This window comes from Dromiciops gliroides, chromosome 2 (assembly GCF_019393635.1).
Source record: "Dromiciops gliroides isolate mDroGli1 chromosome 2, mDroGli1.pri, whole genome shotgun sequence".
In the NCBI taxonomy this organism is placed as follows: domain Eukaryota; kingdom Metazoa; phylum Chordata; class Mammalia; order Microbiotheria; family Microbiotheriidae; genus Dromiciops; species Dromiciops gliroides.
In genome coordinates, this window is record NC_057862.1 from 548,172,914 (window position 1) to 548,245,002 (window position 72,089).

At 40.2% G+C, this 72,089-nt stretch overlaps 2 protein-coding genes across 2 annotated transcripts; one reads left to right on the top strand and one right to left on the bottom strand.

Annotated features, from left to right (window-relative positions):
- Positions 1-2,665: 2,665 nt before the first annotated feature.
- Positions 2,666-38,285, top strand: MRPS5 (mitochondrial ribosomal protein S5). The gene is made up of 12 exons (XM_043986645.1): positions 2,666-2,789; positions 7,459-7,539; positions 10,023-10,157; positions 16,473-16,598; positions 18,509-18,742; positions 21,475-21,509; positions 23,257-23,347; positions 24,481-24,527; positions 24,756-24,813; positions 32,181-32,243; positions 34,869-35,005; positions 37,748-38,285. Exons 1-12 carry the CDS (start codon positions 2,726-2,728, stop codon positions 37,970-37,972), a joined length of 1,296 nt encoding a protein of 431 aa, XP_043842580.1. The 5' UTR covers positions 2,666-2,725; the 3' UTR covers positions 37,973-38,285.
- On the bottom strand, positions 26,986-28,216 carry LOC122742405 (tetratricopeptide repeat protein 1-like). The gene has a single exon (XM_043986646.1). It carries the CDS (start codon positions 28,185-28,187, stop codon positions 27,303-27,305), a length of 885 nt encoding a protein of 294 aa, XP_043842581.1. The 5' UTR covers positions 28,188-28,216; the 3' UTR covers positions 26,986-27,302.
- Positions 38,286-72,089: the final 33,804 nt, after the last annotated feature.

Here is a 72,089-nt window from a genome sequence, read left to right on the forward strand (position 1 = left end):
CATTCAAAGCTCAGTTCCTGTACCACATCCAATCTGGGGGTGTTTTTTTCCTGATTTGCTTCAGGTGCAAATGCCTCCCCATGCAAGTTATTTGTATGTGTATATATATATATATATATATATATATATATATATATATATTATATATATAACTTGCCAAGAGAACATAAGCTCCTCAAAGACATAGATGATTTTATTTTTGTATCCTCAGTGCCTGCCACAGTGTCTTGCACATGGCAGCCTTTAATACATTTTTATTGATTTGAATCAACCCTAAGCAGTGCTTTGAGCTTCAGACTCTTCATCAGTAAAATGGTCCCTCATAGGATTGTTGGGAGGATCAAATGAGATAATATATGTAAGTCAATATGTGGCGTTGGGGAGCTAAGCATGCTTAGCTGTCGTTTTTTTCATCCACTGCACCTACAGACCTGTCTGAGCATGCCCAGACAACTAGGCTACCCACATATTGGTGAAGCTGTGATCTTATTTTAAACTGGCCTCAGCATAGAACTTGGTAACTGCCAGTAAAAGGGGAAAATAACTCTTCCCTTTTGTTTTAGTTTCACTGAATGTTACTGTTCTTACCAGCTGGGATTTTGGTCTCTAGGTAGTGTCGAGATTCCAAATTTTATTGATAGGTTTAAATTTCTCTTCCCTTTTGCGCAAAGCTTCTAAATTGGCTTCTAGCCCCCCAGGTTCAGCCTGAACCAAATATTATATCTCTTGAACACAAGGAATAATGATCTTATCTTTATTTTTAAGTATCATAGGGGTTGTAAGGGTTGTACAGAGAGGACTAGCAAGTACGGCGTGAGGGCTTGTCAAGCCGTTTCAAGGCTGCTCATCCACCTTTGGTGTCCACCTTCACCCAGCTCTCACCTGGGGCTCAAGAAGCTATAGCATATGCAACAGCCACACTCAGTAAAACCTTTTCAACAAACAGGCTAAACCAGGTTGAGGGTATCCAACAGGTCTCAAACTTTTCAATGAGTTAGGAAGGAGTGTCTATCCCAAGTATGTGAAGACATCCCCCTGTGGAGTTCCAATGGTCAGAAGGCAGCTGAAGCAAGCATGGTGAGTGCTTAGAGTCTGGTCAGGTATTGAAGATGCTAAGATCATCCACTGCATCCTGGGCCGTTGACAGTTTTTGTTTTGTTGTAACCACTGGACTTGGAAGACTATGGAAGAGAGAGGAGGCGGATGACTGTGCAACTCTGCTTCACTAAATCCAATTTATGCACAAGTTAAGACATCACAGGTGATGTCACAGGTCCTCTTCGAAATGAATGATGAACAATAAAAACACAAAGTTTAGCATTTCTATTGACCAATAGGATACAAAGTGAGTGTAAGAGATACAAAGAACAAACGTGCACTCCAACCTAACCCAAAAAAGGGACCAGGTTTTGATAGGAGCTAGGGTGGGGGGTCCACTGATTTATTTCTCTACTTTTGGCAAGTTATTATGGTTTTATCTGTTAATAGCTACTTCTGAGGTCTCTCCTTTTGTTACTGTGTTTGACTTCTTCCTCTCTTCTTGAATCTTGCAATAACCTCTGCTTGCTTGGTGTCTAAGTCTCTCAGTCCACCCTAACAGATTAGTGTCACTGGGTACTCTACCCTCAGCACAGAATCCCTTCCTGCTGGTAACACTTTTCTATGTAGACAGCTACTGTTTCCATCCTGGTTCTCAGTCCTCCTCTTAGAGGAGCTCCAAAATGTAGTTTGCATCTGTAAAATGCAGACTTTAAAGCTCTACATAAAGGTTTTGTTGTTGTTGTTGTTGTTGGGTTTTTTCAGGGCATGAGGGTTAAGTGACTTGCCCAAGGTCACACAGCTAGTAAGCATTAAGTGTCTGAGGCCGGATTTGAACTCCTGAATCCAGGGCCAGCGCTTTATCCACTGTGCCACCTAGCTGCCCCTATATAAAGTATTCTTAAATTGGGGTTCACTGATCCCTCCAAGGGAGGAGTGGAATGGGGGGGATGGGGTGTACTGTGGATAGGATTGGGAGGAGTCTGTGAACTTGGCTGGGAAAAAAATTAACAGCTTTATTTTCGCTAGCCTTTGGTTTCCTTTGTAATACTAAGTATTTTATACTATGAATTTCTAGTCTGAGATGGGGTCACTAGACTGTCAAAGTAGTCCTTGACACAAAGAAGGTCCTGCTTTATATAGATATGAACTATTATCATTATCACCATCGTAATTTATTATTATAATTATAATTATTATCGCTGATAAGCGGAGGAGCCCGCACACAGAAGAATAAAGTTGAATAGATAAGAATGGCCTGGAAGAAGGCCTGGATCCCTAGACACGTGGCTATGCAGTCTTCGCAACACTCGATTTCAAAGGGACCGCGCTATCCTGATACAGCTACCGGCGCCACTTCCGGCATGGTCCTCCTAGTCAATTACTTGGGTCCTCCTACTCCGGGCCTCCCTGGGGCGGGGTCCTTAATCTGAGCATTTTTATGTAGTTGGCTAAAGATGAGCCAGACTGCGACGCTCCCAGTGACCATCCTAGAGTCGCGGTGAAAGTTCTCCGGCGGGGAGGAGCACTGCTTGATGGCCAGGGCCCTCGGGGAATGAGTGAACGTCCTTCCCTACCGGGGGTACTCCCACCCCCTGCGGTCTTTGCAAGGGAGCCCTTTCCTTTCAGGCAGTACGTAGCCTACTAGGGGGCGGAGCCTGAGAGACGCCAGCCCGGCCGTACAGAGATGGCGGCGGCCGTGGTTGTGCGGGCTGGCAGCCGGTTTCCAGTGTCTTGGGCTGCGGGGACAGGTGAGGCCCGTCGGGGCTAGGCGCTGGGCCGAGAGACCAGGCCGTGGCAGGTGGGCCGCACGTGCCCTGGGTCCCGCAAGGAAGGAGGGAGACGCCGGCTTGAGGGGCACCCGGGGTGGGGGCGGTAAGGTCGGCGGCCTGGCTCCTTGCGTCCGATGGGAGAGCCCGGGTTGCCCCGAGGACACCGGCTGGCCTGAGCTGCTTCAGCCCGTCCCGGGCCTGCCGCACCCAGCCCTCAGTCAGGGTCCCCTAACCGGGGACCGAGGGACGCAGGCTCTGCCCGCGGTGGGCGGGAGTGACCTGGGCTCGGCAGTGGGGGCAGGAGCGGTGTTGTCAACCTTGGAGGAATCACAACATCACAATACTGATAGTAATAATAATACTCGTATCCACATGGCCTAAACGCTTTACGTATTTTATCCTGTTTGATGTTCACTGCAACTTAGTAAGCAGGTGTTGTTAGTCCTTTTTGGCAGATGAGAAGACCCAGGCCTCAGGGACATAAAGTGCTTGTGCGAGGTGGATTCAAACCAGGTCTTTCTCATTCCAAGCCCTGCTCCTCCATTCGCCACACTTTATCATTCTGATTAAGAATCATTGCCCTTTATTTTGGATAATAATAATAGACAGCTGACATTTATATAGGGCTTACTGTGTGCTAAGAGCTTTCCAGTTAGCCTACTTTGATTATTTCATATATATAATTGATTATTTCATGTACATATAAATATAATGACATCACATTTACAATGATCTCATTTGAGCATTACATATGTTAAATATAAAATGATATCTCATTTGCCTTTATCTTGTTTGGTCCCTCACAACAACCCTGGGAGGGTAGGTGCTGTTATTATCCCCGTTTTACAGATGAAGGAACTGAGCAGACCGAGGCTAAGGACTGATCAGAGTTACACAGCTTGGAAGTATCGAGGCTAAATTGGAATTTACGTCTCCTGACTCCAGGCTTATACTTCTAACCATTGCTTCACCAAATGAAAAGTAACTTTTTCTCATTTTGAAAGGCCATCTATAAAAACAAGATCTCATTGTTGTTTTGCCCATTCATACTTAAAGCCTAACTTCCTAGTTATTGCTTCAAGTTCTTGGACTTTAACATGGATCTGAAATGATTATCTTTTTAGCTGCCCTTATCAAAAGTAGCAAACCTGAACCTCAGAAGGATAATTAAAACTATTGCTTGTAACATCAATGAAAAAATTTTAGTTTTGTTTTAGTTTTTGGTTTTTTTTAGCAAATTTGTCAGTTGAATGTTAAGTAGAGATCACCCCCCTTTGAAAAGTAATTTTGAAGGGCTTCAGCCCCTATTCTGATCTTTATGTAGCAGTGCAGGGTGGGGAGGGAAGCAGTCCTTTACTGTTTGATAAGAGTAGGAGGAGGATGGCAATAGGGAGGGACTTTGTGCCTTACTGCCGTGCCTCCCTTGTCCAATATACATGCTCTGCTATAAGTTATCAAACTCTGATCAAGAGAATTGTGTTTCTACAGTTTTCAGGTGGATGTAGATGGAGGAGGAATAAAGAAAAAGGTTCCATTTCTTCCTAACAGTGCTTTCAGGAACATTGTGATAGGTTTTTGTAATAGTTGGTTTGGGATATCAGATTGCTTGCTGTCTTGGGGAAGGGGGGGAGTAAGGAAAAAAGGGAGAAAAATTTGAAACTCGAAATCTTGCGTAAATGAATGTTGAAAACTTCTTTATGTGTAATTGAGAAAAATAAAATGCTGTTAAGTGAACAATTGGTTTGGGAAAGCATTGTTTCTGCTGATTTTCTTGATTAAGTTGAATCTGTAAAATTGGTGCCTAAGTAGTTTTCATAGTGTTTATACTTAATAGAATCATAGATTTAGAGTTGGAGGGACCTTAGAGGTTATCTAAACCAACTCCCTCATTTTTACAAATCAGAAAACTGAGGGCTAGAGGAGGTAAATGGCTTAATTATGTTTTGTATAGATGGGATTTGAACTGAGGTCCTCTGACTTCCCAGTTTGAACCTCCAGCCTAATTGGTTTTTTGCTGTTCCTCCCACACAATATTCCATTTCCCATCTTTGTATCCTTGTATAGGCTGTCCACTCATGCCTGGAATGGTCTCACTCCTCACCTTCCTCTTTAAAATTTCCTTAAAGCCCAACTCAGGTGGCATCTTTGACAGGGAACCTTTGTGGTTTCCCTAATGCCCTCCATTCCCCTGCCATCTCCAACATTGCCTGTATTTATTTTGTACTTACTTAGGTATGTACTATACATGTCTCACCTGGCATTCTGGAGGCAGGACTATTTCCTTTCCGTGTTTGTATACTTATCGAGTACACAGTGTTTAAACATAGGAACTTCATACATGTCTGTTGTGTGAGTAATGATTATTTCCTCCTCTAAAAGGTAGAAGAACCAGGGAGGTAAAACTTCTATTTCAATCTGACTGACCAATATGGAGAAACTGATTTCAGGATGGAAATAATGGGAACCCTGAGGGAAATGACCTTTCATCTTAGAATTTGTAATAAAGGGGGAAGAAGGCAGCTGGGCAAGTTGGACAGTATACCTAGATTTTAGGAGAACAATTTCTGTGGGGTTCAGAGAAATAACAGGTAGGATGCCATAGACTAAAGTTCTAGAGGGAAAAGCAACCTGTAAGAGATGGAAGAAAACAGTTTTGATGAGGACTAGAAGGAAAAATTGCCTAAAGAGATTTGATATTAATGCACAAGATACTCATTGGCCAACTGAAAAAGATAACCCATGAAATATGGGAGCAAGAACTGATAACAGGATGAATATGGACATGTGGTATAAACCTGGATGTGCTGCTGTTCTTTTTGTTTGTTGGTTTTGTTTTTGTTTGGTTTTGGTGAGGCAATTGGGTTTAAGTGACTTCCCCAAGGTCACAGCAGCTAGTAAGTGTCAAATGTCTGAGGCCATATTTGAACTCGGGTACTCCTGACTCCAGGCCAGTGCTTCTATCCACTGTACCACCTCGATGCCCCTTGTGCTGCTGTTCTGAATGAGCTGAAGTTGGCAAAGAAAGCAAAAGAATGGAAGAAAAGTTCCTTAAAAAAAACAAAACCTAAAAACGACAAAAACAACCACCAAACTATACTGAGGAAAAAGCAGATAAAGAGTTAGGACTGCCACTTGAGGTGGGTGGGACTTTGACAAAAAAAAAAATATTCAAGTGTTAGTTTGTTTCTCTTTTCTTTGACAATCCTTTGACTGAAATGTATGGAAAACATGTTACAAGTTGCTACCCAAGATAAATTAGGAATATAGTAAGAGAGCACTTATCTGTCAGACATTTAGTAATATTTATTAAATTCCTACTGTGTGCCAGGCAGCAGAGAGACAAAGACAAACGTGAAAATCCCATCCCCTAAAGTAACTTAATTTCTATTGGGAAAGATTGGTATATAGGTGAATATAGTCACTATTTTTCAAAATAGCATATGGTAGTGGATAAAGAACTCTCCATGGAATCAGGAGGACCCAGTTTCACGTCCTCCTGACACATTCTGACAGTGTGATTTGGGTAAGATATTAACTCTTAGTGACACAGGTGACTTTCCTGAAGACTGTAAGTTTCAGAAAAGATGCCGATATGCACTGGTGGGATGAGCTCCTCACCTGGGAATTCCCTAGTCTGGATAAAAAAAATTATCCAAAATCCATACAGAGTATTTTTGGGGAGAGGGCACTGTCAGCTGGTGGGGATCAAGTCAAACCCCTCAAAAGGGTGGCAACTAAGTTGAACCTTGGAAGAAAACTAGGGATACCAGCAGTCACTAAAAAGGCCTGGAAATGGAGATGTAGTTAGCAGCAAGAAGGCTTGTTCACGGGCCCAAAGAGTGTGCAGAGGATAGTAACATAAGTCTATAAACGTAACGTTGGTGCCAGCTTGTGAAGGGCTCCGAATGCTAAACAGAGGAGTTTGTATTTGAGCCTACGGGTGATAGAGAAGCATTGGGGTTTATGGAGTGGGGGAGTAACATGATCAGCCTTGTGTCTTGTCACATTGACAGCTCTGTAGAGGATGGGTCGAGAGGGCAGAGACTTGAGGCAGGGAGGCAATGCAGTGGCCGTTGGAATAGTCCAAGCAGGATGTGATGAGATTCTGAAGTAGGCTGCTGGCCATGTGAGGCAGAGGGAAAGGGATAGACGTAGGCTATAGTAGAGTAGAATTGACAAGGTTTGGCAACTGACTGATACCTGTGTGGGTTGAAGGAAAGTGAGAAGGCGAGGAAGACCTGGGTGAAAAGATGGTGATGCTCTCAATAGAAATGGGTAAGTTCAAAAGGGGAGAGGTTTTGGGGGGAAAGATAATGATTTTTGTTGTAGACAAGTTGAATTGCAGTGTCTACAGGATATCCAGTTGTAATTGTCCAATATACTGCTGGGGTCGAGGGTAACTGGAGTATAATACGGAGACCAGAACTACAGCTATATCTCCGAGTGTCATCTGCAGAAATATGTTCACTGAACCCATGGGAGCTGCTCTGTTCACCAAGAGAGAAAGTTTAGAATGGAGAAGAGGGCTCTTGACCAGAGCCTTGGGGACACCCACATGTATGGGGCCCTAGGATATGGAGATGATCTAGAAAAGGTGACTGACGACTTTATTTTTAACTAAAAAGGTCTTTTTTTCTATTGCTTTTAGGCTCTTTGTGGACAAGGCAGCTTTATCCAACTGCCTTACCTGCAATTTCCAGTTTTACATCGAGGGTCCCCCCTTGCAATGGTGAGAGGTTCCTGTATTTTTATTCTAAGCTTTGAGGATTTTTGTTTTAAAGTTGTGAATAAATGAAAACAGCATTTTATAATAGAAGAAATGTCATCACTATTGGTGAACATGTTATTTTGGTCTTACCTATTAATATCCTAGATTGCATTAGAGAGGATCTTATAGGGCAAATTAATTCCTGTATTAAACTGAAAATTGTCTCCCTCTAAGTCTTAACCATCGATCCTTTTTCACATGATATTCCTTCAGATGTTTGAAAGATTATGAGCATGTCTCCTTTTCTTTTACATTCGAAGTTCCTAGAGTCCTATATCTTTCTTCATGTGTTAAAGTTTTCAGTGCTCGTCATCAGAGTTGCCCTCTCTACCCTGTCTGGTTGGTCAGTGACACAGTAATCCTTGTGTGGACTGACCAGTGTAGAGCATAGGGGAACGTTGCCTCTGTTCACCTGTCCCTTACATTTCTAGCCTCTAAAGAGATTTGGAATTGATTGCTCTATATGGGAGATGCTGGCAAAGGACTGCCAGCATGGCATGCCTGCATCAAAGAAGGCTCTGTGCTCTACGAGCAAAGCAGTATTGTAGCAGCTCAAAAGAAGCGGGGAATGTGCAAATTTAGAGAATCACCCATACCACATGGACTCTTTGTGTCTAACCTGTGGTAGAGCATTTGGAGCTTGTATTGGTCTGATGAGCTAGTCAGACACACTGTAACTTGACTCTTCAGGAATGAAGGACATCCACCAATGTTTCTAGCATTTCCACTGCTACTGCCACTACTCTGGTTCAGACTCTTTATCACCTCAATAAATGTCAGTGGCTTCCTGCTTCCTCCAAGAGCAAATACAAAATGCTCTGTTTCGCATTTGAAGCCCTTCATAATCTAGCCCCTTCCTACCTCTCCAGTCTTTTTAAACCTTGTTCCCTTTGATCTATTTTAAACCTTGTTCCCTTTGATTCTTTGATCTAGTGACACCAGCCTTCTGGCTATTTCATGAATAAGAAACTCCATCTTTCTTGGCTCTAGGCATTTTTCTCTGGCTGTCCCCATGCCTGGAAGGCTCTTCCTCCTCTGCTCTAACTACTGACCTCCCTGGCTTCCCTTTTTTTTTTTTTGGCGGGCAATGAGGGTTAAGTGACTTGCCCAGGGTCACACTGCTAGTAAGTGTCAAGTATCTAAGGCCGGATTTGAACTCAGTTCCTTCCTGAATCCAGGGCCATGTGCTTTAATCCACTGTGTCAACCTACCTGCCCCCCCCCCCTTCCTTTAAATCCCAGCTAAACACCTTACCTTTCACTGGGAGCCTCCCCATTCTAGTGCCCTTGGGGTTATCTCTTAGATATCGTTAGACTCATAATATTTTTTTATATTGTTCAGTGTATCCTGGTTTTTTTATCTTCAATCTCAGTCCTTGATTTGGTCCTTTTTTTCTAGGAATAATTTATGCCCCTTCTCGTTCCCTTAGAGGATCAGGCCCTGTTGGTCTTAATTTTTATTATCTGGAGTCCTGCCATTGGCTTCCACTTCCACTCCCACTGGTGTGACGTGTATCCAGAAAGCTGGCAGGTTTCCAGCCCTCCTCAGTCATATTAGTTCAGAGTGTTTGGTCAAACCTCTCTGGAGGATCTTGGTTCAGAGTGCTGTGGACTTTGGTTCCCCTGGGGCTCGCTCGTTTGAAGGCCGTTGTTGTGGCTCCTGCCCCCTTGGTCAGAGAGGTCAGGCTCTTTCTTTGCCCAGGTACAGAACGCTGCGGGCTTTGGAGAGCCCTAGAGGCTCCTTGGACCAAACATCGGCAGGCTTCTCCCCTGTTTACCTGGGCTGGCTTGGACTTTTCTGGCAGAATCCCTTTCCCAGTGCTAGGAGGCTTCTTCTGGCTGTCTTTTGTGTAGTCCTGGGCTGCAGAATGATGCTCTATTAAGCTCCAATTTGGATTTATTGATATTTATTCATCCCAGCGCTCTTTTTCTAGCTTTGCCGCACTGTATTTGTGAGAGCTGGGACATGCAGGATCTTAACTGGAGTCCCTTAGCATAATCGGAGGTCTGGAGAGTGCCCACAGATTTAAAAATGATGCCTAGGGGCAGCTTGGTGGTGGCAGTGGATAAAGCACCACCCTGGATTCCAGAAGACCTGAGTTCAAATCCTGCCTCAGACATTTGCCATTTACTAGCTGTGTGACCCCGGGCAAGTCACTTAACACTCATTGCTCCTCCAACCCCACCCCCACCCCCCCAAAAAGATGCCTAGCTTCAGGTTGGTATCCTTCTTTCTGCATGCATTTCACAAATACTAGGCTACGTTAGCATTATCATTGAAGATTATTATTTAAGCTATTATATATGTACACTGCTAGCCTGGGGCTATATAAAAGAATTATGTAGACAGTATTTTTTTTTAAAGATTATCCAGTTTTAACTTTCTTCATGGGCAATATTAACAGTCCGTAGAATGCCTCAATAAAGGTTTTGTTCTCTCTACAGGTAGTTTAGCATTGCAAGGAGCCAGGAGTCATCATCATACCAGCTTGGCCCATGCTCTCCAGACTCAGTGTTGTATTTCTGCTCCTAGCAGATTGCTAGGACAACAACACAGACACTACAGTTTCTTCACCAAGTGTAAGTATACCAGTATGTAAAAACCGAGAATTTAATAAGGCTAAGAAGAGTCAAGATTTTCTGGGTCTTAGCTTTTCTTTCATGGCCTAGGTGTGGAGTTATTTGTTTAAACATATACTCACGTTGGGGCAGCTAGATGGCGCAGTGGATAGAGCACTGGCCCTGGAATCAGGAGTACCTGAGTTCAAATCAGACCTCAGACACTTAACACTTACTAGCTGTGTGACCTGGGCAAGTCACTTAACCCCAATTGCCTCACCAAAAAAAAAAAAAAACACATATACTCACGCTCTTCTTGGATGTCAAGTCTTGGTTGACAGGTAACGAAGTCCACGTGGCGAGGTTGTTGGTAAAGTAGGTGAGAGGAGCTCGGAAACCTTAAGCGCAGCTTTGGGTGCAGTCATTTCAGATCATTTATTTTTTCGAGAAGTACAAAGGCAGAGTCTCAGGTTCCTAAGATAAGGGTAAGACAGTTTAGTTGTGCAGAGAGATTTGGAGCACCAAAAACTACCACGTCGCTCTTCTTTGTTAGAGCCATGGAGGAGGATGAATATCCTTGTTCTCTTTCCAGTTTTTGTAAAAACCAGGAGACAAAGTGATAGTTAACCTGAAAGAGGAAGCAAGAAGAGATGAGATAGGAAAGAAAAAGAAGAATATTTAATCTCTCCTTAACTCTGCAATGAATGGGATGCAAGGTGTAGAGGAAAGGGTGGAGTTTTGCCATGGATTTGGTTTTACCTACAGCCCCAGTGGCATTGTGCATTGTTCAAGCATTTATGGGTTGGCTGATAAACTAAGGACACAGCATGAGCAGCAATTGTGGGGAAGTAGTTGTTACTTTCTCTTAATTCAGTTATACTGATGAGCTGGTACCTGTTATTGGGGGGTGGGAGGTAATGATAACAGGGTCAAGAGAGCAAAGAACAGAGAAAGAGACTGGTGTTGTGTGTCAGTGATAGGCAAGGGGCAGCGCTGAGGCTCTGGTAGACTTCTCCAACAGGTAGACTGGCTTCAGACTAGAAGGCAGACTCGTCATCCTGTGCCCTTTCATCCAGTCCATTTTTGATTTTTTAGTGGTTTCATTACAGGGCAATTACATGGTAAACAGCCAGTTTGCGGGTATGAGTTATTGTTTGTATTTGTTAAGATAAAGGGCAAGAAGTAATTAGTGACGATGTCATTTCTCTTTTGGGGGGGTGGGGTGAAGCAATTGGGGTTAAGTGACTTGCACAGGGTCATACAGCTAGTAAGTGTTAAGTGTCTGAGGCCAGATTTGAACTCAGGTCTTCCTGACTCCAGGGCTGATGATGTCATTTCTTTTTTGGTCACCCTAAATTGGTCAGTTTTTTTAGAAAGTTCATGTTTCAAAGCTGTGTTTGAAAACAGAGAAAACCCCAGATCTCTAGAGATGGTAGTCCCAACACCTTCAAAAAGAAATAGCTGAAGTTAAAGTGTACAAGACCTTGGCTTTTCTTATTAAATGAAGTCGTGTGCTAAAATCAGGGAAAATGTGTAAACGTACATCCTGGATACATTTGGCTATGTAGTGAGCTTTGTGTGAATGCAAGCGCACTTAGCTAAGGATCACAGGATCAGAGTTAGAGCCATCTAGCTTAACACTTTTTTTTTTTTTTAAACAGGTAAGGAAACTAAAGCTTAGCAAGGGTAAGGAACTCGTTCAGGTTCACACAGGTGTAAGAGTCAGAGGCATGACTTGAACCCTGATACCACACTTTCAGCACTGTACCATGTAGAAAAAAAAATGGCAGCCTCTGTCCTCATGGACCTTAGTCTAGTAAAGGGATGAGACATGCCCAAGCACAGGCATGCCTCAGCTACTGTGGGTTCAGTTCCAGACCACCCAAATGAAGCAAATATTGCAGCAAAGAGAGTCACATGAAGCTTTTGGTTTTCCAGAGCATAGAAAGTCATGTTTACATTCTACTGTAGTCTGTTAAATGTGCAATAGTATTGTGTCTAAAAAAACAATGTACATGCAGTGATTAAAAAATACTTTTTTGGGGGCAGCTAGGTGGTGCAGTGGATAAAGCATTGGCCCTGGATTCAGGAGGACTTGAGTTCAAATCTAGCCTCAAACACTTGACATTTACTGGCTCTGTGACCCTGGGCAAGTCACTTAACCCCCATTGCCCTGCAAAAAACCCCAAAACAAAAAAACTTTATTACTAAAAAGTGCTAACCATGATCTGAGCCTCTAGTGAATCATTACCTTTTTGGCTTCAGTGTTGATGACTGCTGATTGATCAGGGTGGTGGTGGTTGCTGACAGTTGGAGTGGCTGTGGCAATTTCTTAAAATAACACAGCAATGAAGTTTACCTCATTGATTGACTCATCCTTTCACTGGAATGCTTAGAGGCCATTGTAGAATTACTAATTGGCCTAATTTCTTTTTCTTTTCCTTTTTTTTTTTCTTTTTGCGGGGCAGTGAGGGTTAAATGACTTGCCCAGGGTCACACAGCTACTAAGTGTCAAGTGTTTGAGGCAGGATTTGAACCCAGGTGCTCTTGAATCCAGGCCCAGCGTTTTATCCACTGCGCCACCTAGCTGCTTCTCCCCCCCCCCCCCAATTGGCCTAATTACAATATTTTTGTGTGTTAGGGAATAGGGAGAATGCCTGGTACGTAGAACAGTTAGAACACAAATGGCCTTTATCGATTATGTTTGCTATCTTATATGGGTGTGGTTCTTGGTGCCCCAAAACAATTACAGTGGTAGTATGAAAGATCATTGATCACAGATCACCATAGCAGTTATAATAATGGAAAAAAAGTTTAATTAAGGAAATGTGACACAGAGACATGATGTGAGCATGCGCTGTTGGAAAAAATGGTGCTGGTAGACTTGTTCAATGCAGGGTTGCCACAGACTTTCATTTTGTAAAAACACAATATCTATGAATTTCAGTAAAGCAAAGCACAGTGAAATGAAGTATGCTTGTAATGATAACATGAGTCAGGATGTGATTTTTAACACATTCCGAGTGCTCTGGATATCTAAATTCCTTGAATCTCTGAGCTCCTTGCTTCCTTAAGCACTGAGAAGTCCAGATCATCATGAGCTCTGTGTACTGGATTCTTTAGTTCTGAAATCCTAAAGCCTACTCAGCAAGGCCAGCTATAAGAAGTCTTGCTTTAAAGAAAAAAAACATCATGACTGAACAGTTTGGGCTTCTTGGTGTTTTAGGTCAGCTGGTAGGGAGGAAGAATAGGATGATCAGAATGTGAAGATTTGTATAAATGAATGACATCCAGTGCAGGGGCTATTGAATGATGCTCTCAGAGCAGTGGTCTAGAGGTGGCGGGGAAGAACCAGGGCAATGCTGGGATAAAATTGAAGCAAAGGAAAATTGGAGTGTTCTGGATCAAGGGAGAAGCCTGGGCTTTTCTGGGACCGGCCAGATATTGGTAGATGGTTCCTACCTTGTTTTAGAATCCTGGATTGGCTTTTAAGTGATTTCCTGAGGAAATAACCTGGCCAGGTAAGTTGGTTCCCCTGGTGCCATGAGGCCTTTTCGGTGTTAAAGCTAATCTTTTGGGAGAGATGGCATTACTCACAAATTACTGGAAAGATCTTTCATTGCCTTTGTGTAAGATTGGGATTGGGGCTGTGATAATGCAGGAAATTTAAGGAAAATAAAGACCTGCTGGTTTTTTTTACTTCAAAAATAATGCACAAAGATTGCTTTGTCATACTGGGTGCTAGGAAAACTAAAACTTTATGTGTAGGGCAGTAATTTTACTGACTGACCCCTTGTGTCTCCTTTGTATGTCTTTATTTGAAAAAAAAATTACCAGTATAGTTTATTTTGACACCTCCCCAAGACACTCAGATAAACTTTCCTAGAGAGTATCTTCTCCCAAGACAGTTAAGCAAAAGTATATTTTGTTTAGCTATTCCTCAGTCAATGGGCATCTGCTTTGTTTCCAGTTCTTTGATACAACAAAAAGTGTTGCTATAAATATTTCAGTGTGTATGGCCTTCTTGGAGTATGTCTAGTCATTGGATCTCTGGGTTAAAAGGGTCACTTTATTTGCATTTTTTCAAATTGTTTTTTAAAATGTTTGTACTCATTCACAGTTCCACCAACAATGCACCAGTGTGCTTATCTTCCCCTCCAACATTGACTATGTTCAATTTGCAGGGTGTGAGGTGAAACCTCAGCATTGTTTTGACTTGCATTTTTCTATTAGTTATTTGGAGCATTCTTTCATTTGGTTGTTAATAGTTTTCAGTTCTCTTTTGAAAACAATTTGTTCGGATCCTTTGACTACTTATCTGTGGAGAATTGCTTTTGGTTTTATATGTATATCTGTTAATTGCTTTTCTATCAAACCCTTTTCAGAGGAATTTAATACAAAGATTTTTTTCTCATTCCACCAGTTCCCTTCTTATCTTGTGTACATTAATTTTGTTTTTGTAGAAGCTTTATAGTCTCATGTAATCAGTCATCTGTCTTGTCTTTTGTAATTGTCTCTATCCTTTGCTTGATTGGGAATACATTTCCTGCCTACATCTCTGCTTCTTTAAATTTTTGGTAGCATTATCTTTATTATTAAGATCACATATCCATTTAGAATGTGTTATGAAGATGTAAGGTGTTGGTCTAAGCCAGAGTCTCTGCCAGACTGGTTTCCCATCTTCCCAGCAGTTGTTTTTGGTTTGTTTGTTTTTTTGAGGCAGTTGGGATTAAGTGACTTGTCCAATGTTACACAGCTAATAAGTATCAAGTGTCTGAAGCTGGATTTGAACTCATATGCTCCTGGCTCCAGGGCGGGTGCTCTATTCACTACACTACCATAGAGTAATCTTTCATTTATTTATTTGTTTGTTTGTTTGTTTGTTTGTTTGTTTGTTTGTTTGTTTGTTTGTTTGTTTGTCTGTCTGTCTATTCGTTCATTTGTTTTATGGGGCAATGAGGGTTAAGTGACTTGCCCAGGGTCACACAGCTAGTAAGTGACAAGTATCTGAGGCCCAATTTGAACTCAGGTCCTCCTGAATCCAGGGCTTGTGCTTTATCCACTGTGCCATGTTGCTGCCCCCTAGCAGTTTTTATCAACTAATGAGTTTTTTCTTAAGTAATTTCTGTTTTCTGGCTTATTGAATTCTAGGTTATTGTGTTTCATTACTTTTGACTCTCTCTTTTCTGGTCTGATCTGTTGCTGCCCCACCTTTCTATTTTTTAACCAGTAGTGGATGGTTTTGATAACTGATGCTGCATAGTGATTATTTAATGCTGTCTCTACATGAGGTAAAACTTCAGTTAGTGGGTATCAAATGTCGATGTAGGTGAAAGGAAGGCATGGTGTGGTAGGGGGCCCCTACTGTGGGCAGCTCTTTTTTTTTTTTAAGTAATAAACATTTTTATTTATGTTTTTGAGTTTCAATTTTTATCCTTCCATCTCCTTCCCCCTCCCTGAGGCGGTAGGCAATCAGATATGGGTTATACTGTATGATTATGTAAAACATTAGCATGTTAGTCATTTTGTACAAGAAAACTTGAATAAAAGAAAAAATGAGAAAGAAAATAAAAGATAGCCTGCTTCAGTCTGTTCTATCAATATCAGTTCTTTCTTTGGAGGTGGATAGTACGCTTCATCATTAGTCCTTTGGGATTGTCTTGGATCATTGTATTATTCAGAATAGTTGTCATTCACAGTTCTTCATCAAACAATATTGCTGTCACTGTGTACAATGTTCTCTTGTTCTGCTCACTTCACTATGTATTATTTCATACAAGTCTTTCCAGGCCTTTCTGAAATCATCTTGCTAGTCATTTCTTATAGCACAATAATATTCCTTGAACATCATATACCTCAGCTTGTTTAACCATTCCCCAATGGATGGGCATTCCTTTGATTTCCAGTTCTTAGCCACCACAAAAAGAGCGCGTGGGCAGCTCTTCCTGCTGCTCAGGGATCCTCGGTGGGTTCTGGGATGGCTGTGGCATTGGAGGGGCAAAGCTGGGATAGGACCCTCAGTGTTCTGGGTATCTGCATTCAACAGAAAACCCTGAGTTTTAACCCTTCTAAAGATCTTTATAAAATCCAAGGTTATCTTGTATACGTTTTGAGTATCTGTTTTCTTCATGCTTTTATATGCACGTCTCCCTGAGTAGAAAGTAAGGCCAGACTGTTTCACTTTTATCTTTGTATCTTCAGCACCTAGCAGGGTGTCTGGCCCATAGCAGGCACTCGAATGCTTATAGATCAGTTATTTTACCTGGAGGTCACTTTTAGCCTTTTAGCTTTCTGGGAGACTGTGGTCCATAACTGGAGAAACCTGTTTCTTTGCAGTGACAGCAGATGAGTTGTGGAAAGGGGCCTTAGCTGAATCTGGTGCCGGAGCAAGGAAAGGAAGAGGAAAAAGGAACAAGAAGAAAAGGAAGAAGGACCTAAACAAGGGCCAGATTATTGGTGAAGGTACATTTGTCTTTTTATTGTTATTAATATCCATTTAGATCTTAAAGAAACCAAACTGGGGCCACCGTTGCTTGCTGAGAAGCCATTTCCCTCATCTCTGTCCTCTTGAAAAAGCTAGAGGATTTGGGCATTGGGCTGCTTTGAGGGGCTGCCTGAGTTGTCTGAGGAAAGATGGGGCAGGGGCGAGGAACAAGCTCGTGCTTCTGTTCTGTTTATCAGCCAACCAAAGAAAGTATGGGCAGGAGTCCATTATGGAATTTTGGGGTGTTTGTACCCTTGTTTCTGTGTTTCTGTAGCAGAATGGGAGCTGTTTCTGCCAATGGGTTCTGCATGTAGTCTGGTTGCTTGACACATGGAATATAAAAACCACTGCCAAACATAAGGAAAGGGAATAATGTTGCTCATCGTGCCCAGGGATCTGGGGGCTGTCGCAAGAAGAGCGGGGACCACTCGACCTTGGGTTTCAGTGTTTTACTCCCCTTACTTCCTTTCATCTCTCTCACTCCTCACCCATTTGCAGTCAGGATTCTATCCTCATCACTCACCTGAAATGCCTCTTTCCAAAGTGGCCAGTGATCCCTTGAGGACTGTTTTGGTGGTCTTTTCTCAGTCTTAACTCCTTGACCCATCAGCTACATTTGATGCTGTTGACCCGTCTCTTCTGGGTGCTCTCTCTGGTGGGTTTTCATGACATTACTCTCTCCTGGACTGCCTTTTGCCTGTCTGATTGCTCGTTTTCCATCTCCTTTGCTGATTCATTATCTGTCATGCCTCTGTTGTTCCCAGACTTCTCTCCTAGGTCCTTTTTTCCCTCTACCTTCTATTTCTCAGTAACTTCATCAGTTCCCATAGATTTAACTATCATCTCTTTGTAGATGACTTCCAGATCTCTAGATCCAGTCCCATTCCCTCCCTGAGCTTCCGTACCATGTCACCAGTTGCCTGTTAGAACTGTATGATCTGGAGACATCTTAATCTCAACCCATCAAAACTGCACTCATTATCTTTCTCCTGATTCCTTCTTCCAAACTGCTCTATCCTGGCCTCCCCGGTTTATAAGCTTGATATTATGTTAGCCTCCTCACCTTCCTTTACCTTATGTAGCCTATCATTTGTCAAATCTGACCCCTGCTTTACCCATTGCACAGCTCTTATCACCTCTCGCCAAGGCTATTGAAACATCCTTCTAATTTTATGTCTCTGCCTCAAGTCTCATCATTCCAGTTCACCCTACACACTTGCTGCCCAAGTCATGTCACTGCCCTACTCAAACAATTCCAGTGATTTCCTATTACCTCTAGGTCAAAATAGAAGCTCTTTTGTTCAGCTTTTAAGGCTCTATACACCATGGCCCCAGCCTGCCTTTCCAACGTCATTGGCTTTTGCTCTCCCTCCTGCTCTCTGGGATCCGGTCAAATTGACCTTCTTGCTGTTCTTCTCCAAGACATTCTATATCTGTGTCTTTGCACCGACTGGCCTCCATGCCTGTGATGGACACTCTTCCTGTCTATGCCTCACAGAGTCCTGTGATTCCTTGAAGATGCAGCTTAAGAATTGTCTTCTGCATGCAGCAATTCCTGATTCCTCCAACTGTTGGTGTCTTCCTTCCCAAACTACCCTGTATTTCATTACTTTGTCTATATCCACATTAATAGCTTTATATTTATGTTATTTATGTTATCTTTATGTGCGTTAGAGGTATGTGTTGTCTTCCCCATTGAAATGTAAGCTCCTTGTGAGTAGGAATTTTTTCATTTTTTATATTTGTACCCCTGACTCCTCTCATGCTACCTGGCACATAATGGGCACTTAATATTTGATGGATTGATTGACTGATTTACTATAGTAGTCTTAAATAATCTAGATTTTTAGTTATAAGGCAGGTAATTTTCTTTCTGTCTTATCTTAAGGACGCTCTGGTTTTCTCTGGCCCGGTTTGAATGCCCCTGTTTTAAAACATGGGGTGGTTCAGGGAGTTGGCCAAAGAGGCAAAGAAGAACAGGAGAGGCTACAAGCTGACATGATCCAGAAGAGAGATGAATGGGACAAAAAGAAAAAAAAGAGGATTAAACGGGAAAGAGGCTGGACTGGAAGCTCTTGGGGAGGAATCAGTTTAGGACCCCCAGATCCTGGTCCTAATGGAGGTAATGATATCACTTGTTGTTTTTGTCACAGAATGTGTTTGTTGTTTTGATACAAGGAATGTATGTACTTCTGAAATTTTAAAATCCATCTATTTTAATTTTAGGAAAATAGTTATGTCGTTGAACCTCACACACTAGTAAGAAAACTTGAAAATTTGCCACTGAAATGTGATGCCTTTTTATCTTTGTAGGCTGTCCTGAATATACCTCTTATTTAGACTGAGACTCATTTGATGAAGAGCTAGAAAATGAGGTGGGAGAGGGATGGCTGGTGGATGATGACCTGACATGTAAAAAGATCTAAAGGAAGACAGACCCCTGCCATGTTGGGTGTGGTCCTTGGTGGGAATCTGTGAATGAGCATAAGATAAGACTGGGTAGGCTTGTTTGTACTGAGGGGCTGATATCCACATGGAGGTAGGCACAGGTGCTTCAAAGTACATTATCCTGTGGTGAGAAAAGGCACTCAGAGTCATTCCAATGATCTTAGAATTTTGCTCAGAGGAGTCTGTGTTTAATAAATGCTTTTTGCTAGTGCTGACTGTATTTCTCCAAAAACATTTTAAAATTTAAATTAAGAGCTGACTGCCTAGCATTTTTCTCCCCTTTGCCCTGCATTTAACCTTTCTCTCTTTCCTTGTTCAATTCAGTAAGCAGTTACTAGATGCCTTCTATGTGCAAAGGTATTGCATTTTACATTTAAAATGATCTCTAAGATCGCTTTTACTTCTTAATATTTTATGATCTCTTGCTTTAGATTATTTAAAACTTCAAGTTCAGAATTAGACTAGTAAATAAGGGGTTTTTAACCTGGCTTCTAGACATGTTTTAATATTATGATAACAATTTCAACGTGATCGATTATTTGGGGTTTTTTGTTTGTTTGTTTTGTTTTGGTGAGGCAGTTGGGGTTAAGTGACTTGCCCAGGGTCACACAGCTAGTAAGTGTTAAGTGTCTGAGGCCAGATTTGAACTCAGGTACTCCTGACTGCAGGGCCGGTGCTCTATCCACTGCACCACCTAGCTGCCCAACATGATCGATTTTTTTTTTTTTTTTTGGCAATTGGGGTTAAGTGACTTGCCCAGGGTCACACAGCTAGTAAGTGTTAAGTGTCTGAGGTTGTATTTGAACTCAGGTCCTCCTGAATCCAAGGCCAGTGCTTTATCCACTGCGCCACCTAGCTGCCCCTAACATGATCGATTTTAAAAAATTATTGTAGTGTAATCTGGGGGAGACCCAAGAGTGTCAGTACCCATTAATCTGGGTTCTTTAAGTTGGCGTCAGATAGTAGCAGTAAGAAGTCAATTAAGAGTAAATCAAGGAGCCCTTATTTGGCCGGGTAGATAGCAAGGTGAATGGCAACTACCATGAGCCTGGCCTAAGAGGTTCCTTACACATCGATTTTAGGGCAGCTTTCATAAGCTAAACATTATTCAGTGTATCATTGTGTGAATAAAGAAAAGGAGGATGGCTGTTTATGAAACACAGGTGGTTCTATGTTATTAGAGGAGATAGATAAGGGAATTATTGTCTGAGTATCGCTTGTCTCACTAAATCAAAGAAATCTGTTGGTCAGGCCAGACAGGAAGGAAATTTCCCCAGGACCCAGACACTGAGGGACCCTGGCTGCGGCAGCTGCTTTTATTAGGAGTCCCTTACAGCCACATGACTGACACAGAACAAGACAGACAGAGTCAGCATGCCTTGAAGCAGGGATGTTTTTAAGGAGGGGAGGGTGTCTGGTACACAAATACAGCAGGGAAATGAATGGATAGGGATGTTAAGGATGGTGAGGAGATTGATTAGAAGCTGCCCACCTGAGGAAACTTGCTGAAGTAAGTCTTGTGGATTCATCTGGGGAGAGTAATTTTGTGCACTTCTCCCACACTATGTCTTTTATTTTATATGTTTAAAGACATGATTCTGTGAAGGGGGCTCCGTGTTTCCTCACGCTGGCTGCTCAAGGGGCCCATAGCACAATTGAGAGAGGCAAAGGAGTGGAGGAGGTAGAGTGTCAGACTCAGATTCCAGAAGACTTGGATTTGAATCCTGCCTCAGACTTTGAGAAGCTATGAGATCCCAGGCAAATTTCTTTGGTCCTCAGTTTATTCGTCGGTAAGATGAGGGAGGTTGGACTGGATGACCTCTAACATCTCGCCCGGCTCTAAATCTTTGACTGCTGCTCATGTGGGGCCTTCCAGGAGAGGAGTACTGTCTTGAGAAGCTTTGGGCAGCCTCCCTTGAAGAAGGGCCTAACCCGGGAAGCAAAAGGGAATGAGAAATGAACTTCTTGATCTCTAAGGTTGTTTCGTGCTTTGTGAGCATTTAAAAAAATAAGCATTTTTTTTAGTTTTGAGTTCCAATTATTATCCCTCCTTCCCTCCTGCCCCTCCCTGAGGCGGTAAGCAATCAGATACAGGTTATACATGTTCAGTTATGTAAAACATTACCACATGAGTCATTTTGTACAAGAAAACTCGAATAAAAGAAAAACAAATGAAAGAAAGTGAAAAACAGCATTCTTCGTTCCATCAATATCAGTTCTTTCTTTGGAGGAGGACAGTGTTTCATCAGTAGTCCTTTGGGATTGTCTTGTATCATTGTATTGTTGAGAATAATCAAGTCATTCTTTGTGGGCATTTTTTTTTAAGAGAGGTGCGTGGTAGGAATAATGATTTAGAATATGAACTATATAAGAAAATTTATATAAATGTCTTTTTTATTGCAACAGAAACTTATGAAGATTTCGATACCAGAATACTCGAGGTAAGCTTTGATTTGTCAAGCATTTTTTTTTAATTTTTTTTTTTTAGTGAGGCAATTGGGGTTAAGTGACTTGCCCAAGGTCACACAGCTAGTAAGTGTTAAGTGTCTGAGACCAGATTTGAACTCAGGTACTCCTGATTCCAGGGCCGGTGCTCTATCCACTGCGCCACCTAGCTGCCCCTGTCAAGCATTTTTAAAGCCTTGGCTGCATGTCAGGCACTGGGCTAAGTTTTCAAGGACACAACAACAAAAAACCCCAATTTTTGCCTTCAAGGAGAATTGGGGGAAATAGCAGTTACATATATAAGTAAACACACAATAAAGATGAGGTTATTTTGGAGCCAGAACACTGGCCCCAGGAGGATCAGGAGAGGCCTTGTGGAGGTGTGGGGCCGTGGCTGGGCTTTGAGAGAAACGAGGGCTTCTGAGAAGCAGAAGGGAAAGGAGTCTGCTCTCCAGGCTTGGGGGCAGCCTCTGCAAAGCTGCGGAGACACAAGATGGAATATTTTGGATGGGGGATAGATGGGAAGTAGGCCAGTTTCCCACATGTGGGTGTGCAGAGTGATGGGATGTGTAATGAGTCCCTAGAGGTAGGCTGAAGCTAGCCTGTGCAGTCTTTCATGCTGGAGGAATCTGCATTTGGTCCTAACAGCAGTGGTGAGCTCTTTGGTAAGGCGGTGACGTGGTCAGTTATACTTCAGGAATGTCAGTTTGGCAGCTGTGTTGAGGACAGGAAGGAAATAAGCATCGATAGATCACTTGCTGTGCGCCAGGTGCCACACGCTGCTCTTTACAAATGGTCTCTCATTTGACCCACATAACCACCGTGCCAGGCAGGCGCCCTTGTCATCCTCATTTTACAGCTGAAAAACGGAGGCAGACAGAGCTTAAGTGACTTGCCCAAGTTCACATAGCTAGGAAGTGTCTGAGTGCAGATTTTAATCCGTCTTCCTCATTCCAGGACCAGCACTGGAAGGATGGAAGAGGGCAGAGATTGCATGAAAGGGGATGAGAAAGGTGGCAATTGTACATTCTAGGCTGGAGGTGGCCATGTGAGTAGAGTAGAAGAAACAGATGGAAGAGATAAAGTAGATTCAGTGGGACATGGCACCTGATTAGATTTGATGGAGGAGAGGGGGAGGAAAGTGAAGAGTTTTTCTGAAGTCTGCCTTCTTATCACTGGATGATTAGAGAAAGAAAGGGGATGATTGTGTGTGGGTGTGGTCTTCTGGTTGAGATGAGAGGGAATAGGATCAAGGGTACTTGTGGAAGGGTTGTTTGTTTTTTGTTTTTGTTTTTGTTTTGTTTTTTTGGTGAGATAATTGGGGTTAAGTGACTTGCCCAGAGTTACACAGCTAGTAATTGTTAAGTGTCTGAGGTCGGATTTGAACTCAGGTCCTCCTGATTCCAGGGCCGGTGCTCTATCCACTGCGCCACCTAGCTGCCCCAGAAGGGTTGGTTTTAGTGAGGAGAAAAGCCTTCTCTTAATTCAGAGACAAAAGCAAAGGAGAGAATGAGGGATGATGTTAAAGGGGGTCAAGATGAAAAATAGAGGAGGTGAGCCTGTGGCTGATGGTGGCTTTGTTCTCCAAAGTCTGAGGCAAAGCCCTCTGCTGAGAGCCCTTCCTGCCTCCTGTCTCTGCCCACTCTAGTCCTTCCTTTTCAGCTCTCATTGTTCTCCTGAGAGCACAAGCCTGACCATGGTATGTCCCCAAGGACCGTGCTCACAAAGCCTTTTGTTTCTCAGGTACGAAGTGTTTTTAATATGACAGCAAAAGAAGGAAGGAAGAAGTCAGTGCGGGCCCTTGTGGTAGTTGGGAATGGAAAAGGAGCTGCAGGTAAGTATAGTCTGATGATGCTGTGTCAGGATGTCAAAGCTGGGAAGTGGCCATTGTGATTGATCCTCTGGGAAGCTTGACGGTTTATCAGCTTTTTAAAAAACTTTCACTCCTTTAGTACTATTTGTCTTTGTTCCTTATAAGAGCAATGGAAGTGTTCCATGCTCCATATTTTCCTGAAAATATAATTCGTATTTTTAAATACTAAGGCATCTTATTTTATCAGACCACATATTTCTTTCTTCTTTTCTTTCTTTCTTTCTTTCTTTTTTTTTTTGCAGGGCAGTGAGGGTTAAGTGACTTGCCCAGGGTCACACAGCTAGTAAATGTCAAGTGTTTGAGACTGGATTTGAACTCAGGTCCTCCTGACTACATTGGCCCGTGTTTTATCCATTGCACCACCTAGCTGTTTCTTTCTTAAAAAAAAAAATTTTTTTAAAGGTGATTCTCACCTTTTATATAATTATAGCATAGGATTGTGGTATTTTGAGATTTCTAACTTTTAGTTTTACATGTTGATCTAAAAAGTTATTTTAAAATAACCTTTTTCTATGTGCGATTGAATTTAAAAATTCTCTTTGTCATATTTTATCCTCTCCATTACTCATTTCTCACAGACAAAAAGAACCATCTTTGTTTCTATTGCTGCTTTTTGGATACCACAGTAAAATGTAAATGAACAACTCAAAGATGTTTCATTGCATTTTGTGGTTAATCTAAGTTGAATTCTATTTGAGGATTCTGGTTAATCATGGTCTTTTTGAATATATGTCTCTTTTTCAAAATTTATGGTCCTTTTCTATATATCTGATGTTCACATCTGATCTTTCAGTTTGTCTGAGAATATCTGTTGATTCATGGAAAATAATTTTATGCCTCTAAGCTAATATCATAATAGCCCAATATTTTAGTTCAAGTTTGCATTCAAGAAATATTCAGCACTTGCATAATCCTATACACATAGAGGCCTAGCCACCCCACATTTTCTATATTGTTCCATTGGAGTAGAACAAAGAAGTGTTTGGGTGACAATATATGTTTCATATCATGACAGTTTGAACCATAGAATGAAGTAAATGTGCTGAGAATGTATCTTTTCATTAACATTTTTGCTTCTTTTTTTTTTTTAATAGGTTTTGCTGTGGGAAAAGCTCCTGATCGGATCAGTGCTTTCAGAAAAGTAAGTAGATTTCTTTTTTTTTTTTTTTTGAGTACTTAAGGAATCACAGCCATGTTGGTCAGACAATTCAATGACCTGAAATTTTATACAAGGCTTATCTGGTAACAGGTCATCATGTAAATAGCTGTACCAAAATTTTTATAATAAGCACATTTAAAATCTCTAATTTATAAAAATGACTTTGAGGAAACACAAATTATAACAAAATTAATTTTTTTCTTGTTCTAGGCAAAGAATAGAGCAATTCATTATTTGCATTACATAGAAAGATATGAAGACCACACAAGTATGTATTACTAACTTTCATTACCTATACATTGTAATGCAGGATTATGTGCAATTATTGGCAAGATTTCTTGTTTGACATTATTGTTGAGGTAGAATCCTCATTTAGTTCATATCATTGGAATGGTTAGTATTATATATTTATCAAATGCCTGCCATGTGTTTAGTATTTTCTGTATCTTGGCCAGCCACTCATGATTGCTGAGTAAGATTTCGATTTGGGGCTCTTTGAAGGCAGGGACTTTTATTCTTAGTACCAGTGCATGGCACATAGTAAGTACCTAATAAGTGCTTGTTGATGAGCTCTCCTTTTCATAGTCAAACCCCTAGAAAAAGCTGTATACTTTAGCTGCTTCTGTTATAATTTTCTCTCTTCTCACTCATTTCTTAACCCTTTGCATTATAGCTCTCTCTTCTTGGATACTTTCTGCACGCTGCTCTCTCTCTTGGTTCTCCTATAGTCTGACTCAGTCTCTTCTCCTCCTCTCCCCTCCCTACAAGTTTAATTGTTGTCTGTATTCACAGGATGGCCAGATCTGTATAGCCAGCCCTGGTCTCTCCTGATCTCCAGTCCCACATTACCAGCTGCCTGTTGGACTTTTCCCTTTGATGTTCCATAGTCGTCTCAGTCTCAACACTTCCAAAACAGAATGTGAGATTTAAAATTGGATATTAGATCATAAATCTCCCCTACTTAACCCTTCCCTTAATTTATCTCCCAGACTAGTAAATGGAAGAAGCTTCTGGTTTTCTAGATAGAGCCTTTATTGTATATAAGGTGTTGTTGATTAGAAGGATAGGAAAATAGAAATACAGTACAAATCGTCTTAAATCTAGGCTTAGTCTATATTCCTTATAAAAACTCACCAAACCGATTTAGGCCACCTTTGGAGTGAGTCAGACCGTCTGTGCCGCGCCGCCAGGAGTCCCGCCAAGCCGGCAAAAAGGCTACTCCCGTTCTCTCCACCCCGGAAGTCAAAAAACCCGGCAGGCAGTCTGACATGCGCAGCAGGCGGACTGTTCATCTCCTCCCCAAAAGGGTGGTCCTTGAAAAACTGGCGTCTTTCAGTTATCCTAACCGACTGTTAAAAACTTTCATATTTTACCACAAGAACTCATAATCTTTCTTCCCAAAGCTACCCCTTTTCTAGACTTCCCTCTTTCCCTTTGTTAAGGGGGCTAAAATTTTAGCTCTTCTGTCTAAAATATCTAATGAGTGGTCACCAATAAATTATAAGCTTTAGCAAAAGTTAGACTTTTAAGCATTTATTAAGGAGAGTAAGAATTTGGTAAAGAGAGAAGGAAAGGCCTACATTCATCTATCTATTAAAGGGAGAATGCATTTCTAGCTCCCTTCTCCACTGGAGTCCTCAGGAAAGAGAGCGAGTCAGAGCACCAGGCTCCTCCTTCTTCCTCCCACTAGCAAACGTCACTTCCTGATGCCAGAGAAAAGACGCATGGTTTTGCCCTCAGAGACCTTCACCTCATGGTGGAGCTTTTCTACAGTAAGTCTCCAGCAGGTGGCATCATTCCAATCGTTACACCTTGAGGGCCCAAGCATCCTTCTGGTCATCCAGGTTCATGCCCTCAGAGCCATCCTCCACTTCCAACTCTCCTGTAGCTAGTCACTTGCCAAGTTGATTCTATTCTCTGTAACATCTCATACATATGTCCCTTCCCTCCACTTATGCTGCTATCCTCTAATTCAGACACTAATCACTTCTTGTCTACAGCATTACAGGAACCTCCTCATTGACACCCCTATTTTAAGTCTCTCCTCTATGATGCATCCTGCACACGTTCCCACAGTGGTTTTCTGAAAACACGTTGGACCATGTTACCCTTATTGAGTCAACTTTATTGGCTCCCTCTTAACAGTATGCAAACTCCTCTGGCTCCAACATGTCTGTTCAACCTTATTGTACATAACTGCCCTTCATGCCTTCTGTAGTCTGGCCAAACTGACTTTTTTTTTTTTTTAAGTCTTTACCTTTATTACCACAAGGGGAAATAATAAAATATTGAAGATCACAAGAGCTTTGGTAGTGTATTTGGAGAGAAAATGGTGGAGGGGAGGAAGGGATGATGGGAAACCAATCACTTCCACTCTTTAGACAAGCCTGGTTGGTTCAAGTAGCTGTTTCCTGGGATTGAACGAGAATGAATGGCTTTGTGCTGTTCAGGGGTCAGCCTTGCTTTTTTGCAGGCTTCCTTAGGGAACAGGACAAATTTGACATGCAGAGGGCACCAAGGGTAGTAGCTGTACACCATAAACTGGAGATAAAATTAGGCCCATCGCATCAGTAATTGTATTTCACTCCGACAGTAAAACAAAAGGGGAAAAGAAGTACTGTGCTCTGTTGAATAGCTTTTCCTTTAGGTAGATGCTTTTACAAGTTAAAACACTGACAGTGCCTTTTCCCTTTCTAAATACAAGCTGCACACAATTTCCAAGCCAACTTTTAAGGGAGTTACTATGGTTATCTTATGTTATCTGTTGTTGTTATTTGGATTTTGAACAAAATTAATAGAGTAGGAACCAGTTGAAGAATCTTGCTTGATCTGGAAGTTTTCTGTGGATAGTCCAAAAGGTCGGAGAACCAAGTTCCCAAGATCTTTTAATTTACCTAACATCTCTGCCTTTAGTTTTTCATTCCGTTCTTCAATTTGCTTAGGTAATCTCATGCAAGCCTCTCCTGCTTGGTATATTGATGGATCTTTTTCTAGAACAGATTTATAATCTTCCAGGGCTTCATCTAGCTTGTCAGTTTTCTCATATAATTCTGCTCTCCTCAATATTGCTCTGATATAACTGGGATTTAATTCAATTGCTTTGCTGCAGTCATTGATAGCAGCATCTTTCTTGTCCTGTTTCATCCTTGCAGCAGCTCGGTTTGAAAATAGAACCGATCTGTCTTTTTGATAGCAGGCAGGGCAAGTCTGAAGAGCTCGGCTGTAAGAACTTTCTGCTTCTACATATTCTCCTTTCTTAAACTGTTCATTCCCTTCTTCCTTTAGTCTTGTGCTCTCTTCTCTTCTTTTCTGTTTTTCATCATCTGGCATATCTTTTTCCAAACTCAGTAGATATTCTTCCTCTAGTTCTGAGGGATTCACATCATCATCCAGTTTGTCTTTTGATTCTTCCACACTTGGATCCTCCTTGTCTTCAAATGAGTCAATACAGTCACGAAAACACTCATCTTCTCCCTGGTCCTGAACATCCTTTAGTACTTTGCTGTGAATATACTCATCTTTTAAACTAGACACCAAGGGGCTAGCACACTCTGATTCCTGGGGATCAGTAACCTTTAAACCATTGAACAAGTCCTCCGGAGGCTTAGAATCTTCTGCTTTCTCCCCCATGTTGACTTCCATGGGGGGATAAAGATAGGAACAGAGGCCTGTCGAGCCCGGCCCGAGGGCTCCTCTCTCCGCAAAGCCAGCAGTCCCTGATGCTGCTTCTTCACCTTCCCCACAACTCTCACCCTTCACCTCTCTACGGCCGGTGCACTTCCTCTCGCGCCCCCAAACTGACTTTCTTGCTGATGCTGCTTACAGACAGCGTTTCATCTTCCACCTTTGTGTCTCTGTAGTGACTGTCACTCATTCCTGGAATGCATGCTTCACCACACACACATCTGCCTCTTAATATTAGTAAAGCGCTTACTCCTGGCACATAATGGGTGCTTAATTAATGCTTGGTCCCTTTCTCAATCTTTCCCCTCTTTAGACCCCCCCAAGTTAATTTTAAAGCTCAGTTCAAGTGCCACCTTCTGCTGCATATGAGGCCTTACTTGATTCTCCCAGCTGCTTAGTGCCTTCCCATTCCTCATTCTTCACGCCCTTCCCCCAAAGATACCATGTATTTGCCATGGTTTTTATTTTATTTTTGCAACCAACATTTATTTTATTTTTTCCAGTTACATGTAAGGGTAGTTTTCAACATTGATTTTCATAAGATTTAGAGTTCCAAATTTTTCTCCCTCCCTCCCTTTCCTCCCCCCTCCACAAGATATCAGCCAATCTGATATGGGTTATATGTGTACAAACCACAAGTGCTCTTTTTATCAGTTCTTTCTATGGGGGTGGATAGTATGCTTCATCATTAGTCCCTTGGGATATTCTTGGATCATTGTATTGCTGAGAGTAGTTAAGTCATTCACAATTGCTCATAGAACAATACTACTGTCATCATATACAATGTCCTCCCAGTTCTGCTCACTTTACTATACATCAGTTCATATGAGTCTTTCCAGGTTTTTGGGGGATCATCCTGTTTGTCATTTCCTATAGCACTATACCATTCCACTACAATCATATACCACAGCTTTTTCAGTCATTCCTCAATTGATGGACATTCCCTTGATTCTCAATTCTTAGCCACCACAAAGAGTTGCTATAAATATTTTTTGTACAATTTTTCCCCCTTTCTCTTTTTCATGATTACTATTGTTAACTCTTTTCTTCCACCCTATTCCCTTCCCCATAATATTTACTCTATTATCTATCTTTTTTCACCCTATCCCTCTTCAATAGGGATTTGCTTCTGTCTGTCCCTTCCCCCAATCTGCCTTCCTTTCTTTTGCCCCTCTCTCTTTATCCTCTTCCCCTCCTATTTTCCTGCAGGCTTAGATAGATTACTCCACCCAATTGAGTGTGTATGTTATTCCCTCCTTGAGCCAATTCTGAATGAGTGTTAGGTTCATTTACTGTCCAGATTAAATAGATTACTCCACCCAGTTGTGTGTGTGTGTGTATATGTGTGTATGTCTGCGTGTATTAATCCCTCCTTGAGGCAACTCTGATGAGATTAAGGTCTTTGAGCCTATTCTGATGAGTATAAAATTCATTTACTGTCCTGTTCCTCCCTCATCTCTTCCCCCACTCCATAAGCCCTTTCCTGTTTCTTTCATGTGGGGTTTTACCCCATGCTACCTCTGCCCTTCCCCCTCCCCCAGTACATTCCCCTCACCCCTCAATTTAACCCTAAAGACGTCAGCTAGGTGACACAGTGGACAAAGCATCCACCCTGGACCCAGGAGGATCCCAGCCAAAACCCGGCCTCAGACACAAGACAGTCACCCATGCAGTGGTTATTTTTGTATGTATTTGTGTGTGTGTGTGTGTGTGTGTGTGTGTGTGTGTGTGTGTGTGTTGTTTTTTTCTTTGTGGGGCAATGAGGGTCACACAGCTAGTGTCAAGTGTCTGAGGCCGGATTTGAACTCGGGTCCTCCTGAATCCAGGCCACCCAATGTGTGTGTTTTGTTTAACAGAATGAAACATACTTGAGGGAGGGACCCTTTTGTTTTTGTCTTTGTATCCACTGTGCATGGCACAGTATTTGGCACTTAGGTCAGGAAAGGTGTTTAACATAGTAGGGATTTAACAAATGTTTGTTAATTGATTGATTCATAAATCTAAGTCATCAGTCAATCTGTTTCATAAAGGTACTGTCCTTTTGTTTAGTTGTATCCAACTCTTTATGATCCCATTCACGGTTTTCTTGACAAAGATAATGTAGCGATTTATCATTTCCTTCTTCAGCTCATTTTACAGATGAAGAAACTGAGGCAAACAGCGCTAAGTGACTTGCCCAGAGTCACACAGTAAGTGTCTGAGGCCAGATTTGAACTCGGGAAGATGAGTCTTCTGAATCCAGGCCCAGGACTCTATCCATTGCACCACCTAGTTGCTTCGTGTGGTGCTGTCATTTTGCTATAATTTGCTTGTATTTGAATTCCTGGAGATGTCAAATATTCATTTTCTATATGCTTTAAAAATTTTTCTCTATTATGAATGTAACAACAAACATGAATGTTTTAATATTACAAAGAATGTAAAAAGAAATTGTATGTGAAACTGAATTTATGCTGTTTTGACAGATTCAGCATCGAAGTAACAAAATTTGTGTTCTCTTCAGATCTTTTTTCTTTCTGCATGTTTGAAAATATTTCATTTATATCTTTTTCCTTTTTTTGCATCACTATCACAATCTCTTAACTCATCCCACTTACCTTTTTAACAAATAAGTATAGTCAAGGGGCAGTTAGGTGGTATAGTGGATAGATCACCTGGCCTGGAATCTGGAAGACCTGAGTTCAGATTTTGCCTCAGATACTTACTGTGTGACCCTGGGCACGTCCCTTAACCCTGTTTGCCTTGCCTTGTTTTCCTCATTTGTAAAATGAGCTGGAGAAGGAAATGGCAAACCACTCCAGTATCTTTGCCAGGAAAACTCTAAATGGGGTCATGAAAAGTCAGACACTAATGAAATGACTGAACAACATAGTCAAACAAAACAAATCAACTTGTTGGAAATATCTGAAAATGTAATTTAAAAAAATCTTTTAATGATGTTCTAGAGTTTGTAAATATTGAATTTTTTTGGTTTTGGGTAAAAAGTATAACCTGGTGAGTGGCTGTTTCACCTTGGGATGTTTGTGAACTCTCACAAATTGTTTTGTGGAAACTTCAGATTTTTTTAGATTTTTTTTCTGAGACATTATATCACCATAAAATCCAACCTCAGTCTCTAGTTCCTACTCTGACCCTATATCAACACTGAATGTCATTTAGAAAAAAATTCAACTAAGTACAGAATGGAATTAGGTGGGCTGATAGATTTTGAACTTCTGGTTCTCCCTTCTTCTGTCCCACAGCTGCTGATTATGTGTATGTCCACAAGAGGTAGGAAAGCTCATGAGATTATAGTTTGAGAGCTGAAAGGGCTATTAGAGGTCACCAGGCCCTTCACGCCATAAGAGCCAGGATTCAAATTCAGGTCCTCAGACACCAAATTCAGTCCTCGTCCTAGTGTAGCCTGCTACTACCCTGCAGCTGCAGCAGCTCTAAGAACCACCAACTGAAACTTCAGTGCCTCTGGTCTCTTGGTGGGCATTGGCTCCAGCATGGCAGATAGGTGGAAAGAGCCCATCTCACTTTGTCTCTTTCCTGGACCCTTTTTAATCCTCTGCTCTTCCCCCACAAATGAGCAAATATGGCATCCAGATCTGTGAGCAGTTTCCTAAACAGACTCATACATTCAATTTTATGTCACTCTGTGGTACATAGGTGTGTTCCTTCACATCCTAATCTATTTTTGTGTATATTGGTGGGGTGTTTTTATGTTATTCTCTGTAAAAGTTAGTTGTCAAACTTTATCACTCTCCCTAGCTCCTTTCTGTAGTTTTTAATTGAATAAAAGAAACTGACATTCAGCAGTTGTCTCAATAAATATTTAATCCCTTTGAGTAAGTACATGAGTCAGTATTTACAAAGCTAAGTTACTACAGCCATTTACTTTTTGTCTTTGATATGGATGCTGTGGACTGATGTCTAATTCCTCTCTATCTGTTTTTGTTCCTCCAGTTTACCATGATATTTCTTTAACATTTAAGAAAACACACATCAAGATGAAGCAGCAGCCCAGAGGTATTTAAGAAATGACTTGACTTCATGGGGGTAAAATGGAGGTTCTTGGAAATGAAATAACTAACCTGAGTTAGTTAACCTGTGGTCAATTTGGGATAAATTTTGATAGAACTCAGATTCTATTTATTTTTCCCACTCTTCTCAACATCCCCCACCAACAAACAAACAAACAAACAAAAACCAAACAAACCCAACAATACACTTTAAAAAATAAGAAGGGATGAGACTTTGAAGATCATGAAGGATAATTTCAGGCTGTGGATTACTTCGTAGAGTCATCACTGCCAGTTAGTAAAAATGAAAATACTAAAGATGTAATTCCAAGTTAAGGTCTTCAAACATGTGTTACAGAAATAGAGACAATAGTTACATGGATATGTGGGCTTGGAAGAGTAGGAAGTAGAGTTCCATTCCCAACCTCACTGTTTTTTGTCAAGTAATTATGTTGTAACTTGGAATGACCCTAAGTTCTCAGACGAGGTGAGAGTGGAGGGTATCACCTCCAGTTAGTGCCAAGTGACAGACTCTGGGTCTGTTGTGTAAGAACTAAAGTTCATCCCCAGGTTGGTCACAGAATGATTCATGTTTTGGCTGCAGTAGCTTTCAAAGGGGTGTGACTGGTGTTAGGGAAGGATATCTTTTTCATTTTTGTGTTGATGTATAAATCTTGAAGGCTTTTTTGTGAGCATTAATGAAGCAATACCTTATGGATTATATAACTTGGAGCAGTTTCATTAAAGAAATGGACAATAATTAAAGTAGAATGTGCTTTGTTGTCTTAATTACATCTTTTAAATTCTAATTTTTAAAAACCTTACCCAACAAAAACCGTTTATTTTGTCATTTTAGAAAAGTATTTATTTTTATATCTGGACTTCAAAATTTAGGCCTTTAAATATTTGAATGTTACAGTTTTATTTGTAGCTTAAAGTATTCCATTTCTGCAGCTTTACTATCTTCTCTATTTCAGTTATGAATCTGGAGCTTCAAGGTACCTTAAAGACATTTAGTCCAATCCTCTTATTTTACAGATGAGGAAACTGAGGCTCAGAGGGATTAAATGACTTGCCTAAGGGTACACAGGTAGTAAATAGAGCCAGGATCTGAACGGAGGTTCTCTTGGCTCCAGATCCAGTGTCCTTGCCACTGTTGTGTGGTGCCTTTTTCTGCCTTTAGAACATATGAATAAATAAAACCCTAAAGCCTACACAGCTTCACTGACTACACCACACTGGCCACTAATGTTTCATTGTACGGCAGTCTTGGGAACAGTGATAGGAAATCCTGCTGAACTCCTTGGAGATACTGTCAAACATTTATAGACTTCATTGTCACTCGGTAAACATTAAGTGCCAACTGTGAGCCAAACACTGTACTAAGTGCTAGGGATACAAATAAGAAAGACAGTCCTTGCTCTCTGCCTTCAGTCGGATGAGGAAAGGCCACAATCAAAAGAAATGTGAAAAGTATGTTGGGTGGGGAGGAGGGATGGAGTCATGGAGTCCCAGTCCCAGGAGCGCCTCTGGTGGGAAATGAAGAGTTGGCTGGTCTGTGAGCCCTCTCTGAATGGAAGCAATAGGAGCTGGAAGGCCATTTGGGAGCATGATACCCCTACTTGACAGGAAAAATCAATTCACTCTTGGTGTTATCAACACAACCAATTATATAGAGAAAGTACAAAAAATGTTTTCATGGTTCTTTAAGCTCCCAGTGACCTGGAAGTCAATGATTTAGGCAGCCCATCAAATGGTAATTACATGAGAGTTTGTCTTTGCCATATGTGAACCTAAAACAATGAGGAAACAGTTGTCCAGCAGACTTGAAAAAATGCAGAAACCTACTAGATTCAGGCAAATATGTCGTCACTTCAAAGCCCATATTTTGGTCTCTATAACCTGTTCCCTATAGCTTGTATTCTGTTTTACATCCATGAGAATCATCCTGGAGAAGCTAATCCAATTTGAAATAAGGTTTAAAAAAAATTAACAGCCCACAGAACATTTTCTAATGACCTCACGTTTCACAAAGAAGAAACATGGAATTAAAAAGTACACGAAACTAACATTCTTCACTCCCTGTCAGGCACAAAAATTAACTTGCCTCTTAGAATGTGACAGTTTTACATAGGAGTTCTTTTTAAAAATGTGTATTCAGTTCTGAATTTGAAAAGCACCAAACAAAATGGGTAGTTCCATATACATAGTATAACAGGAAAACAAGATTTTATATGAAACCATCTGTTTTCCCACAGCCCCTCCAATATTGTCATTTTCCCTTTTTGTCCTATGGAAGCTCAGAGTTGTTTGATTTGCATTTCTCTCATTATTAGTGATTTAGATAATTTTTCTTGTGCTTGTTGATAACTTGCTTTTCTTTCTTTGATGGTTGCCTATTTATAGCCTTTAACCTTATTGGAGCATAGCTTTTGTTCTTAGATATTTGCATCAATTCCCTGTATATCTTGGCTGTCAGACCTTTATTAGAGAAATTTGCTATACCCTCGTAAATTTTTTCCCTTCAAATTCTAACTTCATTGCTTTAGTTTTTGCAAAAACTCTTCAATTTTATGTAGAGACACAACATTTTGTGTGTAAATATTTTCTGCTGTTTTCTTTTGTTTTCCAGGTCATGGTCTTCGTTGTCATCGAGCCATTATTACAATTTGCAGACTAATTGGAATTAAAGATTTGTATGCAAAGGTTACTGGGTCTGTCAATTTAATTAATATAACCAGAGGAGTCTTCCGTGCATTATCAAAACAGGTAAGTATTAACATGGTTTGAAAAGCTTGGATTGTATTCATTGTTTTCAGTATCTCATAATGTTGAACTATTATTGGCATTTATGAAGTGAATACTCAGTTATATGTTTAGTAGTTGTTTCTCTTGGTTAATCTAAATTGACCAAAGCTTTATAATACAATGGCACTCAGTTCTTGTTTGTTGTGAGAGATGACTTTTTGGGAGGTAGAGGGGCAGTTCTAGGTGACGTAAAAGCAAAAGCTTGCAACACAGATTTATTGTAACACTAAAATGACAGTCTTTTGCACTTAGCTCAAAGCTGTATATGCCATCGTCTCTATTTCTTAGCACCATTCTGGCCAGCAGATTTCTAATAAACACAGTAATAGTGGTGTTACTCTGATTCAGCCTTGGACAAATCACTTAATTTCTCTGGACTTTGTTTTCTCATCTTTAAAATGAGGGGGTTGGACTAGATGGTCTCTTCTAGAACAAAGTGCTGTTACCTTATAAGAAGGTATTTATAAATTTATTTACAAGTGGATAGGCAGCTTGGTCTAGTGGGTGGAGAGCTTACTGTGGAGTCAGGAAGATTGGCCTGCAAGTCCCACCCTCTGACACATGTGGTGTGGCCTTGGTCCAGGCAGTAGTTTATTGGAGAGGCCTGTTCCAATGACTCTCTTAGCAGCTGTGAATAAAATCTTTGGACTTCTCCAGCAAACCTTGTTATGAGAATCTCTACTCTTAAAAATGTATTATCTTCCCAGAGAGAAAGAGTGAGAGAGAGAGAGAGAGAGAAATGTATATGTATTCATTTACTGTTTTAAAAATTCTTTTTTGTTGTTATGAATTTTAACATCATCAACAAATATAAACAACACAGTCTTTCCAAGAGTGGCAAAGTCACCGGTTTGACCTTTCACTGTGCTGCTTGAACTCTAGCCCCAAGAGATCCAGCTGAGGACTTGCCATTCTTGGTAGCTCTGCATATAAGGCATTATTAGTATTAATATTAGTACTGCTTCATTTTTTTCTTTGATTTCCAGAATGTAATTATCTGTATCTTTTAAAGAAACCAGATTTCTTTGTTTTTTTCCTGAGGCCTCATTTCACTGAAAACTAGAAGAGCCACCACGAACCACTTAATAACAACAATAGCCGACATTACACACTTTAACATTTTCAAGTACTTTGCATATATTCTCATTTGAACCTGACCTAAACTCTCTGAGGTAGATTCTATAATTATCTTCAATTTGCAGATGAAGAACTGAGACTCAGGGGCGTTATTGATTTGCCCAGGGTCACACAGCTATTCTCTTGGCTAGGATTTGATTCCACATCTTCCTGTCTCCAACTCCAACATGTTTAAATATAGTAACTTTGGATCTATAGAGCCCCAGTGTCCATCCTGCCATTTGAACTTCACAAAGATGTGGTGAGGTACATAGCATAATTATTATTCCCATTTTTCAGATGAGGAAATTGAGATCCACTGAGGTTGTGACTTGCTCTTGGACGTGCAGCTAGTAGTCGGCAGAGTTGTCCTTCTCATCTGGGACTTCTGAGCCAGAGACCTTCCCACTACAATATGCTGCCAGTCAGGAAAACATGAATCCTGTTTCAGACACTTACTAGCTAAGCAAGTTGCTTAATCTCTCAGCCTGTTTCTTCATCTGTACAATGGGAATGATGATAACACCTACGTTTCACAGGTTTGCAAGAATCAAACAAGATGTTTGTGAAAGGCTTTGCAAACCTTAAGGAGTGACATAAATGTTAGCTGGTATTATCAACATCAAAAACTTTTTTAGGTCTCCCATGATAGTAGTTGTACTATTAGTATCTGTTGATTGGGAAACTACATGATGACAGTTCATTTAATTCAGTTCAGCAAATATTAATTGAGCGTTTGCTAGGAATGAATGAATGGGAACACATTTATTAAGTGTTTTCTATGTCCAAAGCCCTGTGCTGGAGTTACAAACAGAAAAGTGAGATAACCCCTCTCTCAGGGAGCTCACATTTTATTAGGGAAGACAGCATGTCCAAGAAGTTTCAGCTGCCACTCAGAAAGGGCTTAATGGTGTTTGGGGTGGCCTGGCAAAGCAGGCGGTGACGCATCTCTCATGTCATTGTCATTATCAAAATCATATCCAGTTTTGATATTGGACCATTTTACAGAGACAGGGACTTTGGTGATGAGAGGGTTATTTTTGTTGTTGACTCATTAGTAATGGTGGCTGTCCTTTTTTTAAACAAAATTACCCCAACATGCCATGGTAATGGAGAGAAGAAGCCTACATACCAAACCAACAGAATTCAGACCCATGCCAACAGCCAGATGCATAGGCGCTCACTTCCCTCCTCATCTCGTAGTTTTTACCATCTTCCACCTTCCCTGTCTAGCATTCGTCAAGGACAGAAGGATGCCCCAAAGTCAAGAAGGTTTCATTGTAGTGAAAAATGTGGTACTTTAAAATATTGTAGGGACACTTGGCTGCTGAATTTCACTTGTTTATGGGAGCTTCCTTCATGGGACTATGTTCCTTTTTGTTAGCAACTTAATCAACAACAAACATGAACCTTTCAATACACAAAGAACAAAAAAGAAGATTGTATAAACTTTTACTACAGTTTTTTAAAAACTATGTGAAATTTAATACTTCCCTAGTAACAAAATTGTCTGGTTCATAATTATTATGTCTTTCCCAGTTTCAGCCTTCTCGACTTTTTCTTTCTCTCCCTTTTTGTCTTGAATAGGAAACTCATCAGCAGCTGGCCGAGAAGCAAAGCCTTCATGTCATTGAATTCCGGGAGGAATGTGGTCCTCTGCCTATAGTGGTCGCCTCTCCTCAAGGAGCAGTTAGAAAAGAGCCTGAGCCTGAAGATGAGGTGCCAGATACCAAATTAGACTGGGATGAAATCAGGATGAGTCAAGGACTGAAAAACTCAGTCTGGGCGAACTTAAAGAGAGCTGCATCCTGAGCTTTCAGCTCCCGCTTGTAACTGAATTAAGGCTTAAATATGTCATGCCATGAAATCAACTTTTCAGGAAAAGTCAATGTCTTAGGTGGGGACAGCACAGCTATCGTTTCAATGAATGCAACTCTTTGTGATTACTGTGCGTGGAATTCTCAGTGTATTGTTTAATTTGCCGGCAAGCTGAGTTTTAAATTCTGGACCTTCTCCTAAGGGCTATGATCAGAAGCACCCTTTTTCAAGTATGTGAGACTCGGGAGTTCAGTGTAATATTATATCATTAAGTATACAAATAAACCTGATTTTGATTTTTACAAAATTCAATTGAACACTCCCTCAAGCTCTGTCATTTCGCCATAATAAGGGAGATATTGAAGATGGTTAATTTTGATACTAAGATGGGACTATAAAATGGGAATGCAGAGATTGGAGAGGGCAAGTGTTTCTGTAGAAGAAGGGGCAAAAGTGAACTAGGACACTGGTTTTTTAGCTTAATGTTAGCTTACTGTTAATTTTTTAATGGCTTGCTTTGCTTATCGCTAGAGGTCCAAAGAGAAGGGATACTGTAAGAGAGGCCTCCTACATGGGAGGTAGGGGGAGGGGATGGTGAACCAAATGACATTCAGGTCTGTTTCCTGCTGTATTTTAGGAAGAACATGCATGATCTCACCTTGTGAGATTAAGCACTTTTTTTTTTAAGCACTATTTTTTAACATTAAAAATATCACTTTGGTTACAAGAGCATATTTCTAAGTATATGTAGGAGGCAAATGATTGGCAAAGTAAACAACAAACCGTTAGAAGATCTTTCTGTTATACCATAGAAGTCCTTGTGATAATCGTGTCTACCTGGCTTGCAATACTTTTTGGCTCCTTGCCATAGTGACTTGGCCAGACAGCTAGGTAGGTAAATGCACAGAATGCTAGAGCTAGAGTCAGAAAGACCTGAGTTTGAATCTTGCCCCAGATACTGGCTATGTGACCCTGGACAAGTCACTAAACCTCTCAATCTCAGCTTCCTCATCTATGAAATGGGGATGATAATAAGAGCGCCTACTTCACCAGGTTGTTGTGAGGATCAAATGATGGTTTTTGGAGGGATTGTGTCATGAGTTTGAGAGCTCACTCTGCTTTTCCTCTGCCATTTTGGTTTCCAAGGATCAGATGAAATAAGGTGAAATGCACTTTGCAAACTTTAAAGCTCTGTTATAAATGCTATTGTCATCAGTTTTATTGTTACAGAGAACAGGACTAGGTAGCACATAGCATCAGCTCTGCTTCAGCTCAGACTGGTCCAGAATAGATCTTCCAAAGGGACACTGGTAAGGTGCAGAGGTAGGAAGGTAGCTAGCTAAGCTGATCACACTTGTACCTGTAACACAGGTGAAGGAGAAATGCCATCAGTGAGAAAGAAATGACTGAACAAAGGGCCAGGTGCTGTTTGTTATTTTTCCATGTTATGGTTGTTTGTGTCAGATCATAGTCTCTTAGAGATCCTGCACCTACTTTGCCAGTATGCTGCCTAGAAATAATGTATAGGCCCAGTAGTTGCATAAAATAAAAACAGAAGATCACATCTACAATTTACTACTCAGAAGAGAAAATATACCAGCTAGGTAACAGTTGGTCAACAGGTGGTGGAGACGCCTGGCCCCTTCTCTGTAGGGGCTGCTTTCCTGGATGATGGCTGGGGTTATCTTCTCTCCCCACCCCCCCCCTCCCAAATCTGGACTGGAAGCAAAGCCAGTGGTCTGGGGGAACGCTGATATTCCAGGAACTCCTGAGCTTACCTGCCTGTTGGTGTCCATTGGTCAGTAGTTGGCATTGGTATATGTATATGTACTAATGGATGAACTCAGTAGGCACAAGGCTATTCAAGCACAAGTCTTAGTCTTAAACGAATTTTTTTCCCTGTATGAATTATTAAACCAAGATTGGCTTTCTTAGCTTATTGCCCCAAGAATATCATCAGAATCTTTTTTGGTTGGGTTCTCTGAAGTATCTGTCTTCGTGTGAGATGGTTACCATTTCTGTGTAGTTGTTGGTTATTTCATAAAGAAGGCAGGACAGCTGAGCTGATGGTGAGGAAGAAAGCATCTGTGAGCAATAGCCCTGAAGAGGGCATCATACCCATTAACACTCTGAATTTACCTGCCAACAATAGAATTTCTGGGCTGGTTTTCTAGGCTAGCATTATACTATTGCTTTCTGAGTTGTCTTCATTTTTAATTGTTATTTAAATTTTTTTCAGGTAACAAATACTTTTAAAAATTAATCTATACCTCCTACCTCCTAATCTCACTGAGCAAATTAAAAAAAAAAAACACCCTCAAAAAACAGTCCTTTGATACCTGTCTACATAGTTCAGGAAAATAAACTCCAATATTAGCCATGCCAGAAAATGTCCCTTTCAGTGTTTTTGGTTCATCGCCTCTGTCAGGAGGTGAGTGTCATGCCTCGTCTTTGTTCTTTCAGACTTGTGGCTTATCATTGCATTGATCAGAGTTCTGAAGTCTTTCAGAGTTGTTTTTCTACATGATGGTGTTATCATCGTATAAATTGTTCATAGCTTTGCCCACTTTGCTCTGCGTGAGTTCATAAAGGCCTTCCCAGCTTCCCCTGGAATTGTTCATTTCATTGTTTATGGCACAATCATATTCCATTATATTCATATAGCACAATTTGTTTATGCCTTCCGCTATAGGAAGATGGTCCCATTAATTTCAAATTATGGACTAACTTGAAAAGAGCTACTATAAATATTTTTGTATAGATAAATCCTTTTCCTCTTTCTTCTATTTCTTTGGGCTATAGACCTCCTAGCGGTATAGCTGGGTCAGAGGATATGCCTAGTTTGGTAACTTTCTGGGCAGAAGTGAGTTGTCTTTAAAGGAGGGACTAAGAGCCAGGTGAGGCCTCTTCAGGGCACAGCAACATAGTGGGTTCTGGGGAGTGGCTATCACTGAGTGGGTTTTCCAATGTGTCTGTTTCCTTGCGTTGTGTGTCCCTGAGGAAGCATTCTGTATTCTGGGCTAGATAATGAGCTATGTGAAGTCTGGGGCATTAGGAACGTTTTGGTGACCACTGTGTGACAAGGCCCATCATGATGGTGACATCTCTTTATTGTACCTCCTGAATCTTTTCCCCTGTTACTTCTGATATGCTTGTCAGAGGTCAGAAGAGCCCAGCAGGTCTATTGCATGTATCTGTATTGAAGAAAGTAGGGAGCCACTGCACCTTAGAGACTTTGCCATCTGGCATCCTGCTGAAATTTCCTATGTATTGTCTTTCCCATTAGAATGAGAGCAAGGACTCTTTTCTATTTGTATCCCTAGCATTTAGCACCATGCTTGGCACACAGTAAGCACTTAACAAATTCTCTTTCTCTCCTTCACTCATTAACACATACATAGGAGAAAATGAAATAATAGTTGGAGGGTACTTTTCAACCCTAAAAATGCTAGTTTTTATGACATACATGAAAGGTATGATCACATATCAACATGCGTGTTTTATATGTATATGTGTATATTTATGTGTACAGGCATGCATACTAGTGGGATAAGAGGAAGGGTAGGGACTAGGTGGTAGTTGGAAGGTAGTATTGGCAGTTTATTATGGTTAGGGCTTGATGAGGCTGGGACTTTGGTTCTCTCTTTTTTTTGTTTTTGTTTTAATTTTTCTTTTTTGTCCCGAACTTAACCATTAACAAACATGAGCATTTCATTATAAAAGAATAAAGAGGATTATATATGAAGCTGTGAACTTCTGTTATGTACAGTTTGTTTTTTTTAAGTGCATATTAAATTTAACATAGTAGTAACAAAGTTGCCCTGTTTGTGTCTCCTTCTGAAAGTTTTTATTTTCTTCTGTGTGCTTTAAAAATGTTTCAATTGATTATTCTTTCATTTCTATCACTAATTGAGTTCTCTTTCTCCCCTACATTTGAGTAATTAGTAATAACAATAGTCAAATTCTCTCAGTATTCCCAGGGAGTTCTTTGGCTAACTAAGGATATTGCTGAAAGGATAATAGCCTTGGCCTGTTTGCTCAAGTGAGAAATCAAAATCCATTGGATAGAGGTGTTAGTAGTTTTCCCATTAAGTTTCAGCAAATGAATGCTCACCCACATTCTCTTGGTGGGAAAATAACTGCCAATATTCAAGCATCCTAACCTGGGAAAAGAAGACTTACTATTAAAAATTCCATGCAAATGTGCATATGTATATATACATTTACATATACACATACATATATGTTCATTATGGGCATCAAGGTGGCCTAGTGGATAGAGTGCCGAGCCTGGAGTTAGGAAGACTCATCTTCCCTGTGCTCAATCTGGCTTCCAATACTTAACTCACTGCGTGACTCTAGACCAGTCACTTAACCCTGTTTGCCTCAGTTTCCTCATCTGTCAAAAAAGCCGAAGGAAAGAGCAAACCACTCCAATATATTTGCCAAGATAACTCCAAATAGAGTCCAACATAACTGAAAAAGGACTGAACAACAACTTAGATAAATAGGTACTTATGTAATTATGACATTAGGTAATTGGGTACTTTGACACCTAAGTACTTAGGCAATTAAGTTATTTGGTACTTAGGAGCTTATAATTAGGCAGTTAGGTACTTAACAACTGCACTATTTAGGTAATTAGGTAGTTGGGTACTTCTAATTAGTTAAGTAATTAACCATATAATTATAGAGGCAAAACACTGTTTTGAACTAGTCTAAATTGTTTTGAACTGTTATGAATTGGTCTATGTATGTGTGTTGTATATATGTATGTATGCAGTCACTATAGGAATTTGTTTTACTTGACTGCATATTTGGTACAATAATTTTTTTGTGGGAGGGAGAGAGCATAGATTTTTGTCGATTTTTTTAAAAAATGAGAGGTGAGAGGTTAAGTTGTGAAATCTTTTTTTTTTCCTTTTTGTTTTTTAGTGAGGCAATTGGGGTTAAGTGACTTGCCCAGGGTCACACAGCCAGTAAGTGTTAAGTGTCTGAGGCCGGATTTGAACTCAGGTCCTCCTGAATTCAAGGCTGGTGCTTTATCCACTGCGCCACCTAGCTGCCCGATGTGAAATCTTATATGCAATTTCAAATAAATTACTGTTTTATTAATTTTACTTTGTCATGAGACCTCTCATGGAATGGGAATAACCTGTAAATGAAATGTAAAATAAAAACCAAAATATATCAATAAAAATTTTTAAAAGGAAAAAAGAGAAAATGCCTGGAGTTAGAGATGGAATGTCTTATGAGAAGAACAGCAAGGAGGCCAGTGTCACTGGTACCTTGGTGGGCTTTGAGGGAGGTAGAAAGAGCTTTAATCACCAAACAGGATTTTATATTTGGATTTAGTAATAGTATAGAGTTTATTGAATGGGGGAAAAAACCTGGTCAGACCTGTGCTTTAGGAAGACGAATTTGACAATTGAGTAGAGTTTGGATTGGAGTGGGGAGAGATGAGTTAGGAAAACCAACCACAATACTATTTATCTAATCCAGTCATGAAATAAGAATCTGACCCAGTATGGTGGCAATGTCCAAGGAGGGAAGAAAGCATATAGATGAGATGTTACAAAGGAAGAATCAACAGGACTTGGAAGCAGATTGGATATTGTTGGTGAGAAAGTGAGGTAAGATTGAGAACCAGGTTGCTAGCCCAGATGATTAGGAAGACAGTGGCACCTTCAGGAACAGAAAAGTACGAAGAAGGGAGGGTTTGTAGGAACAGTAATGAATCCAGTTTTGAACATGTTGTTTAAATATCTAAGGGAGATCTAGTTTGGGATGTTCAACTGGCAGCCGAAGTCACGAGACTGGAGATTAGAAGAGGGGTAAAGGCTGGATAAGTAGATCTGAGAACCAACAGCATAGATATGATAATTTAGTATATGGCAGATGATGAGATCACTAAGTGAAAAAGTATAAAGGGAGAAGAGAAGAGGGCCTGGAACAGAGCCTTGGGGAAAGCCATGTTTTGGTTGGCATGACCTGGATGAAGATACAGCAAAGGAGGATGAGGAGCAGTTGGCGGGAAGGAGAACTAGGAGAGAAGTGTTATGAAAACCTAGAGAACAGAATGTCAAGGAAAAAAGAGTAATGGCCAGTGTTAAACTGCAGAGAATTCAAAAAGGATGAGTGAGAAAACTTTGGGGAGGTTGTGTTACATATGGGCAATATATATTTCAAACCAATGCAAGTCTTCATTTTATAAAGAAAGAATTGTGAGGAAATGTCTTTCAAGTCTCTCAGTAATTAACTGGATGTTCCTTAAGAAGCAGCCAGTGATCTTTTTTTTTTTTTTTTTAGTGAGGCAATTGGGGTTAAGTGACTTGCCCAGGGTCACACAGCTAGTAAGTGTTAAGTGTCTGAGGCTGGATTTGAACTCAGGTACTCCTGACTCCAGGGCTGGTGCTCTATCCACTGCGCCACCTAGCTGCCCCCGACATAGTTTATTTTTAAAAAGATCACTGGGGGCAGCTAGGTGGCGCAGTGGATAAAGCACTGGTCCTGGAGTCAGGAGTACTTGAGTTCAAATCCAGCCTCAGACACTTGACACTTACTAGCAGTGTGACCCTGGTGTAATGATTGGAATGATGCCACCTACTGGAGACTTGCTGTGGGAAAGCTCCACCATGAGGAAAATGCCTCAGAGGCATTGTGGCTTTTCCTTGACATCAGGAAATGACGTTTGCTCATGGGTGCTGTCTATCAAGGCTACCAGCCAATCAACTTGAGCCTCCTATTTTCTTCCGGAGGAAAGGGAGCTCTCGCTCTTTTGGGTTCCTGACTTGGTGGTGGTGTCGGCAGAGGACTTCACAGGAAATTTGAGGAAAGATAGGAATGCCAGGCTGTTGGAATTCTGTTCTCAATCTTTTTCTTTCTATTTTCCAATAAACCCTTAAAAACCTAAACTTGTTTTATCAGTGATTTTAGTCAGTTTCCCCCAAAACTGGGGGAACAGATTAGAATCCACATTTAGAATCTTAAATTACACACTGGGCAAGTCACTTAACCCCCATTGCCCTGCAAAAAAAAAAAAATCATTAAAGGGCCTACAAATCACTTAAAAATAAATAAAAAAGGGGCAGCTAGATGGCGCAGTGGTTAAAGCACCAGCCATGGATTCAGGAGTACCTGAGTTCAAATCCGGCCTCAGACACTTGACACTTATTAGCTGTGTGACCCTGGGCAAGTCACTTAACCCCCATTGCCTAAAAAAAAAAAAAATAAATAAATAAATAAAAATAAACTATGTCAACATACACATCTTCAAATAAGTTAAGAATTTTTTTATAGGTTCATTCATTCTAACTCTTCCAAGTATCCAATTCATGTTAGATTCCCCTTCCCCACCCTGACGTGTTTTCTTTGTTGTTTTTTTTTTTACTTAAGACTTTATTTAAAAAACAAACAAACAAACAAAACAAAACAAAAAAGGGGGCAGCTAGGTGGCACAGTGGATAGAGCACCAGCCCTGGAGTCAGGAGTACCTGGGTTCAAATTTGGCCTCAGACACTTAACACTTACTAGCTGTGTGACCCTGGGCAAATCACAACCCCAATTGCCTCACTTAAAAAAAAAATAGACTTTATTTCATAATTTTTTTTTTTGTTAGGGGGTAGGGCAGTGAGAAGGGATAAAACTCCACATACTGATCTTTTTTAAAAAAATTATTTTTATTTCATTAAATATCTCCTAATTATCAGTAAAAAAAAATTAACAATCTTTTTTAAAAATTTGAGTTCAAAATTCTCTCCCTCCCACCCCTTCCCCTTCCTTGAGAAGGCAAGCAATTTGATATTAATTATACCTGTGAAGTCATGCAAAACATTTCCATATTAGCCATGTTGTGCCTTTTAAAATCAGTTCAGAGCTGGAAGTGTCTCCTTTTTTTTTTTCACATGTAAAGATAGTTTTCAACATTTGTTTTTATAAGATTTCTAGTTCCAAATTTTTCTCCCTCCCTTCCCTCCCCCCTCCCCAAGACAGAAAGCAATCTGATATAGGTTATAGACGTACAATTACATCAAACATATTTCTGCATTAGTCATTTTGTGAAAGAAGAATCAACAAAAGGGAAAAACCTCAAAAAAGAAAAAAAAACCCCACAAAGCAGAAACAGTATGGTTCAATCTGCACCCTGATTCCACAGTTCTTTTTTTCTGGATGTGAAGAGCATTTTCCATCATGAGTCCTTTGGAATTATCTTGGATCATTGTATTGCTGAGAAGAGTCAAGTTTAAATTTAATTAAATTTCAGTTGAAATTTTGTTGATACTTGTACACTGTTCTCCTGGTTCTACTCATTTCACTCAGCATCAGTTCATGTAAGTTTTTCCAGGTTTTTTCTGAAATCTGCCTGCTCACCATTTCTTACAGCACAATGGTATTCCATTACATTCATATACCACAACTTGTTCAGCCATTCCCCAACTGATGGGCATCCCCTCACCTGAAAGTGTCTCTGAAGACATAACATGGCAGTGTTGTTCAGGGAAGGGCCTACTCTCATTTCTCCCCCTTTAAAGCCAAACCATTCTAGGTTTCCCTCTTCACAGCTGATATGCACACAATTCCCTATAGCTAGAATTACAGGAGTAGGGGTGGGTGGTAGTGTCAAAATAGACACACCATATTCCAGCAAAGATATAGACAGCAAAATATATCCCAGGAACTTTAGAGTCAAGTCCGCAATCTTCCTTCTAAGTGACTTTGAGAAGGTCGCTTAATGTTTTTGTGACTCAGTTTCCCCATCTTCAGTATAATAGCTCACATAATAATAAAAGAAAACATTAGCATAGTAAATAGAGAGTTTATATTAGTGTAAAGAAAACCTGAAAAATACCTTACACAGAGCCCTGAGCTGGGTGAGAGTGCAGGTTATTCATGCTATATGGTGTAGGACCAGTGGAGGATAGAGTCAATGGGGTCAATGGGTTAGAAAGAGAGTGTGTTCCCTTGATGTTGGCTCCCTTAGTGTTCTAGCTCAAAGCCCAAATTGTTCTACTCTAGTCAGAGCCCTGATTTCTAAAATATTTTTCTACAATTTGGGATTTTCCTAAAAAGTCTTTAAACCAACACAACCTTTGAAGCAGAAATACCATTAATAGTCATGTACCTTACAGAGGTCAAAGGTAGAGGAAGAAGATCAGGGATGTGCTAAAGTCAGCTCAGATGGGTTCTGAGAGCTGATTGTAAAATTATCAGTCTGAGCAGATTAAATTTAAAAGCATATTGTGTACTTTTAGAGAGCTTATGGTCAAGCATTTATCAGCAAACTCCTGGAAAGGACCCATATATACAAAATATTTGTAGCAGCATTTTTTTGTTGTTAAAGCAATGAACTGGAAAGAAAGTGGGTGCCCCCTAGTTGGGAAATAGGTGAAGAAATTGTGAATGTGATGGAGTTTGAATGTGATGCATCTGAGAAATGACAGATAGAAAGAACTCAAAGAGACTTGGGAAGACTTGCAGAACTGATGCAGAACAAAGAAGAGTCAGGAAAACATTTCACATGATGAACACAATAATATAAGGAAAAACAAGACAGAAAGACTTCAATCAATGAAGAAGACTGATGGTGAAGCATGTCTTCTGCCTCAGCAGAGATACATTTTCAAGCATGTTCAATGTGTTGTTTTGTTTTGCTTAATGATTCTTGCTTATTTCAAGTATAGTGGGGGACTAGTCCTTATGAGTCTGTGCAAGAGTGATTTGCTGAGAAGACTCATTTACATGAGTTCAAATCCTGTCTCAGATATTTACTAGCTATGTGACCCTGGGCAATTCACTTAACAGTATTTGCCTCCATTTCTCATCTGTAAAGTGAGCTGCTTCAAGCTATGTATATTAGTACTCATTTTATGAACAATTCTCATTTTTTTCTATTTTATAAATAAATATATAAATTGTTCATTTTATTTCATGTTTGTGAATTTCAATTAAAAAACTAAATGGGGGGGCGGAGAAGAGTGACTTGCTGATGAAGTCCCTAATTGGCCTTTGGAGCATTTGTAGACATGCCATAACTGGTTCTGATCTATTAATCACATAGTGAAGAGAAACCTGTTTGGCTGAAGAATCTGGATTGGGGGGGAGATGACATTGAGGATACTAATGCACTAGAACCTCATGCTTCTATTTGGTCTATCTTCTTCCTACTTGACCATGTTCTGGTAAAAGATCAGAGACTGTTGGAAGGACAGAGACCTTGGGTCCACCCCATCTCAGTTTAACATGGAGCTCATGGGCCTCATTTCTTTGCCTTGGCATTTGTTCTTTTGTCTGAGATAAAGGAGACTGGAGATTTGGACTCTGAGAGGTCAAGAGATTAAGCTGCCTGAGGTCCAGAAGCAGTCATTCTGGGCTTTGTACCCAGTCCAGCACAGAGACTTTGAGATGAAGAATGACATTTGGGACCCAGCCCCTAGGTAGCCAAGACAGTGACTTAGCTAAGTATTGATGTGAACATTTTTATCCAGTATTTGGATGTGAATGTGGTGGGAATCAATGCTATGTAGAAACCTTGTTAAGTCTAAGCCCACTCTAGGGGCAGCTAGGTGGCGCAATGGATAGAGCACTGGCCCTGGATTCAGGAGGACCTGAGTTCAAATCTGGCCTCAGACACTTTACACACTTACTAGCTGTGTGACTCTGGGCAAGTCACTTAACCCCAATTGCCTCACACACACTAAGTCTAAGTTAAGTCTAAGCCCACTCTATCCAGAGACTTAGGTGGTATAGGGGGGATAGTAATTGGTGGCTAACTGGGAACAAACCAGAGGCAGGGCTTGAGCCAACACCTCAGCCTTTCCCTTGAGTGGGGAGAGGTAGCTGGCCTAGCTCTGAGAAAGTGAAACTAGATTACTTGCTACACAATAAAAGGTTCCATTGGTGATTGAATTTCATTAGAAAGTATGAGTGAATTTTCACTTTTTTGTGTTTGTTTTTTCTTTCTTGCAGTTTTCTCCTTTTGTTTGGATCGTTCTTTCATTTCATGACTAATATGGAAATAAGTTCAACGTGATTGTACTATATAACCTATATCAGATTGCTTACTGTCTTAGGGAGCGGGGAGGGAAGAGTGGGAGGGAGAAAAACTTGGAATTCAAAATCTTTCAAAAATGAATGTTGAAAACTATCTTTACTTGTAATTGGGGGGAAAATACTATTAAGTGGGCAGAAAATGTCAGTAAAGAAACCAATGTACTCACTTACTAAGTGCTTTCCTCAGATCAACCCTGAAGTAGGTAATTCAAGTATTATTGTGACCATTTGAGGAAACTAAAGCTGAGATGAAGTGAATTAATAGGCACAAAAGATTTTGAGTAGGAAGAGACCTTAAAGATAATGTACTCCCCCCCCCCCGCCCTTTTTTTTTTTTTAACAGAGGAGGTAACAGACCTAAAATGTAGAAAGAACTTGTCTAAGAGCACAAGATCATACAGGTAAAAAAATGGCAGAGTCCAGAAACCAACTTCAAAGTCTTCTAAATTTGAAATTAGTGTACTTTTTCAGGCCTCATCTCTGGAACGTAACTATACTTACTTAATGGACTGTTGGGATAAGTATTAAAAACATAGGGTTTTGAGTAGTTTGATTCACTTATAAGTATGTGAAAGTAGGTAGGTGCTAAGAACACAAGGACAAAAAAAAAAGGGAATAGTTTCTGCCCTTAAGGAGCTTATAGTCTTTGTTGTTCAGTCATTTTTTTAGTCATTTCCCACTCTTTGTGACCCCAAGTGGGGTTTTCTTGGCAAAGACACTGGAGCAGTTTGCCTTTTCCTTCTCTAGCTCATTTTACAGATGAGGAAACTGAGGCAAACAGTGTTAAGTGATTTGCCCAGGGTCACACAGCTAGAAAGTGCATGAGGCCAGATTTGAACTTATGAAGATGAGTGTTCCTCACTCCAGGCCTGGCACTGTATGCACTTCACCACCTAGCCTTATAGTCTACAGAGTTTTATTAGTTAATGTAGTTATTGTTGCCAGGTGCTATATGCCAAATCCTGTTTAACTCACATCAATGCCATGTGTGACTTTCAAAATAGCACATTGGTGAAAACCCTCTGTTTCCTTCATCTACATTTTGCAGAATCACAGAACCTCAACCTCAAAAGGGATCTGAGATCCCAGCGGGTCAAACTGTAACTATAAATTCCTACTTGCAGCTTCTCTAAGTGGTCATCAAGCCTTTGCTTTAAACCTCCAGTAGGAGGAACCCTTAACCTCCTAAAGCCACCCATTCCATTTTGGGCTGATTCTTATGAAGTTTCCGATCCATCGCCCCTGGTTTTAGGACTGAGGAGGAGAAACCTAATCCTTCCCTTTCATACTCCCCTCCCTTCTCTTTTCCAGGCTAAACTGATCTTTGTAATTGATGACAAGAGAGAGATTTCATTTTCATAGTGTATTCCAAGTAACTAGAAAACTAGAGGGTGGTGGTGGGAGGGTGCATCAGCATCCTCCATTGCTGTCTCTTTAAGAGCTACCTCGAGGTCTAGACTAGACCTAGGCAGGCTGGGTATCCTTATCTAGGTAGACCAGAATCCTGTAATATTGATCTGTCAGTGGCCAGTGGACTCTCCTACGCAGAAAGAGAAGTTTCCATTGTTGGTTCTTTTCTCCTTCTTTATCCTAATGAAGCATTTCAAGAACTGTGTTTGGGGGGGTGGGGTGGCTTTGTTTTGTAATGCCACTGGGCTTGTGCTGGAAACAGCTCCTACTGACTTGAGAGAGATGATTGTTAAATATTCGGTGTGAGCATTAACACCTCGGATATTGGACAGATGTTACAAATCGGGGCTTCCTTTGTCATTTGGTTGGTTGTCTACACTTATGGAGAAAATATTAATCTTGTAGGTCCAACTTAAAAGGGTTTTCTTTGTACATTTTTTGGAGTGCTGGCTGTTAAACATTTACCAGTACACCCCTGCCTATTACTGACAAACTGCTCTCTGCAATTATGCTTTCCTAGTTTAAAATGGTGATAAAGCTACACATTTAAAAGCCCCATGTTGTAGAGTCCAGTTCCAGGAACCTCTGAGCATATTGGAGAGCTACAGACACTCCCAGGCCCTTTCCCTTCTCTTTCCTCCTCCTCCCTAATTTTACATACCTCTGAGCAGCAGAGATAAGCTTTAATGCTTCTCTACTTGGGTGAAAGGGTAAGCTATGATCTTGAAATACCAGGGGGCAGCTGGAGCAGAAAAGAAGGTGTTAACTTCCCATTTTGATGCTGCCTAACTGGCTTTTCCTGTTCCAGGCAGTTAGGAGACAGAGCAGAGAGAGCACAGGACAGAGAGGATCTGAATTAAGTCCCATCTCATACACTTACTAGCCGTGTGACCCTGGGCAAATCACTTAGCCCTGTTTGCCTCAGTTTCCTCATCTGTCAAATGGGCTGGAGAAGGAAATGGCCAACCACTCCAGTATCTTTGCCAAGAAAACCCCTAATGGGGTCACAGAGAATCAGATATGACTGAAACGACTAAGCAACAACAACCACATATGCCAGGCAATGGCTGTTGAGGATACAAAGAAAGGCAAACAATAGTCAAACTAAAAAGGAATGAGATGATAGATATTAAAATGCTTTAGGAAACCAAAATACTTGTTGAGATGCTGCCTTCTCTGGGGTGGTGTGGTTCCCTTCTCCTGGGGGGGTCATGTGACCTCCCCCTTTAGGAATTCCTAGGCCATTCTACTGCCGCCATTCCTCGACTGCCATTTTTGCACACAGGTTTTCTCGTGAGGAACTCCAATCCACCTTCTTAGCATAGCACCCCTCTCAACTGTCATCCATTATTTGAGGTCATTTATGCAAATTCCTTTGCAAACCTTGAAGCTGTATAGAAATGCTAGCTATTATTATGATTGCATTTTGGTGTCAGTGGAAATATCCACATATTGAATAAAGAAGTGTCCTCCAGGCTGGAACAAAAGCCTCATCCTCAATCCTGACCAAACATTTCCTGGTTACACCTTTTACATTGTCATTCCCCTGGGCTCTCTCTCTGCATTCCTCCCTTTCCTCTATATCCCTTGGGGATCCACTCTGACAGCTTCAGATATCTCATGTATGTGGGTGATTCTCAAATCCATAGCCCTTGAGCTTCAGATTTTGATTTCTCACTGCCTGGGGAGATGTTACCTCTTGGATAACCCACTGGGCTCCTGGAGTTCAACTTATTCAAAACCCAATTTGCCACCTTCTCCCAAAGACTCTGATTCCCTTATCTCTCTAATAGCATCACCATTACCTTGCTCACCCAGGTGGCTTCTTTGACATCCTATTCCTAAAAATCTCATTTCCAAAACAGTGATGCTAGTGCCACAAGGTTTGTTGAATCCATCAACTTTCCAGCTCCACTCATACCAGGTAACACCTGATGCACCCTAAGGTCCCTTCCAGCATTAAATCTATGCTCTTAGGACTTACATTACTGTAATAACATCCTAATGGTTTCTTCATGTCTGGCCACTCTCCCTCCAATTCATCCTTCATAATACTTCTTAATGCATAGATTTCACCATAACACTCCATTGTGCAGCACCATCCCCGCCCCATCAACAAAGTAAAGCTAATTAAAACTTCAATTATGTCCATCTTACATAAAGGGTAAAGTCTAAACTCTTTAGGCTAGCCTTCAAGGTGCTACAAAATTTGCCCATTATCTACCTGTCCAGCCCTATCTTTTGGTATTCTCCTTTACATACTATGCTGAAGGCAAGACAAACTATTCAGAATTACAATTCTCAGATTCGACAGGGACCACACAATGAAGACAACTTGTCCGCACCTGAAAAATAATTCCTTTTACAACCTACTACCAACAATGCCTCAGCAACCACAATCACCCATTCTTTGGGCAACCTGAGATTAAATTTATCTGGGTCTGGTGCCTTGGACTCATCAATGGCACCTGGGTAATCACTATCTTCTAACTAATCTTGGGTTTCAACCATCTTTTAGTCATTTTTCATTTTTTCTCCTTTTTTTCTTATTCTAAAGATCATTATCCTTTGCAGAAAGAAACAATCAAAATCTGCATTTTCTCCATTGTCTATTATTGACATTTCATTCACCCTACGCAATGATCACAGGTTTTTTTTTGTTGTTTTTTTGGATCCCCCTCTTTTCTCTTTCTTGTTTTTGTCCTTCCTCACTAGTCTCAGCTCATTCCTGGTAGAATTCTCACAATGCAGTGTCCTATATTACTCATTCTTTCTTCTACCATCTCTATTTGTCATTGAAGCTCTTTACAAACAGGGGATCCTTATGCCAATTCCCATTCTGACTGATGAGTCAAGTAACTGAGAAAGGCTATCTACATTGCACTCTCTGGGTGGTAGGGGGTACCCTTGAGGAATTCTTGGTGTCTTCTTAATACTTTGAGTCTAGCCTCAATTCCGGTGCATTTTCTCCAATAACCATCACCAGTTACAGTTTGTAGCCCCCTTATATCATTAACATCCTCCAGTAGTTAGAGCCCTAGTATCATTTAAACGATATAAATGAACTTTTACAAAGAAATATTTGCTGAAGGGACATATTAAAAACAGAAGTAAAAGATACACACAACCATATACATACATACATGCATGCATATTTCCCAACAGGGGCATACTCTCCCCTTTATAACTTTGGTTCTTGGGGACAGTGGGCTTAAACTTTAAGAAATTTATATAAAGCAGTTGCCCCATCAAATTCACTTCTAAATGTGGCATAGATGACTCCTTATCACGTCAGCTTGTCTTCCTTTAGTCCATTGCTGGGTCAAGCAGGTCACTTAGGACTTTGCTCTTCAATGTGTTTGGCCAACTGAAAAATCTGGCATAGATTCAGGCTACTGAAGCTCTGGTGGTTTTCTCTCCCAACTTTTTGAAGCTCACAAAGTTGAAGCCTATGATACAATTTCCCCTAAAAGCCAGAAATAACAAAAACAAAGAGGCAAAGAATAAAGGAGTACATGTTTACCAGGTGGGGATATTAAGGTCTTAGGCATCTCTCTGTCTCTGTCTTCCTGTCTCTGTTTCTCCCCTTCCCTTCCCTCCCCTCTTCCCCACCAAGAGGCTTACAAAATGTTTTCCCACAATGAACCATTCAGTTAGTGTCTTTTGTGGGCTTTCTCAGTTTCAGTTCAGTGGTTAAAGGCTCCTCTTCTTTATGTGTTTTTGTTGGTCCTTCTTTTTTTTTTTTAGTGAGGCTATTGGGGTTAAGTGACTTGCCCAGGGTCACACAGCTAGTAAGTGTTAAGTGTCCAAGGACAGATTTGAACTCAGGTACTCCTGACTCCAGGGCCGGTGCTCTATCCACTGCGCCACCTAGCTGCCCCGGTCCTTCATTTTTGAAGAAGACCAATGACACCATGTATAGTCTTGACTCATAGGTGAATCAGATTTAAGTGAGGAAGAGTTGTGCAAAGTGGTCATCCTCTCCCTTCCAGGGTTATTAAAATCCAATGGCTGAACAAAAGTCAAGACAACTGGTGATGATGGCCTGGGATATAGCGGATCACTCTGGTGTCTTCAATGTCTGACCAAGCTCCAAGCACACCACAGTGCCTGCTTCAGACACTTTCATGGCCATTGAAACAAATTGTTCTTATCTGCCTATTTCACGGGAGGAAGTCTTCACATGCTTGGGGCAGACATCCCCCTAACTCACCAACAGGTTTGAGGCTTGTTGGTTACCCTCAACTTGGTTTACCCATCTGCCCAGATGGTTTTACCAGGGTGTGGCCTCTGCATATGCTACAGCTTCTTGGAGCCACAGGTGAGAGTTGGGGGAAGGTGGACGGCAAAGGTGGATGAGCAGCCCTGAAAAGGGCTTGACAAGCCCTCCTACCTGAGGTGCTGGCCCTCCTTGAACACCCCATACACCCTATACGGTCATGTGTTAAGCGTGCTTGGAACAACACCTCTGCATGCTCCGGGTCCACATGGAGGTTGTTTCATCAAGGGGCGCTAGGCAGGCTCAGAAAGAGTAGACTCATTCATTAGTTTGTTATCTCATTGCATCTTTTAAAAGGCTGATTGATGAATTCCCTGTGGATCTACATGGTACTGTTTAAATATTCCTCCTTTTTTTGTTTCATAATTAGTTTTTATTTTGTCATATCATCCCTGAGAGTTTCCTGTCTTTTCCAGGTTGATTTTTTTCCTGTGGAATTTTAAGCTGTGGGCTTCTATCCTCTCTCTGAATCCTTTGAAATGTACTATTCTAACACATAGCGAACATATCAAACTATCCCTAGCTTTCCTGTTGTTCTCTATCACACCTTCAAAGATGAAATAGTAACTTCTACCAAAGCTCCCGTAATTTCCACCTCAGAAACCAATCGCTCCTTAGTGATGGGATTCAGACCTAGAGTAGTAACTCTTTTGTTAATCCACTTTTTGAAGGATGAAATTATTATTAAGGCAAGCCGAGAATGAATGATTCAGCTTCTTGACAGAGAGCTCTACCAGGTGGCTTAAGTCTTCCATCACAACTATGTCACACCTTTGTTCCAGGTCTGTGACCCATTTCCTAATTTCTTGTCTCTCATCCCTTTCTGTTGAAGAGGTTTGTAATATGCACCAATGACAATATCATGTCTGTTTTTACCTTTACTCACCCTTACACAAATGGTCTCCATCATGCTTTCCTCCCGTTAATTTTTGGGTTTCCTCACATGAGTATGTGATACTACCCTGCTATCTATTTTGTGTCTTTTATAAAACCATATTCTAGTCATGGTTCTCATCCTACTAAATCTCAGTGATACCTAAGAGGGGCGAATTACCTTTTCGTATTAGCATCTTGCATTAGTTCCTTTTATTACCCATGCTTTGTGGATTTGTGTATAGACAATCTCGGGCCATAAAAGTTATTGCTGGCTTCTTTCTTGGATTTTGTCTTTGGTGAATTTCTGTGTTTTAGCCATTATAGTTCTTTCTCAATTATAGCTATTCTCTATAGTATCTAGCTATAGTATCTACACACACATATATATAAAGTAATATTTTATTTTTTCCCAATTGCATGTAAAAATAATTTTTGACATTTGTTTTTTAATTTCTTTTTTTTTTTTTTGGTGGAGCAATGGGGGTTAAGTGACTTGCCCAAGGTCACACAGCTAGTAAGTGTCAAGTGTCTGAGGCCGGATTTGAACTCTGGTACTCCTGAATCCAGTGCCAGTGCTCTATCCACTGCGCCAACTAGCTGCCCCGACATTTGTTTTTTGTGATAAAAGTATTTTGTTATTTTCTAGTTACATGTAGAGATAGTTTTCAACATTTGTTTTTATAAAATTTCTAGTTTCAAATTTTTCTCCCTCCTTCCCTCCCCTTCCTCCCCCTTCCCCAAGACAGCAAGCAATCTGATAGAGGTTATATATGTACAATCACATTAAACCTATTTCTGCATTAGTCATGCTGTGAAAGAAGGATCAGAACAAAAGGGGAAAACCTCAAAAAAGAAAAAAAAACAAAGTAGAAAGAGTATGGTTCAACCTGCATCCTGATTCTACAGTTCTTTTTTCTGGATTTGGAGAGCATTTTCCATCATGAGTCCTTTGGAATTATCTTGGATCATTGTATTGCTGAGAAGAGCCAAGTCTATCTCAGTTGATCAATACACAATGTTGTTGATACTGTGTATGATGTTCTCCTGGTTCTGCTCACCTCACTCAGCATCAGACATTTGTTTTTTAAAAATCTGAGTGCCAAATTCTCTCCCTCACTCCCTCTTTCCCCTTCCCCCTCCCTAAGACAGTAAGCAATTTGATATATATTATACATATGCAATCATGTAAAAACATTTCTATATTAGTCATGTTATAAAAGAAGACACATTTTAAAAACCCATAAAAAATAAAGGAAGTGGGGGCAGCTAGGTGGCGCAGTAGATAAAGCACTGGCCCTGGAGTCAGGAGTACCTGAGTTCAAATCTGGCCTCAGAGACTTAATACTTACTAGCTGTGTGACCCTGGGCAAGTCACTTAACCCCAATTGCCTCACTAAAAAAAATAATAATAATAAAATAAAGGAACTGGAAAATTGTATGCTATGATCTGCATTTAGACTCCATCAGTTCTTTCTCTGGAGGTGGATAGCATTTTTTATCATGAGTGCTTTAGAATTGTCTTGGATCATTATATTGTGGAGAATAGCTAAGTCATTCATGATTGATCATCATATGATGTTGCTGTTACTGTGTACAATGTTCTTCTTTTTCTGCTTACTTTGCAATAGATCATATAAGTCTTCTAGGTTTTTCTGAAAGCATCCTGCTTGTCATTTCTTATAGCAAAATAGTATTCTATTACAATTATATGCCACTACTTATTCAGCCATTCCCCAACTGATGGACATCCCCTCAATTTCTGATTGTTTGCTACCACAAAAAGAGCTGTTATAAATATTTTTGTACATATAGGTCCCTTTCCTTTTTTTAAATCTTAGAGTATTCATGTAGATAATACACACATGCACACACACACAAACACACACATATATATGTCTTCTTCAGTTTAAAGCTCTTGATTAAACTTTCAAGATGCTGGGAAAATACACTTTCCCTAGCCCTTGTTATGTGGACTGCATCCTATTCGGAAATCCATATTTTGAGGTATAGTTCCCTTAATTCCACAGTTTCCTTAGTAGGTCCCACATTTTACTCCCTTACCTTGCTTATGCTATTTCTTACTCTTGAAATGTACCCTAAATCTTGGTATGTTACAGTCTACTTATCCTTCAATCTACTTATTTTAAGGGTTGTCTCCTCCTCTGAAGCCTTCCTTATTCATTAATCTCATCCATGTTCCTGTTTAAGTATGTTGCCCACAACTGGACAAAATATTTCAGCATGGAGCAGGAGGAGCACTGAATTGGGAGTCAGGATATCAGGGGTATCCTCTTTTTTTTTTTTTTTTTTTTAGTGAGGCAATTGGGGTTAAGTGACTTGCCCACGGTCACACAGCTAGTAAGTGTCAAGTGTCTGAGGCCGGATTTGAACTCAGGTACTCCTGAATCCAGGGCCGGTGCTTTAACCACTGCGCCATCTAGCTGCCCCTGGGGGTATCCTCTTAACTCTTAACTCACTGACTCATTATGTGACCTTAGGTGAATCACTTCCCTTCTCTGATTTCATCTCCTGCAAAATGAGAGATTGCATTGGAGCATTTCTCAAGTCCCTTCTCATCTTAAAATCTATTATTATTTCTTTTTTTGGTGAAGCAATTGGGGCTAAGTGACTTGCCCAGGGTCACACAGCTAGTAAGTGTTAAGTGTCTGAGGCTGGATTTGAACTCAGGTCCTCCTGACTCCAGGGCCAGTGCTCTATCCACTGCACCACCTAACTGCCCCAAAATCTATTCTTTTATATTAAATAACCAATAACCAGAAAATCTGGTTCAGCCTCTGTTCCTTAAATGCCAAACATGAGCCTAACACACATGCTGTTCACTCTGCTACCTTCCTGATTCTCTGCCTTCCAAATATCTACCTACTTTGACCTTTGACATGGTGCCTGAAATTCCACCATTTAGGCCTAAAAACATTTTGGTTTTTAAAAGACCCCTTATGAGAAATGATACCTTAACTTTATTTACTACCAAAGGGGGAATTATGACAATGAAGAGAAAGCAAGTCCCTATAGGAATAGGAATCAGGAGCAAATAGTCTTGGCATCTTAGTTAGTATTGTTAATAACAACAATAATTTTGTGTAGTACTTGAAGATTTGGAAAAATGCTTTAACATATTATATCATGTGATCACAACAGTCCAGTGAGATGGTTGCTATTATTACCCTTATTTTTCAGAGAAGGAAACTGAGGCTCAGGTTAAGTGACTTGCCCAGAGTCACCCAACTAGTATCTGAGGCAAGATTTAAACTCAGATCTCTCCAGCTCCAAGTCCAGTGTTTTTTCTATGATGCAACACTGCAGCTTCCTTAGGCATTTCTTCTCAGGAGGAAACTAGATCACTCCACCACATTTACTGCCTGTGGGACTAGAGGATGACTGATGACCCCTGTCCATTTATGTCACTGGATAGGTGTCTGATTCTAAGCAAGTAATTTCATTTCTTGGGTTGATGCAGTTGGATAGAACCCTCTAGTGGTCTTAGAGTCAGAAAGACCTGAGTTAAAATGCAGTTTCAGACACTTATCAGCTGTGTGAACCTGGGCAAGTCACTTAACTTCTGTTTTTCTCAGTTTACCCAATCGTAAAGTGAAGATTGTATTAGCGCCTCCCTCTTGGGGTTGTGATGAGGATCAAATGAGATAATATTTGTAAAGTGCTTAGCATTTAGTAGGAGCTTAATAAATGTTTGTTACCTTTCTCCCTTCTCCCTCCTGCCCCATCAGTAAAGTGAAGATAATTATCCTTGCATTACCCTCCCTTACGGGGCTGTTGTAGGGAAAGTGCCTTGTAAATCTTGGAGTATTCTATAAGCATGAGTTATTAGATATTGTTAATATATTGTACAACACAAATTATTAACATACACAAATATATTATTATACATAAATGTATTATAATTAATTATTGTTTTAATTAATATTTAACTTTATTTACTATTCACTATAATATTTAATTAATAAAAGTAAATTATTTTATTAATTATAGTATATAATTAAATGAATAATATTTTATATAATATCTTGTTAATCTTGTTAATATATAAAATAAGAGGGTTGGATTAGGTCAGGGGTCCTTAATATTTTGGGCATATCATAGACCCCTTTGGCAGTCTAGTGAAGCCTGCAGACTCCTTATCAGTATTGTGTTTTTAAATGTCTAAAATAAGATACATGGGATTGCAAAGGAAACCAATTATATTGAAATATAGTTATCGAAACTTTTATTTTTTAAGTAACCAAGTTCACAGGCAGGTTAGGTATCCCTGGACCTGATGATTTTTGATGTCTCTTCCATCTTGGACTTCAATAATTTGGGAGCAGGGCAGCTAGGTGGCACAGTGGATAAAGCACCAGCCCTGGATTCAGGAGTACCTGAGTTCAAATCTGGCCTCAGACACTTGACACTTACTAGCTGTGTGACCCTGGGCAAGTCACTTAACCCCCCTTGCCCCGAAAAAAAAGAAATAAATAAAAAAAGAAATAGCAAATATGAAAAATAATAATAATAATTTGGGAGAACCTTCAGCCCACTTTAACCAGACTCTACTGCACAGGCTAGGTTTTCAGGAGTGATAACCTCCCAGAAGTCACCTTTTACACATTCTGAGGTACCTGTGAGTCATCAAGCCACCCAGCAAGAAGGGAACAGGCTCCTTGATTAACCATTCTGCGCTCTGGCAGCAAACTCTAGAAACAATGGAAAGAACAGGGCCGTTGCTGAGTTGCTATCAGGACATCAAGCCAAACAAAGGCAGTCTTGCCAGGCAAATAGCACAACCACATATTTGTCAGTGTTTGTCATTGGCGTGGTGGGTTTCTACTTGGGAATGAGCAGTGTGGTCATGTGTGGCTTCTTGTCCTTCCTAGTTTCACAGTGACTTACACATACTGCAGGGAACTAAGGGGGAATAATGATTAACCCAGAGGAAGAGATGCTCTAAATCAGAACTCAATCTACCTCCTTCAATAATCCCTTTTCTCTTTTTAAGTGCCTTTGTAAATCAAAATCTTTCTGATAGAACACAGAATGCTAGGGGCCAGAAGGACTGTGGGAGGCCAGCCTAGCTACCTTCATTTTACAGTTGGGGAAAAATGAGGTCCTAATGGATGGAGCAACTCTTGCCCAAGATCTAACAGTAACTGGCCCAGGAAGGACTAAAACTCATGCTATAGTGGGGAAAGCCCTGTATCTGGCTGGAATCCAAGGGCCTGAGATCAAATCTTATTCTGCCCCTTACTACCAGTGTGATCTTTGGGCAAGCCATTTGTCTTCTCTGGGACTTAGTATCTTCATCTCTAAAATGAAGGAGTTGGATTAGGTTACCTTTAATTTCCCTTCTGGCTCTAAGATCTATGAACCCAGGACTTCTGATTTCTGGACAAGTACTCTTATACCACACTCTTATACCATGATAGATTGGACCCTTCAGAGCTCATTGCTCTCCTATCTGCAACCTCTCGTGACATTAGCTTTAATCTCTGATCTCTTTCTTCTTCCTTAAAAAAAAAAAAGCACCCCTTTCCTATCCCATATCCCCCCCCCACCCCATGAATAACCTTACACTAGAAGATGCTTTCTCCCAATGGCATTTTCTCCCTAAAAGAGCCGTCCATTCCTCCTACCCTCTCCTCTGATTGGTGAACTCCTCCTGGCCCCTCCATTCTGAGGAAGTGCTTAGGGTCAGCCATGTTCACTTCTTCACTCCTCCCCAAGCTCCATTTCCAACTCTTCAGACTTTTCCACCATGCCCCATCAACATTTTCACGCTGGAATACGCCCCTATGTTTCTGGCTCCCTCCTCCAATTTGAGGTACTTCCCATGGCAGCCATGCTCACTCCAAACCTGGTTCAGCCCAGGATTTCTCCAATTACTTTCTGACCTTGTTCCCATGTGAGTACTTCTTTTCCTTGCCCCACTTTTAGTTGCTTAATTTTATGTGTTGCTTTGCCCCATTCATTAGAATGTAAGCTCTTCAAGGGCAAGAACTGTCTTTTTCCTTGAATTTGAAGTTTTGACGCATAGTAAGTGCTTAATAGATGTTTGTTGATTTGACTTGGGTAGAAGCCATACCAATATCTTGGCCAAGAGTATGCCTGTGGATTCCTAAACCAGGAAATACGTGGCTTTATCATAAAAGTATTTTATTATTTTCCAGTTACATGTAAAGACAGTTTTCAATATTTGTTTTCTCTCTCTTTCTTTCTTTCTTTCTTTCTTTCTTTCTTTCTTTCTTTCTTTCTTTCTTTCTTTCTTTCTGTTGTTTTGTGGGGCAGTGAGGGTTAAATGACTTGCCCAGGGTCACACAGCTAGTAAGTGTCAAGTGTCTGAGGCCGGATTTGAACTCAGGTACTCCTGAATCCAGGGCTGGTGCTTTATCCACTGCGCCACCTAGCCGCCCCCTCAACATTTGTTTTTTATAAGATTTTTAGTTCCAAATTTTTCTCCCTCCCTTCCTTTCCCTCTCCCCAAGACAGAAAGCAATCTGATACAGGTTATATATGTACAATCACTCTAAACATATTTCTGTATTAGTAATACTTGGCTTTAGAAAAATCTAAATACTGAAGACTCTCCTTAATTCACTCTCCTCAATTTATCCATCAAAGATAAATAAATGGATAGGGGAAAGATCTTGGAACTTGGAGTTGGGATACTCAAGTCTTGTTCAGAACTCTGACACTGACTCATTGTGTGACACTGGGCAGATCTGTTTCCTTGTCTGCACAGTGAAGGGGTTGAACTAGATATACATCTGGATTAAAAAAAAAAAATCTATCTGAAAAATGGGCTGCTTTGTGTAGTATATAAATGAATTCCTATATATGCTATATAAGTGTATATAAGTATAAAATTATGCTATGTAAGTATAAAATAACTGGTCTGTGTAATATAATTTGAGCTTTGGTATTGCAAGGTCCCCTTCATATTCACTTCTTTTTATTATTTCCCATGAAATTCTTGACCTGCCATATGAATTTTGTTGCTCTTTTTTCTAGTTCTGTAAAGTAATATTTGGTAATTTGATTGGTATGGCATTGAATAAAAAAATAAATGGGTCTCTGATGGGCTTTCCTCCCTCCTACTCTCTTCCTGTTCTCTGGCAATGATAGAAACAAGTATGCAATGGTTAAAAAAGAGGACAAAAAGCAGAAAGAGTTCCAGGGAATCCAAACCTAGTGAATATGTCTTTGTATAAATTGAACCAATTAACCAGTTCTATAATAGAACTATAAACCCAATTACTGGGATCCAAGTTGGAAATAGCAACTCATTTCACTCAATTGATCAAGCAGCTAGAATACAGTGTTCAGTTTCATTCTGTACCCTAAATCTATCACCTCTGTCAGGAGGTGGATAGTATGTTATATCATCGATCTTCTGGAATCATATATAGTTATTCTGTTGATCATAGCTCTTAATAAAACTTTCAAAGTTGTTTGTCTTCATAGGGTTGTTGTTATAGTATAATTGTTCTTCAGTTCTGCTCACTTCATTCTTCATTGTTTTATAAAAGTCTTCAAAACTGTTCATTTTTACAATATATATATTATGTACAAGTATTCTTCAGATTATGTTCACTGTATCACTTCATAGAAGTCTTTCTACATATCTTTGAAATCATCTATTTCTTTATTTTTACAGCACAATAGTTTTCCATCATATTCATATATCACAGCTTATTTGTCCATCCCCCAATTGAGAGGCATCTCTTTAGTTTCCAGTTTTGGGTAATCATGAAAAGAGTTGCTTATTTTTGTACATATAGAAGCATTCCTATTATTTTGATCTCTTTTGGGTATAGGCCTAGCAAATTGTTTAGTAACTTTTTGTTTCCCAGAATGTACCCATTCACAAGTTCAGGTATGAGATTGAATCTCAGAATTGTTTTTATTTACACTTCTCTAATTAGTGGTCATTTGGAGCATTTTTCCATGTGACTATAGATTTGATTTATTCCCTTGAGAAGTGCCTGTTTATATCCTTAGATCGTTTATCAATTGGGGAATAACTCTTATTCTTTTTCTTTCTTTCTTTTTTTTAAGTGAGGCAATTGGGGTTAAGTGACTTGCCCAGGGTCATACAGCTAGTGTCAAGTGTCTGAGGTCAGATTTGAACTCAGGTCCTCCTGAATCCAGGACTGGTGCTTTTATCCACTGTGCCACCTAGCTGCCCCCAATAGCTCTTATTCTCAAAAATTTGAAACAGTACTTTATATAGCTTGGAAATGAGACCTTTATCAGAAAAAAACTTGCTGCAAAGATTTTTTTTCCTAGTTAATTATTTCCCTTTTAATCTAAGTTCTTGTGCAAAATCTTTAAAATTTTGGTAATGAAAATTATACATTTTATCTTCTGTGATCCTCTCCCTAATATGGTCATGAATTTTTCCCCTACCCCTATTCATGATAGGCATTTTTTTCCTATTTTTGTTTAATTGTTTGTGATTTTTGTATTCAGATCATGTATCTATTTGGAGCTTATCTTTGTATTAAGTGGGGAGTTTTGGTCTAAATCTAATTTCTTCTACATGGCTTTCCAATTTCCTCAGTCATTTTATTAGGTAATGAGTCCTTAAACCAGTAGCTGGGATGTTTGTGTTCATTGAATCCTAGGCTACTAGATACATTTGTGACTGGATACCTAATCTGTTCTACTCATTGATCTCTGTTTCTCTCTATTTCTCTCTGTCTCTGTCTCTCTATCTCTCTCTCTCTGTTTCTCTTCATCAGCACCAAACTGTTTTGAGAATTACTGCTTTATGTAGTGTCATTTGAGGTCTGACACTGCTAGATCCCCTTCATATCCATTTCTTTTCATTATTTCCCATGAAATTCTTGACATTGCCTGCCTTGCCTTTATGAATTTTGTTACATTTTTCTAGTTCTTTAAAGTAATATTTTGGTGGTTTGATTGATATGGCATTGAATAAATAAATAAATTTAGGTAGCATTGTCATTTGTGTCATATTAACTCATCCTACCCATGAGCAATGAATATTTTTCAATTATTCAGGGCTATCCTTATTTCTGTGAACAGTGGTTTGTAGTTAGTTGTATTTCTATAGTTCTTGTATGTATCTTGGTTCTGCTTATTTTACTCTGTACTAGTTCACATAAAACTCACTATGTTTCTTCATCATTTCCTATGGCCAGTAACATTCCATTCCATTCATAAGACAGTTTGTTTAGCTATATACTAATGAATGGGCAGCTACTGTGTTAACCATTGTATTGAAATTAATCAAATCATATCCAGGGGTTGATAATTCAGGTAAGGAGCAGAGAAACTTGGAGCTAGTCATTTATGAGTCTGAGAAAGGTTGAGATTAGAGAAAAGACAGAAATAATTTTGTCTTGCTGGTGAGATGATTGTGATTTTAGTTTAAACCTTGGAAATTGTTAAATGAGACAAATCAGGGCTTGCATTGTTGTTTTGTTGACTACCCAGACTTAAGAAAGTGATAGAGAAAATGTTAATAATGTTGATTAAACTTGAAAATGTGTTTTTGGTGGGTTTTTTTGAGAGCTGATAGATAAAAATATACTAGTACACCCCTGGAAGTGTGGTGGAATTGCTTTATATCTTCTGCTCAAAACCGCATAATGAACTCAGGTCCTCCTGAATCCAAGGAGAGTATTTTATCCACTATGCCACCTAGCTGCCCTGAAACCTTATGGACTTTCTTTCCTTTTTTGGGGGGGTGGGTGGGTTGTGAGGCAATGAGGGTTAAATGACTTGCCCAGGGTCACACAGCTAGCGTCAAGTATCTGAGGCTGGATTTGAACTCAGGTCCTCCTGAATCCAAGGCCAGTGCTTTATCCAACTGCGCCCTCTAGCTGCTTCACTATTCCATTTTAAATTATAAGCTACTTAAGAGCACTGCCTTGTGACTCTTGTATCTAGCACAATGTACATTAGTACATAGTAGACATTTTTTTGGTTTGTTTTTTGGGGATTTTTTTGGTGAGGCAATTGGGGTTAAGTGACTTGCCTAGGGTCACACAGCTAGTAAGTGTTAAGTGTCTGAGGCCAGATTTGAACTCAGGTCCTCCTGACTCCAGGGTCAGTGCTCTATCCACTGTGCCACCTAGCTGCCCCCATAGTAGACATTTAATAAATATTTGTTGACTCAATGAGAACATCTATTTAAAGGCCTCTTCCATTTAAAAAATTATGTGATTCTAAGGTTGTTGTTGTTGTTGTTGTTTGTCCTTCATTCTCAAAGAGGACCATGACATTGGGGTGATGTCATGACTTGTATGAATTGAATTTAAGTGAGGGAGGGCTGCAATGCTGCAAACTTTACTCTCTCCTCCAGAGCCATATGGGTCCAGTGGCAAGATATAGATCAGGATGACTGGAGATGGCCCCAGATGTTTTAAGGCAATTGGGGTTAAGTGACCTGTTCAGGGTCACACAGTTAGTAAGTGTCTGAGTTCACATTTGAACCAGGTTCTCCCAACTTCAGGGCCAGTGCTCTACACATTGTGCCGCAGTGTCTCAAGTACAGACAAAATGATCATAATGAGAACAGAAGTGACTTGAACTTATGGAAGATGAGGAAGCTAAACTTGGAATCAAGGAAACTGGGTTAGAATCATTCTGGTATGGTGAAAAAAGAATGTTGGAAATGGGCTCAGAGGATGCAGGGTCAAATCCTGGCTCTAAAATATTATTTATGAGACCTTGGGGCAGCCAGGTGGTGAAATGGATAGAGTGGTGACCTGGAATCAGGAAGACTTGAGTTCAAATCTGACCTCAGACACATCACAATAAGTGATAGCCCTGGGCAAGTCACTTAATCTCTGTCCGCCTCGGTTTCCTCAACTATTAAATGGACATAATAATAGTGCTACCTCTGAAGGCAGTTGTGAAAATCAAGTGAGATAATGTTTGTAAAGTGTTTAGCCCAGTGCCTGGTACAGAGTAGGTGCTTAATCAATGATTGTTCCCTTCCTTCTCTGTTCCCTGACAACCTACTTAACCTTTATGTGCCTCATTTTCCTTGTCTACAAAATGTAGGAGTTAAACTAGGTAACTTCTAAGGTCCCTTCCAACTTTAAATTGATAGTCCCATATTATACACTTACTGACTGTGTGAGTTTAGCTAAGTCACCTCAGTTCTCTGAATCTGTTTCTTCATCTTAGAGGAAAAGGGTATAAAATGGAGACAATAACATTTGTCCAACCTACCAAACAGGGTTATTGTGGGGCAAGGATTTTGGAAACATTAATCACTATGTGAGTTATTAGTATCAACATTTTTTTTTGGTGGGGCAATGAGGGTTAAGTGACTTGCCCAGGGTCACACAGCTAGTGAGTGTCAAGTGTCTGAGGCTAGATTTGAACTCAGGTCCTCCTGAATCCAGGGCTGGTGCTTTATCCACTGTGCCGCCTAGCTGCCCCAGTATCAACATTTTTAACAGAAATATGCATTACTAGATTTGAATCATAGTCAATTTCTTGAATTTTCCATAGCATTAAAACAAAAACAAAACCAAATTTCATTGGTGTCTTTTGTTTCTGTCACTTCCAGATATCATGTTACTCCCTCCATCCAAAAAATGTCACCCTTGCTTGTAATAATGAAAAAGTTAAGCAAAAACCACTGGGCAATGCAAATAACTTTTTGCCTTCCCATCACATTTTTAAAAATGTTATGTTTTAAATGTTTTAAAAAATAAGAAACATTGCATTTTGGAATGAATTGACGGATGCTTACTATCTCTGGTAGAGAAAGAGGGACCTCTTTACTGAATAAACAGAAACCATGTAATGTCTGGATTTCCTAATCCTTCATCTGTTCAAAGCACAGTTATGGAATAGCCCCAGACAACAATTACCAGCTACACTGACTGACTCCCTGGCATTTACACATTGTAGCCTAAAGAACTGAGCTGCCCACAAACCCATGCCAATGTCACTCAACCATATTTTTGTTTTACTTTGGCTTCCCCAAAGGGCACACACAGAGTTTTATTTACTTGAGCTGACCCTCAGGTCATAGGGAATCATTGCATCACAGAAGCACAGAACCACAGATTTGGGTCAGAGCTCTAACTGGGAGGACAATGAACAGACCTCTCCTTGGATCATACCACTTTGGAAGTACCAAAAACTTGCAGGCCTTCTGCCTAAGCTGTGAAAATGGCAGAAGGATATAAAAAGTTCAGGTGACATTCACCCCTAGATGTGAGTAGAGCCTAAGACTAACATAAAGTCCAAAGTCAAGAAATAGGTTGGAAGAATGAGCAAACAAACAAATGAAAAGAACCTGATTATAAAAAGCTCCTATTGTGACAAGTAAACTCAAGACACAAACAGAAGTCAATGACTTGGAAACATCTACAAGCAAAGACTTTTTTTTTGTTGTTGTTTGTTTGTTTGTTTGTTTTTTTACAAGGCAATTGGGGTTAAGTGACTTGCCAAGGGTCACACAGCTAGTAAGTGTTAAGTGTTTGAGGCCGGATTTGAACTCAGGTCCTCCCGAATCCAGGGCCGGTGCTCTATCCACTGCGCCACCTAGCTGCCCTGAGCAAAGACTTTTAAAAAATTTTGATTAAACACAAACTCAAAAAGAATTCTTAAAAGAGCTAAAGAAAGAGATTTCTAAAAGTGCAAAAGAATTATTTAAAAAGCCAAATAAGAACAGTAGAGGAAATAAATGAGAAAAGAAAACACAAAAATAGAGTTTTCTTTAAAATGATAAGTAGTATCTATATCTAAAACCAATAACAAGAATTATCTGTAATGGGGATAACCTAGAAACTTTAAATTGATAACTTTAATGAAATGGATGAATATTTACAAAAATATAAAATGCCCATCTTAACAGGAAAAGAAATAGAATTTAAAGAACCCAATCTCAGAAAAAGAAATTAAAGAAGCCATGAGCTCCCAAAGGTGAGAACGGGAGACCAGAACCAGATGGACTTACAACCAAGTTCTATCAAACATTCAAAGAATAACTAATTACGTTATTATATAAACTATTTGCAAAAACAGGAAAAAGAATGGCATGAATACAATATAGCTAGATATTACTGATGCATTTGATGTATTCTTTATCCTATCCTTGTGGAATAATTAGATCCAAAGAATTGTCATTAATTCACTGGAGGTCTCTAGTGAATTATCAATGGTGCCTTGCTTAGCTATGTGTTATTCAAATTGTTTTATCATTGACATGGATAAATTTAAAAAATGTCGTGTTAAGCAAATTTGTAGATGACACAAGCCCATGAAGAATAACTAATGAGTGACAGATAGAACCCCAATGTATCTTAACATGCTAGAATGATGGACTTGACCTAATAAAGATGAAATGTATTACAGATAAATGTAACAGCCCATACTTGGTTTAAGAGAAAACAGCTAGGGGCAGCTAGGTGGCGCAGTGGATGGAGCACCATCCTTGGAGTCAGGAGTACCTGAGTTCGGGTCCGGCCTCAGACACTTAATACTTACTGGCTGTGTGACCCTGGGCAAGTCACTTAGCCCCAATTGCCTCACTTAAAAAAAAAAAAGAGAAAACAGCTGTACAGGATGAAGGAGATATGAATAATCAACGATTCATGCAAGAAAGATCTGTAGTTTTTTAAAGACTGTAAGTTCAATATGAGTCAATACTGTGGTATTACAATTAGAAAAAGTCAATGCAATCACTCTTAGGTCATATTAGAAGATGAACCATGGTCCCCAGTAAGGGCGATAATCATCTTGCTCTATTCCCCGCCCCCCCCCGTCAGATTATATCTAGATTATTGTACTCATACAGGCACCATATTTTAGGAAGGACATTGACAAACTAGAGATTCTCCATAGTAGGGCAACCAGAATGGTGAAAGACTGGAGACCATGCCATATGAGGATTCTTTGATGGAACTAGGGATGGTGAGCATGACAAAGAGAAGACTAAGGAACTGATGGAGCTGAGACATGGGGGGAGGAGACATGACAGCTGTCCCCAAGTATATGAAAGTTTGTCATGTGAAAATGGGATTGGATTTGTTCTGACTGGCTCCAGAGAACAGAACTAGGAGCAGTGAGTGCTAGTTACAGAAGAGGCAGACTTCAGATCCACATAAGGACAACTTCTGAATTCAGTTTAACTTAATTGAACAAAACCATAAAGTACTAATTAAGTGCTTATTACTATTTTGAGAGAAAAAAGTAAATCAGCTCCTTTGCTTGAGGAGCTCACTAGCAGAGTATAACATATAAACAGGTAAGGAAATATAAGATAATTTTAGGACAGAGAGGACTTTGGTGTGATGATGGAAGAAGTATCACCTGAGCTGAGCCTTGAAGGAAGAGAAGGACTCGGAGATGGGGAGAATAGGGGGGAGTGTATTCCAGCAAGGAACATAGTTTATCTGGGACACGAGTGACTGAATAGGATCAAGAAATAAGGCTGGAAAGGTAGGTTGGGACCAAGTTGTGGAAAGCACAAAGACCAGACTAAGTTGTTTATGTTGTATTCTAGAAATAATAGGGAGCCACTGAAAAATTTTTGAGCAGGGGAGTGTCACGGTCAGACCAGTGCTTTAGGAAGATTATTTTGGCAGACAATGGTTATCAGACTATGGTTAGAACTGCTTCAGTTGAGAGGTGGGTTCTCATAATACCTGGGAGTAGAGGATGGAGACAGTCTTAGAGAAGCACATTAACAAAAACTTGGTGATGGTAAAAGTACAGGACATACATGAGAGATGGCAAATAGTTCACTTTGATCAAAGTGAGGAATACAGAGTAGGAGTATTATAAGATCAAATTAGATCTTATCAAATATTTGACAAATGAGATGATGCCTCAGTTGGTAGATAAATAGGAAGTCATTGAAAGGTGTTGAGCAGAAGAACGGCACAACCAGACCTAGGAATAAAATTCAGTCTGGTGACCCTGTGAAGGACAGATAAACAAGGAAACAGAGGCAGGAAGATCCGGAATGCCATAGACATAGCATACCTGTATTTCCTTAAAGCCATTGACAAAGTCTTTTGTGTTCTTCCTGTGGGCAATGCTAATAATATTGTGTTGGATTAGGAACTGGATGAATGACCATATTCAAAGACCACATCCAATGGGTCAATAGTTCTCTAATGGAATGCCCGAGGACCTGTCCTTGGTACTGAGTAGTTCAACATTTTTGTCAGTGATTTGGATGAAGGCATAGAAGGCATGCTTGTAAAATTTGCAGGTGACGTTCATTCATTCATTCACTCATTTGTTTATTTATTTATGATTTATTGAATAACACAAGCATTTCCATAACAGTATAATGAAAAAAGATGACTGCACATGAAACTGCAAATCTATTATGTGCAAATTGCTATTCCTTCTAAATATATAATAAAATTAACATGTAAATATATTTAAATATATAATAAAGTTGACATGTGAATTAAAAAAAATTGCAGGTGACACAGAGCAGGGAAGGCTAACATGTTAGTTGACAGTCAGGAGCCAAAAAGAACCTGACAAGCTAGAATGATGGGGATGAAACTAATAAGGTGAAATTTAATAGGAATATAGACAGTTTTTACACAGGTTTTAAAAATCAGTTTTATAAGTCAAGGATGAGGTGGTGCAGTGGATAAAGCATCGACCCTGGATTCAGGAGGACCTGAGTTCAAATCTGGCTTCAGACACTTGACACATTCTAGCTGTGTGACCCTGGGGAAGTCACTTAACCCTCATTGTCCCACCCCCCAAAAAAGTCAAGGATGGGGGAGACGTGGCTAGATAAGAATTCCAATAAAAATATCTGGGGGTCTTTGTGGACTGCAAACAACATCAATTGAACATGGCAAGCAAAAGGGGAATGCTATTCTAGGTTGCATTGAGAAACAAATTGTCTGGAATGAGGAAGGTGTGAGTTCATCTGTATCGTGCCTTGGTGAGACCATATCTGGAGATACCAATTCTGGTCAGCATGTTTTAAGAAGATAAACAAGCTGCAGCTTGTCCAGGAGAGGGTAAGCAGGATGGCAAAAGGACAATTGAGTAGGTCATGCAAGGATTAGTTGAATCAACTGGGGCTGTTTAAGCTGAAGAAGAGAGGACCTAACAGGAACATAATAAATGTCTTTAAGTATTGAATGAGCTATCAGGCAGAAGTAATATCCCAGTTTTATAAATGAGGCAGCCAAGGCCCCCAAAAGACTCATACCCAAGATCTCTAAGGTCACATAGCCCCAAGTGTTGAAAGGATATGAAGTATAATCCAGGTGTTTTGCCTTTTCTATTATTTCATACCACATCTCTGCCAGACAAGTCAAATATATAGGCCATTGAGGGGTGCAGTGGATAGGGTGTTGGACCTGGAGTCAGGAAGACTTGAATTAAAATCTAACCTGAGGGGCAGCTGGGTGGCGCGGTAGGTAGAACACTGGCCCTGGATTCGGGAGGACCTGAGTTCAAATCTGACCTCAGACACTTGACACTGTGTGACCCTGGGCAAGTCACTTAACC

Excerpts from the sequence above, each read along its gene's own strand:
- MRPS5 (XM_043986645.1), top strand. The coding sequence starts at position 2,726 with ATGGCGGCGGCCGTGGTTGTGCGGGCTGGCAGCCGGTTTCCAGTGTCT. Across the intron at positions 10,158-16,472 it reads CTACAGTTTCTTCACCAAGT|TGACAGCAGATGAGTTGTGG; the intron begins GTAAGTATACCA and ends GTTTCTTTGCAG. Across the intron at positions 24,528-24,755 it reads GGATCAGTGCTTTCAGAAAA|GCAAAGAATAGAGCAATTCA; the intron begins GTAAGTAGATTT and ends TTCTTGTTCTAG.
- LOC122742405 (XM_043986646.1), bottom strand. The coding sequence starts at position 28,187 with ATGGAAGTCAACATGGGGGAGAAAGCAGAAGATTCTAAGCCTCCGGAG.